This window comes from Notolepis coatsorum (genome assembly GCF_963971535.1).
Source record: "Notolepis coatsorum genome assembly, chromosome: 1".
NCBI classification, from domain to species: Eukaryota; Metazoa; Chordata; class Actinopteri; order Aulopiformes; family Paralepididae; genus Notolepis; species Notolepis coatsorum.
Window position 1 is genome coordinate 162,070,773 of NC_140165.1, and position 72,089 is coordinate 162,142,861.

The window sequence follows — 72,089 nt, forward strand, 5'->3', positions numbered from 1 at the left end:
ATAAAAACGCGAACTTGAATCCCATCATCATATTTATATGTTGTGTCTGTCCACTGTTTGTTACTTTGTTATCCCCCCCCTATGTAAAGCGACATTGGGGCTCTTGAAAGGCGCTATATAAAATGAAGCTATTATTATTATTATTATTATTATTATTATTATTATTATTATTATTATTATTATTATTATTATTATTATTATTATTATTATTATTATTATTATTATTATTATTATTATTATTATTATTATTATTATTATTATTATTATTATTATTATTATTATTATTATTATTATTATTATTATTATTATCACGTCTGTGCAGGAGCTCACAAATAGTCTTTTAGTCTCAGTGAAGTTTCAACGGAGGTCATCTATTCTAACCAACAAATTGAAGTAGAAAGCATTTCGTTGTGACCAATCTTATTTGGAAACATGACACACAAAATAATAGTATTTCGCTTTTTATTTTAAACAATATTTAATCGCGTTTGGAGGTGGGTGTTCTGCGTCTGCCCCCCGTGCCAAACAAGCAGGCCAACCTCTTGTTCGAGCGTGAGCCCGTTATAATTACACTACTGTCGCTATTTTACAATTAACTATAATGAATTACGGTTCATACAGAACACGCGCCAGTGTTGGAAGTAATGCACGAATGAGGGCCCAGGTGTCCCATGCTGCACTGATACCAGGGCCCTCATGCATCAACGTGTTCTACGCACAGATCTGTGCGTAACCCGTGCGTACGATCATTTCTAAGCAAAGAGTGGGATTCATCAATTTGAACTTGAACTTGACTTCGTGCGTACATCTACGCACAGGTCAGACCTGGCGTACCTAGCTCCCAGTGGTAGAATATATTATTACAACAAGGAAATGAGCTTCTGTGCATAATAACACTGGATGTTCTGTATGAACCGTAGTTCATTATAGTTCATTGTAAGATAGCAACAGTAGTGTAATTATGGTCAAAACCCTATAAATAGCATTTGGAATAATAGATCTTTCTCTCAGAATGAATGCAGCATGGTTTATATAGCGTTATCGGAATATACGGGGTGTAGGCTACTGACTGACTGCGCTCCGCGTAGCTTGATTGATTGATTGATTGAAAAGTTTATTAACAGATTGCAGAATGGGTACAGTACAGTACAGCTCAGTACATACAATTGTTAATTGGGGATGCAGACCAACTTTCGTCCTGTTTACATCAGGGTCCCCCATTTTCAATTCATCATAAATCATAAAGCTCAACTCGTTATTATTTTGCGCACAGACCGCCGAAACACGGGAACGACTTTTGATTATATTTAAAAGGCTTTACGTTAAACGAAACAAGTGGAATTTCGAAGCTGTAAGCAGAATAAGTCATATGAATATAGTGTTCTTCCCCCTTTTTACTGTACAAGAAAGAATAGAAAACGCATTGCAATGACACTATGCAGATAGTGGACAGACTATATGATGGGATTCAAGTTCGCGTTTTTGTTGCTCATAGGCATGCTGTCAGAGTATGATATCTTAATCAAACATTCTAGAACATTTGTCGTCACAGATCATGTCCTAATGGAACATAGGCTATGGCATGGATTGTGATATTGTGTGGACTGTTATTATTACTGTACGGCGGTACCACCCATTGTGACAGCAGCCTTGAGTCCCGCATACAAACATGATGGAATTCAAGTTCATGTATTGAAAGGCAGGATACATCATACATGCAGTGAGATTCATTGTTCTTGTATATGCTCTCGTATTATATTGTTTATATAGGCTACCCTGAAGACTCTGGCAGGAGCACTCATTCAGGGGTACTACGACTATGCTTGCACCTCATGGTACCAAAGCACCTCAAAGGCGCTAAAAACAAAATTACAAACATCTCAAAACAAACTGGTCAGACTACTGCTTGACCTTACTCCTAGAACCCACCTCACCCCTGCCCACTTCGACAACCTAGGATGGCTTAGAGTAGACGACAGAGTACAACAACTTGCAATGGGCCTGGTCTACAAGATACACTACACGACCAAGGTACCCATGTACATGTCAAAATACTTCCCAAAGGTCAGTGAATACCACGATCACAACACCAGAGGGAGCTCCACAAATCATGTCAAACCCAGATTCGGCTCAAATAAGGGACTAAACACGTTTCGCAATTATGCCACATCAATGTGGAACGCCCTACCCAAAGCTGTAAAGGAATGTGGATCACTACCCACTTTCAAAACCTCTCTCAAGGGACACCTACGGGAGACTGCAATTCAACACTGGCCCCTGTAAATATCCTAACCCAATCATTCCAACCCCCTCCAATGTACAGTCATTTACCTAGTATGGTTTTGTCAATAGTTCAATGTACAATTGTGTTTGTTTGTACAGTGTCTCCTCCCCCCCCCCCTCAATGTACAGTGTTACTTGTTTATACAGTATGCCCCCCGCCCCCCCCCCCCCCCCCCCAACCACCTCCAATGTAAATTACCCAGTATGGTTGTCAATATCCCAATGTACCCAACCCCCCCCACCCAACCTCCAATGTACAGTTTCTACGTCAAATGTATATACTCCCTTTTCTTGACTCCTTCTGTATCACAAACAGTACTGTTTTTGCAAATCTGGTATGTCATAAATGTATAGATGTAGCAGTACTGACTATCTGTATGTCATGTATGTCATATATGTCTATATGAATTGAAAATGGGGGACCCTGATGGAAACAAGACAAACGTCTTTCTCAGGTCTGCATCCCCTTAACAATTGTATGTATTGAGCCGTACTGTATTGTACCCATTCTGCAATCTGTTAAATAAAGTTTTCATTCATTCATTCATTCACCCAATACTGACATCAAAATAGATTGTAGTATGCCTCTAGAAATCATATGCAGCAGGTAGAAAATTGACGGGAGATCCATCGCGATTTGGAATAGAATTGAGGAGAACTTTAATCCGTGGGTATTAATCAAACAACACGGGAAAAGGCATTCATATTACAGCACGGTTATAATGACACACAACCAACGCCAAACAGTGGTCAACGAACGGTCTTTATTAGTATTTTGAGCTGTCCAGGCAGAATTGCAGCAATGGTCTTAGGGAGCCGTTGATATCTGACATCACCGTTTACGAGTCCGCCTTTTATTTATCCCATAAATCATAATACGCGTTCTGTATCGTTAGTGGCTTAGCTTGGCATCGCCTTCTGCACTATCTCGCGTACGTGCACGCGTACTGAATAAACCACAAATGTACCTCTAATACCAGTATTAGTCTGACCACACCCCTCATCAGCTTACCTTCATAAGCAGGTGTGTGGTCACCTGCTCTCCTCCTTCTCGCTTTCACCACAAGGAAGTGCCTCGGTAGTACCCCACTTGACGTGTCGTTGATAAGTTGAAAAGAGTTGTGACTAGGTTTACATTGTGCCTAACCTTTTTCTTCTCTCACTTGTTTATATAAGAAAAAGGTTTGGGTCATAATGTATTCCGCGGAGAGTAGACCCGCTAGACCTACTCTTCACCACCGATTCTCCATTCCCGCCTCCGTCGTGCGTTCCGGTGCTGGGCTGTTGCCACTCTCGTGGTTGCCGACCCAGCCCGGGAGACTGCCGGTGGATAGTTTTCCTCACCGACGAGCCGAGGGTTCGGAGCCGTCGCTCCGGCGATGGCCTGATCTCGACTCTGGTTCCTCTGTTTCTGGGGAATCGCCCGTTGATGAACGGGGGATTGTCTTAGAGCCAGGGGATTTGCGACGAAAACTTTTTGCGTCTGCTCGCTCACGTCGTCACATGGTGGCGTGCAGACGCGAACGGCCTGGGTTTGGGGAATTGCTGGAGACCAGCGAGGCCGCGTCCGACTCTGGATTTCTGATGGAAACTGAAGACTTCATGGAGGAGGCGGACGGGTTCTTGTATGATGGTCCCGTGGAGGAGAGTATCCCTCCTCCGGAGACCCCGGGGTGGGGAGAAATGGCTCCACGGGGCGCCTTGTTCGAGGATGTCGGGGAACCACCTTGGCCTCATCGACAGGATGCCCTACTGTCAGCCGCATCGGATTGTGGCTCCTTGACCAGTCGCAGCCTGCTGTATGCGAGGGATGCGGGGTCGGTGGAGGAGGGTCCGCAGGGGGAACTGCGGGCCTTGTTTCCCGAGCTCATGGCGGTAGCCGCCGCTGCAAACGGTGTGCCGCTGCCGCAGCCATTGCCTGCTCCTGTCCCTGATGACCTCATAGGCCATCCCTGGCAGCGTCCCCCGGTGAGAGGGGTGGACGTTGTCTACCCATTTTTCCCATCGATGGGGGCCTATGTTCGTCGGGGCCAGGCGGTCTCCAACATCATGGGACTGACTCCCGCCTACGTACCAGTTACGCGGGTGTCGGGGTTGGTCAAAGGTATGGGGGAGGGCGTACCTCGGCTTGACAATCCGATGGCCGCGCTCCTCTGTCCGGATATGGTGTGGGAGCCCCTATGCAAGCCGGTCCTCCAGGGGAGGTCGGCTAGGCGATTGGCTTATTGGGGTGACCAGTCATTTATCGCCGGTACACAGTCGCTGGCTGCGGCCTCTAACATCGCCCACCTGGCTAGATTTGTATCGGGGATAATGACGGGCGGCGCGGATCTGAACGAGGTGAGGTGCGATCAGATCACCCAGGCTGCGGGAGCTGTGCTGCACCTCTCCCAGGTGCTAGCCATAGCCATGGGTAAAGTGCGCGCCCTGGCCACCCTGGGCCAGCGTCACCTTTGGCTGGAGCAGGCCCGTGTGCCAGAGAAGAAGAGAGCCCCTCTTCTGACGGCCGCCCTCTCCGACGCTGGCCTGTTCGGGAAGGCCCTGCTATTGATGACCTCAACATGCAGAGAGATGGCAGAGGAGAGATCCATCCTCCAACCCCATTTTCCGCCTCCCGTCCTTGCCGGTGGGGGCAGAAGGCTTCCGCGACGTCGAGCTGTCTCCGCCGCCGCTACCACTGCCCCCGCCGCCGCTGCTGGCCCTGCCAAGAGGGCCAGGGGACGAAACGACGCTTCAGCCACCGCCGGCCCATCCCAGACCGGAGGAGACGGTAGGGAACGTCGTGTCCAGCAGACTGTAACCTACCGTCCCTCCGGGGCTCCCCGGGGTGGCCAGACTCGAGCGGCGCGAGGTGGCAGGCGCCGTTGAGTGACTTTTCCCCCTCTGTGTCCCCTCCTCTACACCCTCCCCGGCCCCCCTATGATTTTGTGCCTTGATCACATATTATTTATTTAATAAAAAAGTTCCCTGATATAAGGGGGACTGTGGTTGGCCGAACAAACTGTGTGTTTCTTCAATACAAATCATGTGGTGGGGTTGTGTTTTATGAATCTACCCTGTTACGTTGGGGGAATGAGTTGTGTTGTGTTACGAGTTTTTAAGCAAGGTCTGCAACTTACACTCGGTAATAGGTTCTATTAGCTTGATGCTCCACATGCAATTAGAACTGGTGATATTCCATTGCTTTAACTAAGTATGTGTTCACAACGCTGTGTTGTTAGTTGCAGTAATGCTCGTACACACTTTTCATGGCCTAGCCATTACTCTCGTTCAACGTCTTCCTATAGCTTAGGCTGCGGGTATGGGATTCACGCACAGGCGACTTGTGTTTTTGTTGTAATCCCTTTTACACTTTGTGGGTAGCTAACATTGTATTAGCTTATGCTATATGTGTTTTGTTCTACCGGAGGTTTTCAAAATGGCTACGGTTGTTTTCTGTGTGTAGGGATAGAAGGTGTGTTTTTCGGGAGGGGGTGTCGGATAAACCCCTCCTTTACCCACTTGATTGGTTTAGAGGTTGTTGACCTTCCTGCTGAGCCAGTCAGGGCCAAGCCAGTGCTTGGCGGGGGAGGGGGGGGGGGGGAGGGGTATTCTACCGACTCCTGTTATGACAGGATCCGGTGGGTTTTCCCCGCCCGTTATAGCGTTGTTGCTATGGCGACGCCTTCCATGAGCTGGTGTCGTAAAGATGTCGAGGTTAGAGCGCAGGACTTAACCTGCTGCGCTCGTTTTTGTGTCAAACTTGAGTCTGTTGGTCACGTGTCTCACAGTTTACATATCTTTTTCTTGACCGTGGTCTCATGTGGGAAGGTGTTTCTGGGGGAATCTGGTCTTACACTCTGATTAAGAAGAGTGACTGGATTAAAATCATGTGAAAAACAGGGTTTTTTACTCCCAGCTGTGCAGTTAGGTCATACATGTGATGCCTTTTCTTTATTTTATAAAGAGTTGAATGTTCATTCATGGAGTTGATTGCATCTCGCCCCTCTTGTCGTTTCCCTGGGCGTCTTGGGGATTCAATATGGTGGTCTAAGCGGCCTATTGTTGATGTGGGTATGTCCAAACGCACACATAGTGCTGGCTCAGGATGTGCTTTGGCCGTTGCTGACTGGCGCGCCTCGTTTGCTTTGGTGAAACAGCGTTTTTATGGAGCAATTGGGATGGGGGTTTTTCCTCTTCCGACATCCTGTGTGTTGTCGATGGGTTCCCGTTCATGTCAGGGGATGATGACGGAATGGGTCTGGGCATATGGGAAGGGTCTCACGCCCTAGGGGTGGGCCGCCGGACGCGGTTCATACCGACACGTCTGGGTGGCGCCTTCTTTTTATGTTGGGATCAGACGCGCATATCTGCCCCTTCTCCTGGGGTTGGCAGGTCGGCGTAGTTAGGGCACGGGACTGGTTCTGGTCGCGCTGGTCCAGATCAGTGCACCCGTTGTCCGCTGGGGATGCAGATCTGCTGTTCTGGTACCCTGAGGGACTTAGGGTTTTTTCGGGGGGAAAAATGCTAGGTCGATCCGGGTGTCACAGGGTTGTGCGTTATGGGACCCCTTGTTGGTACCGAGTGCGGGGTGCTGGGGGCTGGTCTTCCATATTACGCTCTTCTCTTGCGTTTTGGCGCTGAGGAGCCTGTTGGGTGGGGTTAACCTCCTTTGGGATCCTGTGCTCCCCGTATCGCCGGGCCCGGTCCGGGGTGATGCCCGTTGACCTGTAGGCCCGGGATGGCCCTGTTGGGAACCGGAACGCGGGCTGCGGTGGTGCCGCCGGTGCGTTTCGGGGTTTTCCTGAGGGGTTATGGGACCAACCATTGCATGGGGTAATGCCTGGGTGGTTGGTTCTCTGGTGTGTTGCTGCAGTGTCAACTCCCGGTTCTCCGGTTGAGGGTGCCCCTGCACGTTCATGACGTCTGCCGATCGTATGGGCTTTTCTGTGGGCAGCTGTCAGGGGCCGTGTGGTCTACGGATCCCGCTCCTGACGTGCTGTTGAAAGCTTGGTTATGCGACAACGCCAGCATACGCCCCTTCCGCCGGGGCGGCTGTTTCGGCTGTCCTTTCTGGCGCCTGCCTCGTCCGCAGTTGTTCCAGGCTTGGGTTGACGACCTGTTGCCTGGTCTTCCCCGGTGCACTGCCTGTTCCGTTGGTTAACTCTTGTGTGTTATGACCATGCTGTCTGCCTGTTGCAGGGCTTGTGTTCCAGGCGGTGTGCTGTTGAGGGGGACAGGGCCCGCTCGGCTGAGGGGCCTTTGTCCGAATACGCTGGCGATGTGAGGGGCGGGGTCACTAGGTGCCCCCCTGGTGGGGTCTTGATGCTGGCATCATGGACTTCTCCGGGCCCCCATTCCGGGGGTCCAGTCCTTTTGGTGGGTCTGGGTCTTCCTTCGCGCTCCGCTGCTACGGCCTTGCCACGGGGTTGGGTTTGCCCTTGACCCCGTGATTCTGGGGGCAGTAACGAGGTTGTTCCTCCGTTCGTTCCCGGGTGGCATGCGGGTTGTGCGTGTGTGTAGTCGTGGGGTCAAGCCACGGTCTGCTCACCCTGTGCGTTAAGTTGCTTGAGAGCTCTTCGCACGGTCGGGTCCGTCGCCTTCCCGTGAAGCCTCTAATAGGGGGGATACCCTCCATTAGGGGGGGTCGGGGGGGCTCGGCCCTCCCTGTTCTGATGGTTTTGGGGGGCTGTCAGCGGGGTGTATTTGTCAGCCAAGTGGCTCCGCTTGGCCTCCCTTGTGCAGAAGGCGATGCCAAGCTAAGCCACTAACGATACAGAACGTTAGGTTATGACTATAACCAAGTTCTGTTAGTTAGGGGCGATGCTTGGCATCGGACGGCCGCTGCAGCCCTTGACCTCACCTTGTGGTGAAAGCTTGGGAAGGAGGAGAGCAGGTGACCACACACCTGCTTATGAAGGTAAGCTGATGAGGGGTGTGGTCAGACTAATACTGGTATTAGAGGTACATTTGTGGTTTATTCAGTACGCGTGCACGTACGCGAGATAGTGCAGAAGGCGATGCCAAGCATCGCCCCTAACTAACAGAACTTGGTTATAGTCATAACCTAACGATAGTGTCTTCTTGGTTCGACAGCAGTGAATTCTCCGTGGAGTTTCTCGGAGTCCCGCTCGGGTCCATCCTAGAGGCTAATCTTTCCTGTGACAAAATGGCATCCAATGTAATAAAAAAAGTCAACCAACGAACGCGATTCTTGTACCGGATCTCCTCTCTGGTAAACAAGAATACCCTGAAGACTCTAGCAGGAGCACTCATTCAAGGGTACTACGACTATGCTTGCACCTCATGGTACCAAAGCACCTCAAAGGCACTAAAAAACTAATTACAAACATCTCAAAACAAGCTAGTCAGACTACTACTTGACCTGACTCCTAGAACCCACCTCACCCCTGCCCACTTTGACAACCTAGGATGGCTTAGAGTAGACGACAGAGTACAGCAACTTGCAATGGGCCTGGTCTACAAGATACACTACGCGACCAAGGTACCCATGTACATGTCAAAATACTTCCCAAAGGTCAGTGAATACCACAATCACAACACCAGAGGGAGCTCCACAAATCATGTAAAACCCAGATTCGGCTCAAACAAGGGACTAAACACGTTTCGCAATTATGCCACATCAATGTGGAACGCCCTACCTAAAGCTGTAAAGGAATGTGAATCACTACCCACCTTCAAAAACACAATCAAAAAACACCTACGTGAGACTGCAATTCGAAACTGGCCCCTACAAATGTCCTAACCTAGTTGTACAGTAAATGACCAAGTAAGGCTTTGTCAATATTCCAATGTACAGTGTAAAATGTGTGTGTCCCCCCTTCCCAACCCCCCCCCCCCCCCCACCTCCAATGTACAGCCCTCACCCAACCCACCCAACCCCACCCCACCCAACCAACCTCCTCCAATGTACAGTTTCTATGCCAAATGTATATACACTCCTTTTCTGGACACTTTTGTATCACAAACAGTACTGTATTTGCAAATCTGATATGTCATAAATGTATAGATGTCGCAGTACTGTCTATCTGTATGTCATGTATGTCATATATGTTATGATGAATTGAAAATGGGGGACCCTGATGTAAACAAGACGAAAGTCTTTCTCTGGTCTGCATCCCCTTAACAATTGTATGTATTGAGCTGTACTGTACTGTACCCATTCTGCAATCTGTTAATAAACTTTTCAATCAATCAATCAATCAATCAATCAATCAGTCGGTCCATTATTTCACATCCCATGGGGGGTGTTTCCTCATTTTCATGACCATATATGGATAATCATGCACGAGCATTGACGGTAGAACAAAGTGGTATTCATCAACACGGAGGACCATAGAGCCTGCGTACGCACGTGTGATGAATGCCGACTTCCCTGTGCGTACGCTAGTTCTACATTCCGTGCTTACGTGTGGAAGTAGGTCAAGTTCTACGTCCACGTTGATGCATGAGGGCCCAGGTCTTCTTGTAAACCAGGGCCCTCATTCATCAACGTGTTCTACGCACAGATCTGTGCTTACCCTGTGCGTACGATCATTTCTAAGCAAAGAGTGGGATTCATCAATTTCGATTTGAACTTGACTCCGTGCTTACATCTACGCACAGGTCAGACCACACTTACCTGACGCCCAGTGGTAGAATATATTATTACAACAAGGAAATGAGCTTCTGTGCATAATAACACTGGCATGTTCTGTACGAACCGTAGTTCATTATAGTTCATTGTAAAATAGCAACAGTAGTGTAATTATGGTCAAAACCCTATAAATAGCATTTGGAATAATAGATCTTTCTCTCAGAATGAATGCAGCATGGTTTATATAGCGTTATCAGAATATACGGGGTGTAGGCTACTGACTGACTGCGCTCCGCGTAGCTTGATTGATTGATTGATTGATTGAAAAGTTTATTAACAGATTGCAGAATGGGTACAGTACAGTACAGCTCAGTACATACAATTGTTAATTGGGGATGCAGACCAACTTTCGTCTTGTTTACATCAGGGTCCCCCATTTTCAATTCATCATAAATCATAAAGCTCAACTCGTTATTATTTTGCGCACAGACCGCCGAAACATGGGAACGTTTTGATCATATTTAAAAGGCTTTACGTTAAACGAAACAAGTGGAATTTCGAAGCTGTAAGCAGAATAAGTCATATGAATATAGTGTTCTTCCCCCTTTTTACTGTATAAGAAAGAATAGAAAACGCATTGCAATGACACCATGCAGATAGTGGACAGACTATGTATATGATGGGATTCAAGTTCGCGTTTTTGTTGCTCATAGGCATGCTGTCAGAGTATGATATCTTAATCAAACATTCTAGAACATTTGTCGTCACAGATCATGTCCTAATAGAACATAGGCTATGGCATGGATCGTGATATTGTGTGGACTGTAATTATTACTGTACCGGTACCACCCATTGTGACAGCAGCCTTGTGAGTCCCGCACACAAACATGATGGAATTCAAGTTCATGTATTGAAAGGCATGCCTACATCATACATGCAGTGAGATTCATTGTTCTTGTATATGCTCTCTATTATTGTTTATATAGGCTACCCAATACTGACATCAAAATAGATTGTAGTATGCCTCTAGAAATCATATGCAGCAGGTAGAAAATTGACGGGAGATCCATCGCGATTTGGAATAGAATTGAGGAGAACTTTAATCCCTGGGTATCAATCAAACAACACGGGAAAAGGCAGTCATATTCCAGCGCAGTCTTTATTAGCCGACAACAAAATAGATGCCTCTAAAAATCATATAGCCAATCGAACACAACTAATAAAGGCATTCATATTACAGCACGGTTATAATGACACACAACCAACGCCAAACAGTGGTCAACGAACGGTCTTTATTAGTATTCTGAGCTGTCCAGGCAGAATTGCAGCAATGGTCTTAGGGAGCCGTTGATATCTGACATCACCGTTTACAAGTCCGCCTTTTATTATTTATCCCATAATACGCGATAGTGTCTTCTTGGTTCGACAGCAGTGAACAATCTTCGTGGAGTTTCTCAGGGTTCCGCTCGGGTCAGTCCATTATTTCACATCCCATGGGGGGTGTTTCCTCATTTTCATGACCATATATGGATAATCATGCACGAGCATTGACGGTAGAACAAAGTGGTATTCATCAACACGGAGGAGCATAGATCCTGCGTACGCACCGTGTGATGAATCCCGACTTCCCTGTGCGTACACTAGTTCTACATTCCGTGCTTACGTGTGGAAATAGAAATGTTCTACGCACACTATTGATGAATGAGGGCCCAGGTGTCCCATGCTGCACTGATACCTGGTCTTCTTGTAAACCAGGTGTCCCATGCTGCACTGATACCTGGGCCCTCATTCATCAACGTGGACGTAGAACTTGACCTACTTCCACACGTAAGCACGGAATGTAGAACTAGCGTACGCACAGGGAAGTCTGTCATGATGAATCCCACCTTGGCCCTGCGCCGCAGCTCGTGCACGCTTTCACGTATTTGCATACCAAAACCGCCCCGACCAACCAAATATGGTCAGGCCCTCCCCTTCAAATACCATGAGGGAATCCCTGTGCGTGGAATGTTGGAGGATGGCAAAGCGAACGAAAAAGAGAAACTATACAGACACCGAGGTGGAGGTCCTCGTAACGGAGGTGGATGCCAGGGCGGGGGTACTCTTTGGGTCCCTCAGCCTTGGCATCACCACCAAGAGGAAGACTGCTGCGTGGGAGGCGGTCACCGATGCCGTAAATTCCATCTCCCCGCAGCAGAGAACCATAACGGAGACCCGCAAGAAGTGGTTTGATGTCAAACTGACGGCCAAGAGGCGCCTGGCCGATCACAGGCGGAATGCCAGTGCGACTGGCGGGGGGCAGGTATGTCGTATGCCAATCATTATATTATCATTATTATGATATATCTGTTATGATGAATTGAAAATGGGGGACCCTGATGTAAACAAGACGAAAGTATTTATCTGGTCTGCATCCCCTTAACAATTGTGTGTATCGAGCCGTACTGCATTGTACCCATTCTGCAACCTGTTAATACAGTCTTTCAATCAATTCAATTCAGAGTCAGAGTGAGCTGTCCCCACTGGACCTGAGAATCGCCAGCATCATCGGGGACGAGGCGGTGGGAGGAATTCCGCGCACCACCGACACCGACACATACGAAGTGGCTGGGCCATCCAGCCAACAGGTGGAAGGTAATAATATAATATACACTTCATTTGTATAGCACCTTTCATACAGGAATTGTCACATCAGTAAGGAAGACTGGCATAGAAATCACTTTGTCGTCAACGATTTTATTGAGGAACATGACAAGAATCTCTTAATTTATTTGAAACAATATTCAACCGTATGGTTCCGAACCTTGCTAGCAAACAAATAAAACGTTATTAAATTGCCTATTCATTCCACAGGCAACTCGGCTGAGTTGACCATCAATCCCATCCCCGACCCCGTCGACACCCAGGAGGAGCAGGAGGCGTCCTGCAGCCGACCCCCTTCGGCGCGCAGGGAGCAGAGGGCCCACCCGGTCCCGGACCCGGTCGTCCTTACGGGGGCCGTCCTCGACAACCAATTGACCACCATCGCCCTCCTGAGCGACATGAGGGACGAGCAGAGGCTCACACGCCAGACCCTGGCCCAGCTGGTCGCGGTCCAGACCCAGCTGGTCGCGGTCCAGCCAGTCTGGCGGGCATCCTCCTGAAATTCACGGAAAACAGGGACCAATAAATACCGTAACCACCTTTGGCGTTGGTGTCATTATTATAATCAGATAATCATTAGCTGGATGAATGCCTTTTCTCGTTCCGTTCTTTTGAAGTTTGATTGATAATCTGCATGCACGGTGAACTGAGTGTCATCTGGTCACCTTTAAACTGTCAGCTACTTCCATTCAACTATAACTGTACAATGCAATTCAAAAATGGTTCCAATTCATTAATGAGCTCAATTCGATTTCAAACAACAGTATTTTCCTTTTATGTACAGGTTACTAATGATTACTTAATTAATATGAATTGACACAAATCGCAGTTCTTCCAGTGCATGGGGTAGACTCACTCAAAACTGCGCTATGATCCTAGCTCTTGTCAGCATTCCAGTGGCGTTTGGAGGTGGCTCTTCCACGTCTGGCATGGGGTCGTCGGGTAGTTCTGGGTTTAGCAGCGGGATGCCATGCCTGATGGCCAGGTTATGGAGCACACTGCAGGCCACGATGATGTTGCAGACCTTTTCAGGCCGGTACTGCAGTGTGCCCCCCGTGCCAGACAGGCAGAGCCACCGACCCTTCAGGAGACCAATTGCACGCTCCACGGTGACTCGTGTGCGTGCGTGCGCCCGGTTATAGGTGCCCTCCTGTTGTGTGGTGGGGTTGGTCAGCGGCGTCATCAGCCACGGCTTTAGTGGATAGCCACGATCCCCTGCATTGAAAGATATATAATTTAATTACAGATACCAGTAATAACATTACGATTTGATTCAATATGGGCCTAAATGTGTAACACTCACCAATAAGCCACCCGTCTTCAACAACCCCAGCCTGGAGACGAATGCCCACAGAGCTGTTCTGCACCACAAACGAGTCGTGGGTTCCTCCTGGCCACTGGGCAACGACATTTAGGAGTCTGTTAACGTAATTGAATTCATTTTGTGATGGTGTTTTGAGGGCTATGTGTGTGCAGTCTATTGCTCCAATTACGTTGGGGAAACCGGCGATGGCGTGGAAAGCCCTCTTGACCTCGACCTGCTGTGCGTGTGTGTATGGGAATTTGATGTAGTCGGGGATTAGGGACATGATGGCATCCAACACTGTGGGCATGATCCTGCTGAGTGAGGGTTGGGAGATGCCCGAGCGATCTGCGATCTCCCGCTGGAACGTCCCGGTGGCCAAGAATCCCAGGGTGGAGAGGACTTGGGTGTGGACGGGGATGGCATGTGTGCGCCTTGTTCGGCGCTCCAATAAGGGTCCCAGATCCCGGCACAGGTCGAGCAGGATTGCCCTGGGGAAGCGGAACCTGCTCATGAGCCACTCTGTGCTCTCAGCAAACAGGTCTGCCCTGTCCCTGAAGACGCGCTCCCTGTGGAGCGCACCATGGGCATGGCCCATTCCCAAATCGTGCAACACTGCGAGGACTGCGTTATCCATGGTGAATAGGATCTGAAATCCATGTTCCAGATGTAATTTATAGGGTTTGCCGACGATTACACTCATGTCGCCAATTTAATTAATTACGGGTCATACAGAACACCTGGGTATATTGTAACTGTTGATTGATTTCCCTTCGATCTGCGCTCCAATTGGGTCGTTGTTGGTCAGGGACGATTCTAGCCACGCATGGCTTCAGTGGATAACCGTGATCACCTGCATTTAAGTGATATTTTGATGACAGATATAATAACATTGCAATTTAATTAAATGAGATTAGGCCTGGGTCATGCGTTCCTTATCAGCCAACAACGTATCGGCCAAATAATGCAACGTTAACCATCCTGCATCCTACATTCAGAAGTTGATGCTGTTTAGGGTTTGACAATAATTACACTAATATCGCTGTTTCACAATGAACTATGATGAATCACGGGGGTCATACAGAACACGTGCCAGTGTCTTTATTTCCGCCTTGAAACTAATGCAGGACTGAGGAGTGCTTATGCGTAGTAACGATATTCTACCACTGGGAGCTAGGTACGCCAGGTCTGACCTGTGCGTAGATGTACGCACGAAGTCAAGTTCAAGTTGAAATTGATGAATCCCACTCTTTGCTTAGAAATGATCGTACGCACAGGGTAAGCACAGATCTGTGCGTAGAACACGTTGATGAATGAGGGCCCTGGTCTTCTTGTAAAGCAGGTGTCCCACGCGCGTAAAGATTTTTACCAATGCACTTTCAGTTCCGCGTTCGGGTTCCGCGATCTGATTGGCCACTGACGTTTCTCTCAGCGCCAATCACGTTACGCCTAGTTATATATTCGTACTTGGCTTATCGCGTCCCGCTCTTTAAGCCTATCGAGATACCTCTTATCTCTTGTACCTATTGTACTCCATCACGAAAACAACTTGTACACCCACACCTGACCGGGTCCCGCCTCACCAACACACCCTTCCTCACTTCCTCTATTTTCGTTCCATCATATTGGATGCAGTGCACCTTATGTAACTAGTAGGATGAAAAGATTAGAGAAATTACGTAATGTTGAAAACTTACCGGAGGTTTGCTTACCCCTGGCAGCTTCGGAGCATGTTTCAGCGACACATTGGGCCTGTGCTGATGTTTCCTCGGCTGACGGCGGCAGACCGAGGGGCAGCGTACAAGGTTTGGCTATCAAGTCGGCTTGTACAAAGGTAAGGCCTGTGTCATTAGGCATCAATGTCGGTATTGGTAATGCTGTGGAGTATGTTTCGGCGCCAGGGCCGGGGTGGCTTGGTGATCGTTCCACTGCAGTGGACGTTTTCCTGGCAATCCTGGAGCACGCTGCTAACGCTAATGCTACTACTGCTACTTCTGCTAATGCTAACGTTGACGCTGAAATGGGTCGTTGTTCTAATAATCCCCGCCGCGGGATACCGCTTTTCCCTCCTCTTACCAGCTTCATTGATGAAGGTCAGTCGGTTGTTGATGTGGGGGGTTTCGCTGAGTCCTATTTACCTTTTTTACAGGTAAACGGGCTAACAACAGGGTGCAGGCCGGTGGTACCGTGGCTACGTAGCCAGGTAGCTTTGTTCCTGTGCCCCGGCGGGGATGAACGACGTCCCGCCCGGCCGATGCTTGATAGCGAATCGGCTCAGAGGGTGGCAGTATGGACGGATGAGTTGTATACTGCTACAGGATGGTATTTAGCGGCGGCCAGTGTTATGGCTCAGCTGGCTAGTTTCCTATCCACATTGGCGTCGGGTAGTAGGACTTTGGGTCCAGCCGACATTGTAAACATGGTTCATGTTTGTGGTGTTATTGAGATCTTGACTCAGTCGCAAGCTATAACTGCGGGGAGGATTAGGATGCTATCAACGTTGGTTGTTAGGCATGTTTGGTTGGAGCAATCTCCTCTTGGGGAAGAGGATAGGTTTTCTCTCCTCACGACTCCTTTTTCCACAGATAGTCTTTTTGGGCATTCTGTGGAGGCGCAGGCGGTTGTTGATCTGGGTCCTACACCGCCTCACGCTGTGCAGCCAGAGGTGGGAGCACGGTCTCGTCAATGACTGTGGCGAGATCCTCGACAGGCGGCCATGTTTCCCCCGCCAGTGGTGCCCTGGGTGGAGAGTCAACAGGGTCCCACAAGGCCGACAGCCTTGGCGGCCGAGGGATCGGCCATTTTGGGTGAATTCGAGTTTGGTAAAACAAGCCGTCGTTACTTTGCCGCGAGCAGCCTGCTCCCCGTTCAATCCTCTCTCTGTTACCCACGGAAGCGGAGCTCTGATCATTCTCCTTTGGCTGCGGGCCGCGAACCTTCCTTGAAGCGTATGCGGCCCCATTCTTCACTTCTCATGGGGACAGGGGCTGACACCCAGTTGATGGCTGAGCCTGGGTCTGTCCGTGAGAATGTTCCGTCGTGTGGTTCCTGCACCACACGTTGTGTGTTGGATGAGCCTGGTGTTATGGCTGCCACTAGCTACAGTGGTCAGCAGGGGGACTCGAGGCCTCTTCTGTTGAATGCACAGCAAGGGTTATCCCGGCCTCGCTTTCGCCAGGCGGGGTATCGCGCTGATGCCTCCCACTCCCGTCACAGCGGCAGTGGTCTGCAAAGGAGAGGCGAGCGTGATTTGGGTGGTAGCAATATCACTGCAGGGCTTCGGCGTGTAGGAGCCCATGGGGTCCTCATGCCTTGCGTGTCTAGCTGCGGAACAACTCCTCGGCATGCGCTAGAGGGGTGTTCAGGGGGGGGGTGTGTGTCAACCAGTTTGATAACAGCTTCTCCCGTATCAAACCGGCCCTTTCTGTCGGGGTCCCCCCTTGGGTGCGTTGCACAGCGGGAGGGACCGGGCCAACTATCTACTGTTCCTTGTGGCCCAACGTCAGTTGACGGCGGGTGCGCTGTGGGCTTATTTTCACATATGGCGACAGGAATGCCGTCTTGTGGGGTGGATGGCGAGAACGTTGAGGCAGGGGCTTATGTTGCACTTCGCACAACCCCACCCTCCGTTCTCAGGTTTGGTGCCGACCCTATTGTCAGGGTCAGACGCAGTGACAGCCCTGGCCGACAAGATCCAATCTTTGTTGGCGAAGCAGGCCGTCGTTGTGGTTCTGAGAGGGGACGCAATGTCAGGCGTCTACTCCCGTTATTTTCTGATACCCAAGAAAACAGGGGGGGTCAGACCTATACTGGATCTGTCCGCGTTCAATCGGTTGATTGTAGCGAGACCGTTCAGAATGTTGACCGTCAAACTCCTTCTGCTTGCTGTCAGAAGGGGAGACTGGTTCACCTCCATAGACCTGAAGGATGCGTATTTTCACATCCCCATTTACCCTCCTCACAGGAAGTTCCTACGGTTCCTGTTTCAGGGCGTAGCGTACGAGTACCAGAGGATGCCGTTCGGTTATTCTCTGGCTCCCCGCACATTCACCAAGTGCGTGGCGACTGCGCTGGAGCCTTTACGTCATCGGGGGTTACGAGTTCTATTCTATCTCGATGACATTCTACTCCTCAGTCGTTCGGAGGAGGTTGCCAGGTCTCATACCAGGCTGGTGGTGGAATTCCTCACCAGCCTAGGTTTTGCTGTGAATTGGAAGAGTACCCCTCTTCCCAGTCAACAGGTGGAGTACTTGGGCTTGACATTGAGGTCAAGGCCCATGATTGCAACCCTCTCGGAGCAGCGCCAGGTGTCTATCCGTCGCGCGCTCTGGGGTTTCCGTCTGGGAGGGACGGTCACGGCGCTGCAAGTGATGCGTCTGCTCGGCATTATGGCATCTGCTCACGCGGTGGTTCCTCTTGGCCTCCTCTTCATGAGGAGGATACAGAGGTGGTTTCTCTCTATGAGAATAGATCCGGTGAGGGACAAAGGGAAACGGTTGACGGTTCCTTTGTCGATATGGGGAGATCTCGCCCACTGGAGGAGGCTGGGTATCCTCACCATTGGGGTCCCCATAGGCAGCAGGCGCTCACACGTCACGGTCTTCACCGACGCCTCTCTCACGGGTTGGGGAGGGACGTGTCGGACCCACGCAGTGGGGGGCAGCTGGACGGGGGTTCATGCTGGCCCAGCTACCCCGCATATCAATGTGTTGGAGTTGAAGGCGGTCCTCCTGGTCCTCAAACGGTTCGACCACCTGGTGGCAGGCGAACACGTTTTGGTCAGGACAGACAGTATGGCGGCAGCGGCGTATATCAACAGGCAGGGTGGGACTCGTTCCATCCGCCTGCTCCGGGCGGCGGTCGAACTTTGGCTATGGGCATCCCGCAGGCTGCGCAGTCTGAGTGCGCTCCACATTCCTGGTACAGAGAATATGGGGGCGGTCCTCATTACGACAAGTGGGAACTCCGCCCCGACATAGTCAGACAGATCTGGGATCGGTTCGGGGAGGCCTCGGTAGATCTGTTTGCGTGCCGACACTCTCACAAGTGCCCCTTGTGGTTCTCGCTCAGTCGAGCAGATCATCCCCCCTTGGGGGTGGATGCCTTCTCGACCTTTCCATGGCCGCCCGGTCTTCTGTACGCCTTTCCTCCTGTACAGCTGTTGAGTCAGCTGTTGGAGCGGATACGGAGGGAGAGCAGGACGGTGATCCTGGTCGCGCCGGACCGGGGCACGTCAGTGTGGTACCCGGTCTTGATCCAGCTTCTGGTCGCTCCTCCTTGGGTCATTCCTTGGTCGGCGACGGCCCTCTCACAGCACGACGGGTCACTGTTCCAGTATCCGATGTTGGGCCAACGGCTGTTGGTGTGGCTGGTGGGAGGGTGAGTCTGGAGAGGATGGACCCTTCGGTGGTTGATACCATCCGGAGTGCACATGCTCCCTCCACTGTCGCGCTTTACGCGGGCAGATGGCGTGCGTTCCAAGAGTGGTGTAAGGCGGGGGGCTGGGACCCAGTCTCCTGCCCCCTGGATGCTGTCCTGAGTTATCTCCAGTCTCTTCTTGGTAGACTGTCGGCTTCGACGGTGAGGGTATATGCGGCGGCTATATCCTCGTATCATGAGGGAATTGAGGGGACTGTTTTGTTCAGCCACCCTCTTGTGAAGCGTTTCCTGCTTGGCGCTCGACGCGTTAAGCCGGTGCAATGCTCCTTGGCTCCGACTTGGGATCTTCAATTGGTCCTCGGTCGGTTGTCCTTGGCCCCGTTTGAGCCGCTCGAGCAGGCGCCGTTGGAACGGCTGTCTTTCAAGACCGCGTTCCTGCTGGGTGTCACTTCCGCTAAACGCGTGGGTGAGCTCTGTGCTCTCTCGGTACGTCCAGAGTGCCTGTCTTTTCGGACCGATTGCGGTGCCACTCTGCGACCTAATCCTGCTTTCATGCCTAAGAATATCCGGAGTTCCTTCCGCTCCCGGGATATTGTGGTTCAGGCGTTTCGTCCTCCTCCTCACACTAGTGAGTTAGATGTGGGCCTTCACCTGTCATGTCCGGTCCGTGCTTTGGGAATTTACCTCAGCCGTACTCAGGACCTCAGGGTTACCGATCAGCTTTTTGTCTGTTACGGTGGTTCTCGTGCCGGTAAGGCACTGTCGAAACAGCGCCTGTCCCATTGGTTGTGCGAGGGCATTACCTTCTGCTACACATTGGCTGGGCAGGATCCCCCTGGGGGCATCAGGGCGCACTCCACTCGTGGGGTGGCTGCCTCTGCCGCTCTCCTGGGTGGGGCCTCGGTGGAGGACATCTGTGCTGCAGCTTCATGGTCCTCCCCGGGCCCCTTTGTAAGGTTTTACCTCATGGACATGACCGGGGGTTCTGTCTCCCAGGCGGTTCTGGGGTCTGTGGCCTTTCATGCTTCCCGTCCGTTGGTAGGGTAGCAGGAGTGTGTGGGTATGGGCCACAGTGTGTTGGGTCACACGTGGTTCCGCCTGTGCTGTGTGTTCAAGGGGTTCTAGTTCCTCCTTGCTCGCACTCCGGTGGTGTTGACTGCGCCCCCCCTTCATTAGGAAGGATGGGGTGACAGGGCTCCCCAAACCCCTTGATGTGGGCTTACGGGTCCTCAGGGGGTATATCTGTCGGGCCTCGCGTCCGCTCTAACCCATATCTCGATAGGCTTATAGAGCGGGACGCGATAAGCCAAGTACGAATATATAACGATAGGTTATGTATATAACCTAGTTATATGGGTACTGGCTGAGCGTCCCGCTCTTAAGCGGCCCTGAGTTCCCTTTTGAGGGATCTTTTACTGGAACGGGATTTTGGCGAGGAAGGGTGTGTTGGTGACCATGGTCATGGTCTTATAGGCTACGCCTCCATAGAGGCGGGACCCGGTCAGGTGTGGGTGTACAAGTTGTTTTCGTGATGGAGTACAATAGGTACAGGAGATAAGAGGTATCTCGATAGGCTTATAGAGCGGGACGCTCAGCCAGTACTCATATAACTAGGTTATATACATAACCTATCGTTCTGCCTCTAACAGCCTGCTAGCTAGCTAACGCCTAGTTCTATCACTGGTTAAGCTTGGCGACTCTTTCGAAGTTGGTTAAGGTTAGTTTGGAATCAGGGCTGGTCGTCTATCGCCCTGCTCTAAGACAAACTCTAACCTTAACCAACTTCGAAAGAGTCGCCAAGCTTAACCAGTGATAGAACTAGGTGTAACGCGATTGGCGCTGAGAGAAACGTCAGTGGCCAATCAGATCGCGGAACCCGACAAGTGGGTTGGTAAAAATCTACACGTGTCCCACGCTGCACTGATACCTGGTCTTCTTGTGAACCATGTTTGCACTCGCCATACCTTGGCTTCTAGCCAAATTTGTCATTTGTGACAAAATCATCTCATTTGCGTGTCCCCTTGGCCTCCTGGGAACTCGTGCTGAAACGGGAGAGGCTTTTCTTTTTTCCCCTCTCTCTCTCTCTCTCTCTCTCTCTGAAAAGGTTTGGAGCGCACGGATCACTTCCGTGTAGCACCCACAGCGCTGAGAGGGGGAGAGAGAGGCAGAGAGAGAGCTTTGAAGGAAATCGAGGTTTTTCGATGTATGTAATGTATATATATTGGGGGAGATGACAGCATCTAATGGTGCTAGGTCAGAAAGGGAGATGTGCATGGTGGTGGAGGCGGTTTAGAGGCAAGGAGCAGTCAGTGTTGGAGCAGCGAGCAGGGTGTCTGCATTCCATCAGCACAAACAACTGATAAGAACAGCAGCAGGCAGAGAGAGTTTGACATTAATGAAACAGACGTTTTTAATGTGTGTTAAAGGTTGAAAGCAGTTGCCATGACAGCGCGTCACATGACAACCAGAAGAGGGGCGGGGCCTGTCATTAATGATGATTATTATAATGTGAGTGTTCTTCCGCGTATGAGTTAGATTTACACAAAGCTGACGCAAGCAGACGTTGATCAGAGACTTTGAAACGGCTCCCTGCTCCCCTCGCAAGGGGGGGGGGGACTGACGTGGCACGACAACCATGGAGGCTTTTGGATAACAGCTAGGCCGCAACGATCACCGAGCAGGGTGAAAGGAGAGATCATTAGAATAATGAATTTAGTTTTCTTCCAAAGACTTTTCAAGGACAATACAGAATTGGTTTCCATCTGATCACGAGGCTTTTGTTTATGTAATAAACAACGTTTCTCAAGAAAGGTACTATGCTGTCCAGTGTTGAATACTTATGGTTACGGATTGCATTAAAGGGGAATGACAAAGATTGTACAGCCAGTATGAGGAGACGTCGGAGATAAAACACAACGCAGAGTCAACGGATGGAGAGGTGATAACACAAGCCAACAGATGGAGAGGTGATACTGGCTGATCGAAATCTAACAGCTTGGAGGACGTTCACTTATTTAAACAAACTGTATAAAATTAAACACCATAATACTGTTGATTCAAATGTGAATTGTATAGAAACAACTCACCAAAATGTACTATTGCACAACTGATTTGACAAAAAAAAATCCCCTTCGACCCCCCACCCCATCCCTTGCCATCCCTTGGCTTTTGCTGAAATGACACCACTGGTCCCACGCTGCACTGATACCTGGCGTGAGGAGACTTGTTCAGCACAGCCGAGACACTCTGTCTGTCAAGCACCAACTGGAGATGCTTGCTTTGGGAATTTTGTGTGTGTCTATGTGTGTTTGTGTGCGTGGGTTTAAGTTTGCAGTGTGTGTGTGTGTCTATAGGGATCCTATAGTTTTAGATAAAGACACTTTTTAGAGACAGACAACAGGAGACAGGTGATTTTGACAGGTGATTTAGACAGGTGATTTGGACAGGTGATTTAGACAGGTGATTTGGACAGGTGATTCACTGAGACATCATGGCATGTGTGAAGTCAGCGCTGTGTTGGTGAGGCATGAATGGAGGAGATTCATGCTGAAGAAAATGAAAACAGAATGACACTTGGACTTGGTTTGGTAGGGAGGCACCGATACCACTTTCTGGCGATACCGAGTCCTATACTCTCAGTATCAGTTGATACAGAGTACAGGTCTGATCCATCGCTTCTACGGAACACTGTAGACCTAGACCGTCAGTTTGAGGTCACTGGACAAAAAATATTGAGATGTGTTTTTTTCTCCATTATATCTAAGAATCAGACCGATGTTGGTGGAGAGCTGATTAGAGCTGATTAGAGCTGATTGCCACCAAAGAAAAGGAGAGCGTTAGGAGTGAAGGAGAAGAGGGAGACAGGCACTAGAAGGGGGAGACAGGGGGAGACAGGCAGTAGAAGAGGGAGACAGGCAGTAGAAGGGGGAGACAGGGGGAGACAGGCAGTAGAAGGGGGAGACAGGCAGTAGCCGGGGGAGAACTTTAGGAGTGAAGGAGAAGTGATGGAGAGAATAAAAGCTAGCTTATAATGGTAGTGTCTGGTTAGGAGTGAGGGATAATGGAGGTACTATCCAAGGAGGGGTCCGGGAGGGGGGGGGTTCGAGCTGGAGCATATGTGTGTAGGGTTTTAGAAAATAGGTATTAGGGGTATATCCTGTATAAGGCATTTGTATAATTGTTAATTTCGTTGGATATACACTGTATACGGTAAAATATTATTATAGACTTTTTTTTGTCTTCTGTTTCTGTACTTGCATGTAATTTTAGCCACCTTGACTGTTAGTTTCATTATGCATTGTGTGTTGAGTACTGACTTTTAATCATTTTTGTTTTGCAATAATAAAAAAAAAAAAGGAGTGAAGGAGAAGGGGGAGACAGGCAGTAGAAGGGGGAGACAGGCAGTAGCCGGGGGAGAACGTTAGGAGTGAAGGAGAAGGGGGAGACAGGCAGTAGAAGGGGGAGACAGGCAGTAGCCAGGGGTGCAGTTGAAACACCTGATATTTCATTTCAGTTACTACAGTATATCTTGACTCTTTAAAGGGGAACTATTTTACTATTTCTTTCACTATTTGGGCACTTTTACACAATTCCTGTGACTTTATGGAACACCTCTGTAATTTTTTTTTTTTTTTAATTCATTGTTTTGTATTTCTAATCAAGTCCTCAAAAACAGCATTTTTCTACCTAAGCCGTTTTGAGGCTGGGCTCCAACCACAATGGTAAGTTACTGCGTCGCCTGAACATTATCATGCAGCGGTGTCTTTCTGACATCACAAATCATCACATTTTCAGATGACTCAGTTCAGTGAGGGTGAATATTGTGAGAGGAGAATTGGAAGAATGCGCCAATATGATAATTAGAGACATAGATCATATTAATATAAGTCCACATAGCTAGGAAACAATGCTAAACACTGAAAAAGGCCATTTATAAGATAGTTCCCCTTTAAAAAAGAAAAACTCCTTAAAACTCACCTCTTTAGCATGGCCATTGACCCCTAACTTCCTACATTTCTTGATATTATTTTTAAAGATTTCTTTTTTAGCGTTTATCGCTTTTTGCTACTGGGCAGTCCAGTAGAGAGAGAGAGAGGAGGAACGGGAGACAGAGTGGGGGGAAGACATTCAGCAAATAACGACCCTCCCCTGTTACGATTTGGGTGCTGTGAGGGTGAGAATGCAATTTGCAGACAGGGAAGACAGGAGGCAGAGACGGCAGGATACGTGGAAATATATACAGACTTTACTGGGACGACGAAACAATACAAAACACTGAAGGACACAGGAAAACAAAGATGAACGAAAACGGAATACATAAGCTACTCACAAGACACAAGGAACGAAGAGGCACGACGGGCAAGGTACAAGCAAGAGTGAGGGTAGAGGAGACAATGACGCCACGAGGAGGTGATGACAAATCCACACTTAAATACACAGACTAATTGTGACGAGCAACACCTGGTAGAAGCCAGGCAAACCCAGAACACAAAATCAACACACACTATGAATAACCCAACCTAAACACAGAATACATAATCACACATAACAACCAGACAGGGAGACGACATCACACACAGACAGGGATGGCCCAAGATAACAAATAATTAGAAACTAATTCTATAACTTGGAACCAAAACAAGATGGCCGCCTGTACCATCAGGCTAGTCTGGCCACTAGAGGGAGGTAGGGAACCAATGTCAGGAGGTAGGGGACCAATGTTCACACCATGTCTGTAGTGTTCTCTCTCCCAGGTCTGACCTGACCTGGGAGTGCTGTGGTGTTCTCTCTCCCAGGTCTGACCTGACCTGGGAGTGTGACAGTACCTCCCCCCGAAAATACCGTCCGCCCCTGGGCGACGCAGGAAGCCGGGACCCTGGAAAAAAACCAGGGCGAGGACCCGGAGAACTGGGGCCGGAAGGCAGAGGAAAAAACCCCGGAGGGACATAGCAGCCAGGGGGGTCGAAAACTGGCGCAGATGCCCGGAGAGGGGGGGTGGGGACGGGAACAGAGGCCCGTAGAGGGGAGGCGGGGAAAGAAACAGGGAGCTGGAGAGGGAAGCCGGAGCTGGCAGAGGCAGAGGAGCAGAGGCCCGATGAGGGGGGGTGGGGACGGGCGCCGAGACCCGGGGAGGGGGGCAGGACCTGGGAACAGAGGCACGACGAGGGGGGGTGGGGATGGGCACCGAGACCCGGGGAGGGGGGCTGGACCTGGGAACAGAGGCCCGACGAGGGGGGGTGGGGACAGGTGTAGAAGCCCGGGAAGGGGAGCTGGCCCCCGGAGCCGGATCCCGGACGAGAGACCCTCCAGCCGCCGGACTAGGGACCGGTTCAGGAGAGCCGGAACAGAGGTGCGGCGGCGACGACCCCCGGAGCAGGATCCCACGCAGACCACGGCGAAGACCACGGCGAAGACCACGGAGAGGACCAGGACGCCGATCACGGCGCAGAGCTGGACCAGACGGGGAGCCAGGATCAGTCGAGGAGCCGGGAGCCGGCACAGCAGCCGGACCAGGTGTAGAGGCCGGGCAGGGCGCGGAGACCGGATCGGTCTAGGCGGCGAGGCGTGGTGTAGGATCCGGGGATGAGGAGTCTGGACCCAGTGTAGAGGCTGGGCTGGGCGTGGAGGCCGGAAGGGGAGCAGTGGCAGCCGGCGTTGCAGCCGGACCAGGTGTAGCGACTGAGCCGAGCGTTGAAGCTGGACCAGCTGTGGAGGCCTTGTTAGCAATACTAGCCTCTGGGGCTAGGCTAACTGTGGGGCCTGGACTCACTGTGGGGGAAATGCTAGTTGAGGACGTCTGGTTAGCTATAGGAGCGGAGCTAATCGGGCGGAGCTGTGTTAGCTGTGGACGTCTGGTTAGCTATAGGAGCGGAGCTAACGGGCGGAGCTGTGCTAGCTGTGGACGTCTGGTTAGCTATAGGAGCGGAGCTAACGGGCGGAGCTGTGTTAGCTTGGGGACGTCTGGTTAGCTATAGGAGCGGAGCGAACAGGCGGAGCTGTGCTAGCTGGGGACGGCCGGTTAATATAGGAACAAAGCTAACGGGCGGAGCTGTGCTAGCTGGGGACGACCGGTTAGCTATAGGAGCGATGCTAACAGGCGGAGCTGTGCTAGCTGGGGACGTCTGGTTAGCTATAGGAGCGGAGCTAACGGGCAGAGCTGTGTTAGCTGTGGACGTCTGGTTAGCTATAGGAGTGGAGCTAACGGGCGGATCTGTGCTAGCTGTGGACGTCTGGTTAGCTATAGGAGCGGAGCTAACGGGCGGGGCTGTGCCAGCTATGGACATCCGATCAGCGATGGACATCTGAGCAGACTCAATGACGGTGGGGGGCTCTAGGCTGACCGTGAACCTGATACTAGTCGGCAGGCTAGCTACCCTAGCCATCAACTCATACCTATCCATGATGGCAGTGACCTGTTCGGCCATCTCCCGCATCGCTGGCTCCTGTGTCGGACTCTCCGTCTCCCTGTCGATCATCCGGAGCAGGAACACCCACTTGGCAGGTGAGTAATGCTGCATGTCACCGTCCATCAGGCTCCGGATGATCGTCATGGTATCGATCGCCCTTTCTGCTGCGTTCTTTAATGGTGGCGTCATTCTGTTACTGCATGGCCAGTAATTAAAGTACATAAAGCGGTAGTGGTTTAATGATACCATACTTATCAATACAGTCAGGGAATTGTACCCCTCAGTTACAATTGGTCCTTCGAGCCGGAGGGTAACTAGTGTAATATTAATATAGTGGTATTAATATTGACATGGCCTATGATGAACACTCCACAAAACGGTTCTCCTAAAGTAGATCGCCCGCAGCGTAGACGGCAGACACCTCAGTACTTAGAGGATTACGTTGCCAATATACTACCTAGCTTTCTACAGACGGTAAACGCGGAAAAAGTAGATAGTAAAATTATGTCCGACCCTATCGACCAGGCTACCCCGCCAATAGAGGCCCTAGTGGGTTCTAACGTAACTGACCAAGCTCACGGTAGGGACCAGGAGGGACCTGACACGACTTTACCCCCCGCCAAGACCGAAGAAGTAGTCCCCGGAGAGCTCCAGGATAAAGACAGCCCTCCAGGGATGGAACTCTACCCGCTACAAGAAGAGGAGAGCACCCCGGAGATGGATCTCCAGGACTCGCCACAGGAGAACAGATCTCCAACGAGTACTGCCAGGAGCGGATCACCTCAACCAGCGTCTTCCCCCAGCGAGGCGGACAAGATGCTGGCACAGGCATTCCTCGCCAGCCTAGCAGCCTCAACAGAGCGCGATCGACTCCAAGCACAGACGCTTAGTGAGCGCGAACATTCTTCCATGGAAAGAGAACGCCTTCAGGCGCAGCAACGGAGCGAAGAAGATCGTATACGTCTAGAGATTAGACGCCTTCAGACGGAAGAGAATATGGTAAGGGACCGGGCCGAAGCCCAGCGCGCCGCCGCTGAAGCCCAGCGCGCCGCTGCCGGTGCCCAAAGAGAAGCAGAGCGCGACCTCGCTCTCACCAAGCGCGAAGCCGAGCGCGACCGATTACAAGCGCAGATAATGGAGCAGCTGATCACCAGGGCAACACCCCCTCCCTCCGCACGGGGTTCCAGGGCCTCGTCAAGACAAGGGTCAAGGGCACCCTCCCCTACCCGATCAAGCGACCCTGAGCCCGACCACCAGAGAGAGCCTATACCCCCCTCCGAACCCCTTCCCCGACCGGTCCAAGTGAGACCCAGCTACAAGGAAGAAACGGTCTACACCGCGGAGAGGCTAAATAGACGACTACAGGATCTAGAGGACCTGCCAGAGGAAGAAGAAGAGGGAGAGGAGGAGAGTCAAGCCCGACAGCAGCACAGTACTCCACAGGACCAGGAGGTCCAGTACAGCCCAGGCTCTACCCCCGCGGCTCTGCGCTACAGACCCCCGACTCAATTCACGGGTGAGCTTGACGCACGACCAGCCCCGAGGAATAGCACCTGGATACGCGGGCCATGGTACCCAGCAGGTACCAGCCCACCAAGAGGCGTAAGAGGAGACTCGCCTAGGAGGCCTCTCTTCCAACGCTCACCGATGTGCCAGCCATCCATGGCATCATACATTGGCACACCGACGTTTCCGGACTTCACCCACGAGAACAGAGCACAGTACACGGAGCTACGAATGTGCTTAGAGACAATGATGTCCGATGTAGCTGATGAACCGTACAAGTATGCTATCCTACTGAAGCACCTCAAGGTGCCCCGAGCGCACAATATAGCGCTGGCCTATGCCACCTCTACTACCCCATACACAGCGGCTCTAGCAGCACTCGACCAAAGATATGGACGCATATGGGACTACGTAATACAAGAGATAAGGCATATTGACCGCCTACCCCCAGCCACAGACAATCGCTCACTAGATGACCTGTCTATCAAGGTACAATCCCTGGTAGGGATGCTGGGGGCGCAAAGAGAAAAGGGTATGCACGAACTGTACGCGAACTCTAATGTCGAGAGGATTTTAGAGAAGCTTCCGCCCGCCCGACAAGAGCGCTTCAGGCGGCAAAGAGACCACCGTGATCCTAACGGTCCCGAGCCATCCCTCCTAGACCTAGCCGACTTCCTGGCGAGAGAAGTCAACAGCCTACGGTTGGATACGTTCAGGCGGAGCACCCCAAGCTCCAGAGAGGGACCTAGGAGAGCAAACGATGGCCGAAGATTGGTGACCGTCATGCACCAATCAGAATCAGTACCGAGCAGCAAGAACCACAGTAACCCCTCGATGAAAGAGAAGTGGAAGATGGTGTGCCCGTACTGCGAAAAGGAACACTGGTTGTCACAATGTGACACGTTCAAGAAGATGACCGCCGACGAGGTGAGTCAATGGATAAAGTCCAACCGACGCTGTTACCGATGTGCGCGCAGTCACATGGCAGCCGATTGCCGCTTAAAGAAGAGGTGTAATCGGTGTGACGGAGCCCACCTAGATGTCCTACACGACAGTAACAGAAGAAAGCCTGCACCCTCAAGCAGCACAAAGGCAAGTGTTATGTACATTGACCCCGCCAGCAGCGGGGGCGCCCGGGTGCTCTTAAAGGTGGTCCGCGTAACACTGAGTTACCAAGATAAGGTCATGGACACTTACGCCGTCCTTGACGACGGGTCAGAGAAGACCCTTCTCCTTGCGTCCGCTGCGGCCCAGCTGGGGCTGCGGGGGAGCGAAAACCAGATGACGATTCGGACAATAAGAAGAGATCTAAAGACGATAAAGGGCGAGAATGTCTCCTTCACTATCGCAGCAAGCGGGCAGCCAGAGAGACGGTATAGGATTACTAATGCTTTCACCAGCCAAGAAATAGGCCTGTCGCAGTACACCTACCCCATCGCCAAGCTGATGGATAAATATGTGCACCTGCGTCAACTACCTATACCGCTCATAGACGGTGCCACCCCGACCCTGCTGATAGGCTCCGACCATGCAGACCTCATCGTCCCGATTGACCGGGTCCACACAGGGCCCAGAGGCTGTCCTGCAGCAGTCGAGACCCGCCTAGGATGGACATTACAAGGCCCCCTCGCTAAGTCTCTTAACCGAACAGCAGCCACTAACTGCCTCCACTCCAGAGTGACAGAAGAAGACACCACCCTCCTACAGCATGTCGAGAGGCTATGGACACTAGAGACAATGCCCTTTAAGAACGAAAAGAAAGACATTCGTTCCAAGGAAGACATTTACGCTATAGCACTCCTCGAGCAGGGGACAAAGAGAGTCAAAGTCAACGGAGTGATGAGATACGCAACTCCACTCCTGAGGCGAGAGGGTATGCCTACCTTCCACGCCCCAAAAGAAGCGACGGAGCGGTATCTATTGAACACAGAGCGGCGCCTAGCCAGAGACCCCGCTCAAGAGACGGTGTACCGCGCTGAGATTAACAAGCTAATCACAGCGGGACACATAAAGAAAATTGACATTAAAGAGGCCGATCAGACGACCGAATCATGGTACGTGCCGCACCACAAAGTCCACCACAACGGCAAGGATCGTATTGTGTTCAACTGCAGCTACCAGATCGGATCACAAAATCTGAATAAAGAGCTCTTGCCCGGCCCAACACTCGGCCCCTCTCTACTAGGCGTGTTACTACGTTTCCGCCAAGACAAGGTGGCCATCAGCGGCGACATCAAAGGGATGTTCCTGCAGGTGAGACTAGTGGAGGAGGACAAGCCCCTGCTGCGGTTCCTATGGAGAGAGAGGATCGGGGATGAGCAACCAGCCATCTATCAATGGGAAGTCCTCCCTTTCGGAACCACATGCAGCCCATGCTGTGCTACGTTTGCACTGCAAAAACACGTCGCAGAGGACCCAGCAGCTGATGAAGAGGTCCGACAAAGTGTAGGAAATAGTTTCTACGTGGACAACTGTCTGCAAAGCGTCTCGACGCCAGAAGAAGCCGAGGCCCTTCTACTCAAGCTCCGCGCCTCCCTGATCAAAGGCGGCTTTGATCTCAGGCAGTGGGCCAGCAGCGACCCGCAAGTATTGCGCAGCCTCTCCCCTGAGGACAAGGCAGCAAGCAGCGAGACCTGGATGGCGACCATCCCAGGAGAAGCCCAAGAAATGACATTAGGACTAGTCTGGCGCTTCAAAACAGACTCGCTCCATTATAAACACACACCCCTGACCAAGGAGCAGGGAAGGTCGACTGCACTACCGACCACCAGACGGAGTGTATACAGAACACTCGCCAGACAATATGACCCGTTGGGATGTATTCTACCTTACACCACCAGGGCAAAGATGATTGTAAGAGCGTTATGGGACAAGGACCAGGGCTGGGACGACCCCATACCCGAACACCTTGCATCCACATGGAGAGAGTGGGAGACGGAACTCAGCTCACTCCCAGGTGTCAACATACGCCGCAGCTACTTCCCACCCACAGTGAGGCCGGAGACGTGCCAGATGGACCTGCACGTCTTCAGCGACGCCTCCGAAGTAGCCTACGGTTCGGTGGCCTACTTGCGTGCCCGAGAGGAGGGAGGAGAAATACATACTGCTTTCATCCTGGCTCGCTCAAGAATAGCCCCACGAAAGCAACAATCTATCCCGCGTCTAGAGCTCTGCGCAGCCCTAGCAGGAGCGCAACTCGCCACGTTAATCCAACGTGAACTCACCATTCCGGTGCAAAGAACAATCTTGTGGTCAGACTCCACGACAGTACTCACATGGATCCGGTCTGATTCGTGCAGATACAAGGTCTTCGTGGGAGTCAGAGTCACAGAGATTCAAGATTTAACAGAAGTAGCAAGCTGGAGGTATGTGGACACAAAACACAACCCAGCTGACGTCATCACCCGGGGAATGTCCCTGGATGACCTCACCCGTCACAACCTATACAGTGACGGGCCAGAGTTCCTCAAGCTCCCGGAAGAAGAGTGGCCTACACCCACCCCACGGGAAGCGAGTAAAGAGGAGGCCGAAAACAAGAAATCTATGTTCTGTGGATTGAACACACTCGTCTCCACAGACCCCGACATAGACGATTGCCTCACTCTAGAGAGTGCGCAGCTAAAGACATTCCTGTGGCACCACCCAGAGGTTCAGCTCACTACTGACATTACAGCAGCTGACTACGAAGAAGCAGAACTTCTTCTACTACAACGAGCCCAGAGAGACTCGTTCCCCGATGAGCTAGACTGTCTACAGGGAGCAAAGCCCGTCCCATCAGACAGCAGACTGCTCCACCTAGCCCCCGAGAGAGACGCCCATGGTCTCATCAGAGTGGGTGGTCGTCTGCGGAGAGATCCAGACTTACCGGATGACGTCAAGTACCCGATAGTCTTAAACAGCCGACACAAGGTCACAGAGCTGATCATAAAGAAATACGACGAGGATGTGCATCACGCCGGGGCAGAGAGAGTCTTCGCGGAGATCAGACGTCGTTATTGGATACTGCAAGGGAGAGAAGCAGTGCGGCGGTTCCAGCGAACCTGTCTAGACTGTCGTAAGTGGCGAGCGCAGCCCAGTATACCCCGGATGGCTGACCTACCTCCCTGTCGCCTCCGACTCGGCGACAAGCCTTTTCACTCCACCGGTATGGACTGTTTCGGCCCGCTGTATATAAAGAAAGGAAGAGGAACCGAGAAGCGGTGGGGTATTGTATTCAAATGCATGACCACCCGAGCGATGCATATAGAACTCCTTCCAACCATGAGCACAGACTCATTCCTTATGGCCTTCCGAAGATTCACATCGCGGAAAGGCAAACCGTCTATATTGTTGTCTGATCACGGGACAAACTTCAAAGGCGGAGAAAGAGAGCTGAGAGAGAGCTTCCAAGCTATGGGCCCAGAACTTAAGACCCACCTCGCTCCATCCCAGATTGACTTCCAGTTTAATCCCCCGAACGCACCTCACTTCGGTGGAACTTGGGAACGAGAAGTACGTTCAATAAAGACAGCCCTGTACGCCGTGCTTGGGGCCCAGACCGTGGCGGAAGAAGTCCTAATGACAGTCCTCACGGAGATCGAGGGAGTATTGAACTCAAAGCCCCTCGGTTACGTCTCAAGTGATGTAGCAGATGTCGACCCAGTCACCCCCAACACACTCTTGATGGGGCGGCTGGACCCCGCGCTACCACAGACAATGTACAGGCCTGAAGAAGCGAACGGCCGAAGAATGTGGAGGTACAGTCAAGTATTGGCTGACAAGTTTTGGAACAGCTTCCTACTCCACTATCTACCGTCTCTACAGACCCGCCAGAAATGGGTGAAAGAGAGAGACAATTTGACAGAAGGAACAGTCGTCATGATTATCGACCAGTCACTACCCCGAGCTATGTGGCCGGCTGGCCGCGTAAGCAAAGTGATCACCGGTGCCGACGGAAAGGTCCGAGCAGCCGAAGTGCTCGTCCAAGGACGGATCTACACCCGACCCGTGGCGAGGCTAATAGAACTGCCAAGGCTCCCCGATACTATCGATGACGACCATGACCCCATGACTTTGTGAACTGACCGACCCCTCACAACAGACATTGAGTAGTGGACAGTGCGGTTAATCTGTCTCTGCTTAGCTAATTAGGTGGGACTAATTAGGGTGCGGCTGTTACAAAGGATCAGATTAAACCGAATATATATATTTATTGATTGATATATATTGCATAGTATTTGTATATCGTTTGATATCCCTTGTATATTCCTTGTACATATACACGGAATATCCCTTTAGCCTACTACAGACCATAATATTTCATTCTCCTATTGGACAGCGGTCCACAGGCGCCAGAGCCATGCCTCCGGAGTCAGGTTCAAAGTCACCGTCAAGACATGTCTGTGCATGCCCGGCATTGCCCAGGGATACGAGACAGAAATGTCGTTGGCACTAGTTTGTTCACCGTGCATATAAATATGGCGCAGGTGAATACAGAAGCGCTTAGTCTAAGAGTTACCCAATAACTTGAAGCCTCACCCACGATACTCCGTGCGGTGAAGTATGGCCTGTTTGGCCCCAGAATAGAGCATTGAGACCGCGTGCGAATTAATAACTGAATTGTCAGAGTTTGGCGCTATACCGTCGAGTGCGACATATTTCTATTAAGTCAGTAATAGTCTATTTGTGTATAGTGTATCGTGCGGCTAAAGTTCTACAGTGACCAGCATCACCAACGCTTCCTCGTACCAGCTAGAGTTCTTATCCAGGCTGGGCTGCTTTCATGGCGCTTTCACCCGAGGAGACCTAGACGAGAACCGTGTGGACATGTACACTGGATTAATCTACCCGACGACTACATAGCCCTTTGCGGCTGGATTATATTTGTTTTGGTCCTGTGATTTATGGAGCGGAGAATCGCCGACGCCTGCACGTGTTGGATTTACCCTGTGAGGAGCCAAGTCGAGTCCGCGCCTCAGAGAGCCTGAGGCCGGCTAGCTTTCTTCACTGTGGAGCTACAGTCTACGGAGAACAGCTGTATTCGTCTGTGGATCAAGAGGCTATTGCACCGTCTCCTGTACTTGGAGTCTCCTTAGTCATCGTTGACCAGACTCTCTACTACCGACAGATCCTCTACCCCTGCTGGCTTACAACCAGGGGGACCCTTCCAGTATCTCCCGCTATATATTACTAGTGTACCATAGATATAATTCCCTAAGATTCAGGTTGTATAATTACCTCCTGCGTAACCAGAGAATGGACATTCATTGTTGATTTGCCTACGCACATTCCTTTGCCTTACAAGTGCATTCAAAGTATAATAGAGAAGTATTATGTACCTTTTGCTGCAATAAATACTTAAAGACAACTTTGTGTAGAACCGGTTCATTGTGGGAAGTGTTCATTATATTTATATATCATGTACTGTATGGCCAGTAATTAAAGTACATAAAGCGGTAGTGGTTTAATGATACCATACTTATCAATACAGTCAGGGAATTGTACCCCTCAGTTACAATTATTATTATTATTATTATTAGTATTGATTGATTGAATTCTGCAATTCCAATGTTCTACTCCATTTAAGCCCCTGGTGGAGTTGCTTGGTGGCCAGTGGTACTGACTGTGGTTGTACTGGTACTGACTGTGGTTGTACTGGGCCGTTCCCAGGTATGGATGAGTGGAACTGTACTACAGCCCTATGTTGAAAAACAGCAAGAGACAGAATATAAGTATCAGTGTTGTAGTACTCAAGTCGAGGATTCGGACTGATTTTCAGGACTCGTGACTCGACTTGGACTTGAGCACTGATGACTCGGACTTGGACTTGGACTCGAGCATTGACTGCATTGGGACTCGGAAGGTGCAGACGAGGACTTGTTAATTGATAAATACAGTTATTCATTTTGTGTATGTTTTGTAATAAGCCCTAATCATTTGGCATAATATATTGATGGCTAGTGCATTTGTTTGGCTATTGTGTCACAAAGTAAATAAACTCCCTTTGAAATTGTGACCGCTGTGTCATTTATGTTTAATGTAGATCAATGTATGTCAGCTCTTTGACTGCGAGAGTGGAGTGGACTCAACATTGATGACTTGGACTTGAACTTGGACTAGGGTAATGGGGACTCAACTCCGACTCTACCTCTTCTTTGGTGACTCGGAATTGGAATCGGACTCGAACACGGGGGACTCGGACTTAGTGACTCGACTACAACACTGATGAGTATGCATATAACTAATTCATAACTATGTACATCAGGGTGTGCAGGTACTGGTAGTTATAGTAAGGAATGTTATAACTTAGTGTTATAGTGCACTGACATGACTATTTCCATGTCTAAATAATAACACTGTAGTGCTATAGGCCTTGTGCTCGCTTGTTATGTCTATAAATCTGAGGTTAATAGCCATTAGACGTCTGTAACATCTCCGGATACCGAATACACTGAAAACGACCCCAAACTAATTCATTAAAGAAAACTGTAATGTATAGAGCTATGTCAAACTGGAACAAACTGCCATTACATCTAACACATATTACCAGTAATACAATTATTAATAAATTAAATAAATTAAGAACAGTGATTTTACAGAAAAAAAAAGAAAAAAAAATCCAAATTAGGGCATTTGTGTTGGTGGTGGGTGAGAGTTGGGACCTCCGTCACCTGTGGAGCTTCATTCATGTAATCAGACAAATGATATCTTTACTGTCATTATTATTCTTTGTTTTGGTGTTGTTGCTTGGAAATATTGTTTGATTCTGATTGTACAATGATTCTATGTTTGAATGTGTTATGTTATTTTGAGAGGACCCCAGTAAGAGTACAGTATACGGAAACTGAAACTGAAAACAGGGCCCACAGACCGGAAACACCTCACAAGGCCATACAGATGGAGTGAGTCAGAAACAATTAAGTGAGTTTCCGGACAGATGAACAGATAAGAGAGAGTGTTGAAGATATTTGCTTTGCCTGGAGCAATGCACAGCGAGTGAAGGGGGAAAAAGTGTGAGGGGAAAAAAAAAAAGAGAGAGAGAGAGAGAGAGAGAGAGAGAGAGAGAGAGAGAGAGAGAGAGAGAGAGAGAGAGAGAGAGAGAGAGAGAGAGAGAGAGAAAGGAGGGTGTAAACTGTTAATGGGCCAGTTGAGTTTTGATTTACCGGATGGCAGCCGTATGAACGACTTTCACTTTCATTCTTAGGACAGTACAGGTGTATAAATACACGTATGTCTCCAACTCCTTTAGTCACATGGCAGCATGGCATCTCGAGTAGCAGCTCTCCTTTTCCTGGCAGCAATCTGCTTCAGCTATGCAGAAGGTAATGCGCACACACACACACACACACACACACACTTAAGTTAGAAATGTACACATGTATACAGATGTACTGTATGGGTTATGATTGCAGACAACATGGAAATGCAGAGGGGCGTTGAGGCTGAGGGTCGTGTAGAGGTGGAAAAACACAGTGAAACTGAAAGAGTTGATTGATTCAGAAAGTGGCTGCTTCCTCCAAACTCCGCCCAGCTCAGAGGTCATCGACATCCCTGCTATAAATTGTGTGAAAGCCTTTGACGAATTGGAGGCGACTTTCCCCAAAGACAATGATTTCCTGTGAACAGGTTTTTCCCCTATTGGAACACACACAGAATAATAATACTAATAAATTGGATTTAAAGAGAGAAGCACCTTTCTCAGACTCAAGGACACTTTACAAAGATAGAGAAGCTATATAAAAGAAAGGGTACAAATATGAAACAGTAAAAACATTTTTTAAATTACTTTAAAATGATTAATTAGGGAAAAAAACTGATCTGTAGCTTAAAAGAAAAGAGTCAAGGGGGAAGGGTGTGGGCTACTTGGGAGCAGGGCCGTGTTGCGTGAAGGCAAGTGTGAACATGTTTTAGGTGGGTTTTGAAGAGGTTGATGGTGTCAGAGCCTCGGATGGAGAGGGAGAGGGAGTTCCACAACCTGGGGGCAGCTACAGAGAAAGCTCGGTCTCCCAGTGTGGAACGCCTGGTGCGGGATATGGTGAGGATGTCGGAGTTGGAGGAGCGGAGGCCTCGTGCTGGAGTGTAGGGGTGGAGTAGGAATAGGCACTGTTCCTCTTGGGCTACCTGCTGTCATGTTCATATAGTACATATATTGTTCATTCTTGCAACCGTTTTATCACCTTATACCTCTAGACTCTGATGTATTTTTTTCTCTCAATCCTACAGGGCAGACCCTCGCAGACTGCTGCATGGATGTCACTAATAAACCCTTCCATCCCAGATTTTATTCAAAAATACTGACTTACAAGATTCAGGACACTGCGTCTGGCTGTAGCGTTGATGCCACTGTGTAAGTGTCACACATTTACTTTATTCCCAATGATGGGAAAAACTGTTCTGCACACGAGACGAGTCATGAAATGATTCAGATAATAGCTAAGGGCCTATATCGAATGGTTATAATGGCTAGTATGTATGCACTTGTCATATTCTTCCATGTCTATAACCATATACAGTGGAGGCTCTGCTGTATAGATATTGTTTTGATGTATGAATCTTAGTCCGAATCTTAGTCTTTAGTAATTAAGTCTGAATCTTCCTTCTTTCCTTTACACCTTCCAGGTTCATCACTAAAGCTGGGCGGAGCATGTGCGTCCCCCACCCCAGGAAGAGCAAATGGGTGTCAGGTGCCATCAATGCTCTTAAAAACATGAGAGTCCAGCAGCAGTGAACAAGGTACTGTATAGCCGACACTGTATTTTACAGAATCGCACATGACCTTTGTACAAAGAGACATTGTACTTCCCATTTCTTTTTCAATGTTTTGGTATTTCTGAGGAAATATCCAAGCTTCTACTACTTCAAAATAGGAACATCCGGCGGCTGAGTGGCGCAGTGGGCAAGGCGCTCGCCACTAACGCAGGGGATGCTGGTATCGAGCCCAGCTCTCGGCGTTGCTACCGGCTTGGCCGGCCGTCATACTAACACAATTGGCAGTGTTAGAGGGTGGGAAAGCCGGTGGGTGGGGATTGGATGTTGTGGACAGCGACTCCTACAGGTCGGTTGGGTGACGCCGGTGCGGCGGAAACAGGAAGTAGCGGGGGCAGCGTGAGCCTCCCACGCGTTACTCCTCGCCACTGAGAGTTCGAGCTGCTGCGGTGAAAAGATGCGACAGGCTGCCTCCTCGTGTACCGGAGGGGACACGTGATGCAAGGCTTCTATCCTCACTACAGCCGACCAGTGGGAGGCATAGTCTAGCAACGTTCAAGACAGGGGAGGGAAGAATTGGAAATACGAAATTGGGATGGGAGAAAAATAGAAAATGGGGAGAAAAAGTGGATAAAAAAAATAGGAACATCCTATTTTCTGTGAGAGAATGTTGCCTCAATCTGGGCAGTTGTGTTTATTTGTTTTACTTGTTTATTTGTATTATTCTTTTTGTAAAATGTTCTAACTTTTGAACTGTCACATATTTAATATCTGTCCAATTAAGAAATTGGTCAAATATGAGGTGATACATAAATATAAAACCTTATTATAATCCTAATTACATTTTATTATAATATAACTGTATTACAACCGTGACAAAAAGAAAAATGTGTATACGTTTTGTATATTAGTGTATAAACTGTACACTATAACTATGAAACTTCCGTAACCTTTTGTTTTTGCAAAATTGTGTACTGAATTATATTTTTTGTATTAATAATGTAATGTAAAAAGAGTAGGCTATATAAGCCTCGACTTCAGCCTACACCTTTTCGGTTGTTTTCTTTCTTTTTTATACATTTCCTACTACTGTACATTGCTTTGTAAAAGAAGACGGAAATACAAATCATTCATTCATCCTTCCCTCTGCATGTCTTGTTTACAGGAACGAGTAGGAGGGATGGAGTGCTCAGTGGGACTGTGGCTAAAAGGCATGGGAGAGACCACCAAGGAGACAAGCAACCATTGAAGTAATTTCTTCAGTAACTTATCGAGTTCCTATAGTTTGGAATCCCTGGTCCTGTTTCGAGCATTGTATACTTGTATGCCGTGACAAATAAAACTCTTGACTTGACTTGACTTGACTTGACTTGACTTGAGCATTGTGATCATTTCAGGCCATAGTGTAGCATTTAGAATTTTTGGGGATTTTGTAAGGTTGTACAGATGATAAATTAATCGTGTCTATTGTGACTGTGTGGGAACGTGATCGCTGTATGTCAAAAGCAAGATATGTGTATGACCTTTTGTCTAAGGTATTTGTGGTGCTATCTTTTCGCTGCTGTCGGGACAAAACCTCATAACTCCAAAAACCCAACTTTTCAGCAGATGAAAAAAACGAACGCAGATTTGAGGGTGAATAGAGTTAGGAGGTTTAGACAGATGATCGGTTTAATGCTTTCCCATTGTTTAAACTTTGTAAAACCCACACATGATTTATATAAAAAAATATATAAAAAAATGGAGTTATGAGGTTTTGTCCCGCCAGCAGCGTTTTGCAAATTACTTTTTTAATAAATGTTTGTAAATGAAACTCAATTTCATTTTCTTTTGTATAATTAATTCAATACATAGGACTACAAACAGACAAAGGTCAGGTGCAGCACAAACATGAGTGAAAAGAGGTAAAATTCTCATTTTCAAACACAAAACGTTCAAAACAGGGGAGGGGAGAATTGGAAACACGAAATTGGAATGGGACAAAAATAGAAAATAAGGAGAAAAAGTCAATAAAAAAAATAAACCGTGCCAGATAAAACAGGTAAAGTTAGGAAAAGTCATTGAGTGACAGAGCTGGAGCTCGACCGACTGATGAGGATACATTTATAGGGAGGTGTAGTCTGACGTCACTGGCTGTTCCATCCGTATAGGGATTTATCATTGGGAAAATGGATTATCGGCTATTGTAACAATTCTGCCGCATGGAAATTGACAAGCTTCCATTTTTGCAGAGAATTTGTTCCCTTCTACCACTAAAATTATTGTTTAAGCATTTTTGGTTGAAATAAGGTAGTTATATGGTTTTAAATTTGTCGTAAAAAAAATAACTACATTTACCAGTAGGCAGCCTGTTGTTCACTAGGCAGCCGATTTAGTGCGGTCACCCTAATCCACGTCACGGCCAGCTGATACCAAGCTAGCTAGCTAGCTAACGTTAACGTTACCTCGCTAAACGTACTAGATGTTAGCAATGTCTACTGTCGTTAACCATTTTAAATTGGGGCATGTAGAGGCGTTTCGGGACGAGTAAAATGTGCAGGTCCTCTTCTCAGACCTGTGCACTGACTGCACGCATCATGCCGGCTAGCAAGCTAGCTAGCTACACGTCACAGCCGGCTGATACCACGATAGCTAACTAGCGTGAACATTACAAGCTCAAAAACCTTATAACTACTACTGTCATGTCCATAAGTTCCCTGGCAGAATACTTTGTTTGTGAGGACAAAAGTATACAAAGAGGAGATAACCATTTTAAAGCGGGCATGTAGAGCCCGCCGTAAAAACAATAACGTTATAAACTATACACAATATGTACAACGAAACAATGATTTACATTAGTATTTACTATGTTTAGTTTAATATGCAGTGAATACAAATAATGATAACGTGGTTGTTGCTTTTAGAAATGGTGGTTGGCTTCATCTGATAAATGGTTATGATCACCAGAGAGATATAGCCACAGATTCAGGGTCAGTTATTTTCCCATTGTACAAATTGTTAAGCTTATGGAATGTAAGGGAAAATCTGATCCTAGGTCTGCGACTAAAGCCAGGCGTCTACGCTGTGGTGACGTCAGTCAGCAGCGCCAAATAGCAGTGTAGTTTCCCAGCGAATGAAAACATAAACATTGTTATTTTGCTACCTTTACGATTAATTGCGAATATTTTCATGTTGAGCTATAGATTGTGGATGAATACGGATAGAAAGGTACACCATGCCAATGTCCATGCTTTATTTGTTTTAAACTAACCGTTTTAGAAATGGGCAATGGGGAAATACATTAAGTGGAACAGAGGGTGGAACAGGAAAAAAATAAATGACATAACCACTACACCTTGTAGTACTAATAACGATAGGTTATGTATATAACCTAGTTATATTAGTATTGGCTGAGCGTCCCGCTCTAGCCTATTGAGATACCCCTTATCTCCTATGGTACCTAATGTACCCCACGAACAACTAAATGCACCCCACCTGAGGGCCCCGCCCCTATGGAGGCGTAGCCTATATAACCATGACTCTGGTCACCAAACACTCTTCCTCGCCAAATCTCGTTCCAGCAAAATATCCCTCAAAAGGGAACTCAGGGCCGCGTAGAGCGGGACGCTCAGCCAATACTAATATAACTAGGTTATATACATAACCTATCATTATATATCGTATGGCTATCGCGTCCCGCTCTAGCCTATTGAGATATGGGTTAGAGCGGACGCGAGACCCGACAGATGTACCCCCTGAGGACCCGTAAGCCCACATCAAGGGGTGCGGGGAGCCCTGTCACCCCATCCTTCCTAATGAAGGGGGGGCGCAGTCAACCCATACCCATACAGTCCTGCTACCCTTCCAAAGGACGGGAAGCAGGAAAGGCCACAGACCCCAGAACCGCCTGGGAGACAGAACCCCCGGTCATGTCCATGAGGTAAAACCTTACAAAGGGGCCTGGGGAGGACCATGAGGCTGCAGCACAGATGTCCTCCACCGAGGCCCCACCCAGGAGAGCGGCAGAGGCAGCCACCCCACGATTGGAGTGCGCCCTGACGCCCCCAGGGGGATCCTGCCCAGCCAACGTGTAGCAGAGGGCAATGCCCTCGCACAACCAATGGGACAGGCGCTGTTCGATAGTGCCTTACCGGCATGAGAACCACCGTGACAGACACAAAGCTGAACGGTGACCCCGAGGTCCTGAGTACGGCTGAGGCAATTCCCAAAGCACGGACCGGACATGACAGGTGAAGGCCCGCATCTAACTCACCACCGTGAGGAGGCGGATGAAAACGCCTGAACCACAATATCCCTGGAGCGGAAGAACTCCGGATATTTACAGGCACGAAGGCAGGATTAGGCCGCAGAGTGGCACCGCAATCAAAATGAAAGACAGGCACTCTGGGCGTACCGAGAGAGCACAAAGCACACCCACGCGTCAGTGGAGGTGACGGCCAGCAAGAACGCGGTCTTGAACGACAGCTGTTCCAACGGCGCCTGCTCGAGCGGCTCAAACGGGGCCAAGGACAACCGACCGAGGACCAGTTGAAGATCCCAAGTCGGAGCCCAGGAGCGTTGCACAGGCTTAACGCGTCGAGCGCCAAGCAGGAAACGCTTCACAAGAGGGTGGCTGAACAAGACATCCCCTCAAACCCCTCATGATAGGAGGATATAGCTGCTGCATATACCCTCACCGTCGAAGCCGACAGTCTATCAAGGAGAGAATGGAGGTAACTAAGGACAGCATCCAGGGGGCAGGAGACTGAGTCCCGGCCCCCCGCCTTACACCACACTTGGAACATACGTCATCTGCCCGCGTAAGCGCGACAGTGGAGGGAGCATGCGCATTCCGGATGGTAACACCATCAGGATCAAGAACCTGCGCCCCTCAACGTACCCGTCCCAACAACTGACCTAACAGATGTATGGGGAAGAATCCCTGGCGGCACGGCATCGGTCCCAGACCTGCCTGGCTATGTCCAGACGTAATCCTCACCCGTCAGGATGAGGACCGCCCTGCGACAGTACACCTGCACCCACATTCTCCCTGCCGGGGATGTGGGGAGCCCTCAGGCCGCGCAGATGGAGGACGCCCATAGCCAGCCGCCCGCCGCCTGGTGCAGACAGGGGGAGCGTACTCCTCCCTGTCTGTCGATACACGACACTGACGTCGTATCGTCCGTCCTGATCAACACCATTTGTGGACCAGAAGGACCGCTTTCAACACCAACACATTGAACGTAGCGCAGACCGGGCAGCATGGTTTGCCAGCTGCCCCCTACTGCGTTGGCCCGACGCGTCACCAGCGAGGGAGGCGTCGGTGAAAACGCGACGTGAGACAGCGCCGTAACCGTCCTAGGACGGAACCTCCCGAGCGTGTTGACAACACGCTCTGAGAGGGATGCCCATAGCCCTCCAACCGTTGACTGGGAAGAGGAGTACTCTACATCCAGTCTACAGCAACCCCTGCCTGGTACGAGACCTGACGATCCACCTTGACCGCGAAGGACCAGAACGTCATCAGGGCAGAACACTCCGTAACCCCTGACGACGCAGAGGCCCCAGTGCGGCCTCCACGCACTTGGTGAAGATGCGGGGAGCCAGAGAAAACCGAACGGCAGCCTCTGGTACTCATACGCTAACCCTGCAAAGGAAGCGTAGGTAAGCCCTAGGATGGAAGATCGGAGATGCACATACGCATCCTACAGGTCTATGGAGGAGAACCAGACCCCCACCTGACAGTGTTCAACAGGTAGGAGACGATCCAAAAAATGCTGAACCTTCCCATGGGACAGGTCCAGCCTGGGTCTTACACCCCTCCCTCCCGACTTCTCAAGCAGAGAACACCGGGAGGAGAACGCCACGACGATGGCTTGCTTCGTCCACAGAGATTGGATCTCGTTGACCAGAGCTGTCACTGCTGGAGACCCCGACAATAGGGTCTGTACCAAACCTGAAAACGGGTGGGGTTGTGTAAACACAAGTCCCCGCCTCAGCGTTCTCTCCATCCACCTCGACATATGGTACTGCCGTAGTCATATGTGATGACACTCCCAACGCACCCGCCGTCACGTGGCGCAGGTCCGCCAGGAACTGTAGATAGTTGGCCCGGTCCCCCCGCTGTGAGTAGCCAACCCTGGAACCGTGCGAGCAGCGCGTTCCGTGTCGGGACATCTGACCCTGACACCACCCACGAGGCAATCGCACCCAAGGGGGGACCCCGACAGAAAGGGCCGGTCTGATACGGGGGGCTTCCGATGAAAAAAGCCCCCCCACTGAACACCCCTCCAGAACATGCTGAGGAGTTGTTCTGCAGCCGGACATGCAAGGTGTAAGGACCCCATGGGTTCCTACACACCGTAGCCCTGCAGTGATATTACTACCACCCCAAATCACGCGTGCCTGCGACCACTGCCAATATTTCAGGAGTGGGAGGCACCAACATGATACCTGGCCTGGCGAAGGCGAGGCCGGGGAAGCCCGCACTGTGTGTCTCAAAAGGTTTCGAGCCCCCCTGCTGACAACACTTAAGTTGACAGACGTAACACCAGGCTCAACCAACACAGCTTATGGTGTGGGAGCCGCTTGACAGCACAACATTCTCACGGACAGACCCAGGCTCAGCCATCAACTGGGTGTCAGCCCCTGTCCCCATGAGAAGCGAAAGGGGGGCCGCCCGCGCTTCAACGAAGGCACGCGGCCCGCAGCCAAAGGAAACAATCAGAGCCCACTTTTTCCGCTGGTGTTGGGGAAGGGAGTGATCGGAGAGCGGGCTGCTCGCGGCAGGACGGTGACGGCTTGTTTGTTCAAGCCGAACCCATCCTACATGGCCGATCCCTCGGCCGCCAAGGCTGTCGGCCTTGTGGACACCTGTCGAATCAACGCCCAGGATACCTCCGGCGGGGGAAAACATGGCCGCCTGTCGAGGGCCTCGTCATCGCCGCTGACGAGGCCGTGCTCTCTCTTCTTCTGGCTGCGCGGTGTGATGCGGTGTAGGGCCTAGGACAATACCGCCCGCGCTCCAGCAGAAGACCAAAATCCGCTGCGGAGAGGGGAACCCTGAACGGTTATAGCTTGCGGCTGGGTCAAAGCTAATAACGTCAACAACCTTGCGCAATGTGTCGACGTCGGCTGGCCCTCAAGGCCCCGCCACCAGACACAATTTTTTTTTTATAGAAAAAAACAGCAATTCGAACACAGTTCTAATCGCTGCCAATTCCATACCGTGGCGGTACAGGCTTTAACAGCCCACCAGCCACTCGCCAGGCCGACCCACCCATGGCGTCGGCCGGGCGGGGCACTGTTTCAATATGTCAAAAACAAAGGACTGATGTTAACACGGAGCACCAGTGGTGGTTGCAAACAGCAACCTCCACTGTGGTGTGCACCATGAAAGGGTTAAATGAATAAAAGAACTAAACCACAAAAAACTGTAGAATGAGCAAACCCATATACACAACGTTAAGGGGAGGCGGACCAGAGCGAACTAGTCCCGCCTTCATTCAAAATATTCACAACAGCACACCAGCCCTAGCTTAGCCCATTTACCAAAAAAGGTAAACAAAGCCCCCCCCGCACTACTCCCCCAGTATACCGATTGACCGTCAGTATGAATGGTTGAGAGGAGAGAAAGCTGTAGCAAGACAGACCTTCTCATAGCAGAGTGACAGAACGAAACAATAGCCCACTACACAGGGCCGCCTCAGGGGGTGGGGGGCCTCACGTTTAAATTCGCACAGGGCCTCACATTTCTCCCAGGCGGCCCTGCCCCTATACTACTACAGCCTAGCGTGAGGCGATGTGGAACCCAGATCAACAACCGCCTGCGCACAGACCATGTTTACCATGTCGGCTGGACCCATAGCCCCACTACCCGACGCCAATGTGGATAGGAACTAGCCAGCTGAGCCACAACCCGCCGTTAAGTCCCATCCTGCAGTAATATAGCTCTACTGCTACACCGCCGAGCTCACGCATCGGCCCCAGATGGGGACACCGTTCCATAGACCCCGCCGGAACACAAGGTAACATACCTGGCTAGGCTACCTAGCCATGGCCTACCCTGTTGTCAACCCATTTATCCAAAAAAAGGTAAATAGGACTCAGCAAAAAAAAACACAACAGCCACCGACTGACCTTCATTGATGAACCGGGCAAGAGGAGGGAGAAGTGACAACATCTCACGGCGGAGACATTAGAACAGCGGAGCAGTTAGTATGTAACAGTAGTGGTAGCATGTGGCATTAGCGATAGCATGTAGCATAGCATTAGATGTTTAGCAGCACGCCCAAGACAGTTTGGAAACCGTTCACTGCAGTGAACGTTCACCAAACCATCCTGCCCCCGGCGCCAACACACAACATGGTTGTGTAACAAAACAAACCAGCATTACTAACACTAATACCCATGCCTGAAGACACAGGGCCTACCTGAGTACAAGCTGGCCCGACAGCCAATCTTGTACAGCTGAACCTTGATCTGCTGTCATCAGACGAGGAACATCAACATAGGCCCGTCGTGTCGCCGAAAACATGCTTCGAAGATGCCAGGGGCCAGCAACCTCCGGTAAGCTTTCAACATTATGACTCTGATCTTTTTCATCCTGCTAGTTACGTATGGTGCACGCAGCCGATACGATGGAACGAAAATAGAGGAAGAGTGTTTGGTGACCAGAGTCATGGTTATATAGGCTACGCATCCATAGGGGCGGGGCCCTCAGGTGGGGTGCATTTAGTTGTTCGTGGGGTACATTAGGTACCATAGGAGATAAGGGGTATCTCAATAGGCTAGAGCGGGACGCGATAGCCATACAATATATAACTATGTACAAATACCGAGATGTCACACCATGTTACCTGTTACCTGTTATTGCACAATGTTTTTTGTATTGGATTCTATTATATGTTGTACCACTGTATTGCACATCGTTGCGGGCAAGACCACCCGCATTTCATTGTATACTCGTATGCCGTGACAAATAAAACTCTTGACTTGACTTGACACCTCCCTATTGAAAATGCCTATGGGTCATGTGACCCCTTGTCGGCTGTGCTAGCAGGGCCGGACTGGGGAAATAATTCATACCGGGAGATATAGCGCGAAATATAGCCCCAATCAGGCCACTTTTTAAGCGGGGGGTCTGGGGGTCCCCCACCAGGATTTTTTTTGTTACAAAGACTTAATTTCCTGCATTCTGGTGAATTTTAGTGCATGTGAATCACAAACTAATGAGCCAACAATTGCTTAGTACAATGTACTGTTATGGACCTCAAATAAAACTGTTGTGGCACTAGCAATGCTACTCTCTCCACCTTCAAAAAGAAAAAAGCAAGAGCACAACATATTTTTCTATTTACTATTATAATACAGTTAACCACTCTCTCCTGTAAGGGCCTTTCTTTTTCTTTGTTTTATCCCTCTCTCACTGTCCATCTTGACATCAGCGTTAATTAACTTTCGCTCTACTGTATCTCTCCCGAGTCCCTCACTACCTGGCTCATTGCCTGGCTGTTATTCTGCATCTGAGTGCCGTCTGCCATTCCATTCGCCGCCTCCGCTGTCAATCAGTTGTATCGCCTGGTCCCGCCTCCACCAATCACAAGCGGCAGCACGGCTCCATTGTGTGTGTGTGTGTGATCCGCGTGAGGGAGAGAGAGTCAGATAGTTCTCCAACTCTGTCGCAGACAGTGAAATCCTGGTTGTTCCCCACCCACCTAGGTTATCTAACTATCGCGCCGCGCCGCCGCCACAACTAGAAACAATGGCCTGGCACATTTTTTTTTTTTTTTTTTTTTTTATCTTTGCAGGCCAGGCCACGGGAAAACTCCCGGTGCTCCCGATGGCCAGTCCGGGCCTGTGTGCTAGTGTTAATCAAAGATCCCAGCTTTCTAGTCTTGCACAAGGACCATTCAGCATGGGTATGGGCGGGTTCATTTTCCATTGATGGGGATTTGATTGGCTGTTTTTAAATAAAGTGCGGCCGCAGGATTAATAACGCTAACGTTAGTTCGGCCAGAGAAGCAAATATACTAATTAAAATTGTTGGACCTGCAAGATTTGTACTTTGTAGGTCTGCATTTTAAATGTAAGGAGTAAAAAGTATGTTTTTTTTCCTCTGAAATGTAATTGAGTAAAAGTACAATTATACAAACCTAATAATACTCTAGTAAAGTACAAATCCTCCAAAACAGTACTTAAGTATTGTAACAAAGTAAGTACTCAAGTACTTTACACCCCTGAGGACAGGGCTGAGATGCAGGGCTGAGATGAGGTTTGGCTGGCAGAAGCTGCAGCTCAGGCTGGGGTACAGGGTGATGCAGGCAGGCAGAATGTTCTGTATCACAGGAGAAAGATATAGGTACAAGGTACCTTACAGGTATATACAAAAATGCTGACAAACAGCTAAAAGATAATAAAAAACCAAGGCAGAATACTGACAGAACAGTAACAAGAATAAATGACTTAGATTAGAACATGGACTAACTTGGTAAACTTCTTCTTCTTCTTCTTTGTCTGATTTATTGGCAGTTGGCACCTACAGGGTGCATTACCGCCACTTCCTTTAGTTTGACACGATCGCAACTGTACAATACCGCCATCTTCTGGCCCCCATTCACCTCCCATACTGCCCCTCCTGCGTCCACCACCCTGAATTGCAGCTAACGCTGCTTCCCTCTGACTGAGTCCCCCTCCACGATACATGCTTCACCTCCCGTGGCCTGGCTCTGAACCACCCGCTCACTCACACCCCCCTTCTCTAACTCCACTAGATCAGCCACCCTCTTCAACTCCCTTATAACATCCTCCACTGTCAACCCCTCCATACCCAAGTGTCCCACCGCTGCTAAAACTATCAACCTAGTCCTCTCTGTCCTACTGCTAACCGTCGCCGTCGTATTCACTACCCCTGCCACAAAGGCCACTAAATCCAACTTCCCCCTCCACACCCTCCTCTCCTCCTCCTGTACCTCCTCTACTGTCAGCTGCCCTTTCCTAAAACCCCATGCCCTCTCTTGCTGTCCCTGAGCCTCCTGCACTATCCTCACTGCCAACTGCCCCTCTCTAAACCCCTCTCCCTTGTCCTGCTGTCCCTGTCCTACCTTCCTAGCTGCCTCCGCATATGAAATCCTACCTTCCCTTCTCACCTGCCGGACCACTACCTCTCGCTTCACCGCCTCACAACCCCAATACCCTACACTATGCTTCCCACCACAACTACAACACCTCGGCTCCACTCCCTGTTCACACTCCCCATACTTATGCTCCCCACTACATCTACCACACCTCTGCCCCTTCCTACACAACTTAGCTATATGTCCAAACTCCTGGCACCTGTAACACCTCAACGGATTCGGCACAAACTCCCTAACCCTATATGCCATAAACCCTATAAATACCACTCTCTGACTAACCTCACCCTCAAACTGAATGACTACCGTCCCTGTCACCTCCTTCTCTGCCCCTCTCTTCATCCTTTCTACACTCTTAACCTTCCCATTACGATCATCCCTCCTCAACCCTCCCAACAGCTGTTCTTCACTAACCCTAATTGGAATACCACTAATCACCCCCTTGCACCCACCATCCCTTTTCTCCCCTACTATCACTACTCTACTGATATTCACCTGTCCAATGCTCTCTAGCTCCCTTGCCTTCTCTACCTGCACTACACTTACACATCCTAAAAACAAGTTCCCATCAACCAACACCCTTGCGTACCTTACCCTTCCTAACTCCAGTTCAATGATGTCAGACAACACACTCGGTCCCCAACTCCACCTCCTCCCTCAAACCGCACCACTACATTCAACCCTTCTACAAAATCCTTCCCTCTGCCCTCATCCTCTGACCCACTCAAGCTATCACCCCTCTCCTTCTTCCTCTTACTCCCCTTCCCCTCACTTACCCCACTCTTCTTCTCCACCGTCGTCCACCCTTCTCCCCCGCTCTCCTCTCCCTCACTACACTCCATACTGTCACTATCCTTCTCCTTTTCCTTGGCCGAATTCCCCTCACCTCACTTCCCTCTCCACACGTCGCATCCCGAAGGGACTCTGCACTCCTACCCCATCTCCGCATTTGTTTCACATCACTTTCAGTCCACGTGAAACGTTTCTGTCCTGCTGGCGCTTCCTTGTTCGCTGCTCCTCCTCTCCCCCTCCCACCAGGACGTGCGGCCATCTCCGCCCAATCTCCCCACCGCGAGATCTCTCGCCTCGGTCTACTTGGTAAACTGAGTCTAGGATCTGGCAATGAGTGTATATATGGAAAACCAGACTAGATACTGGTGGGTTGATGAACTGATGGCAGACAGGTGTGCAGACTGGGCAGGTGAATTGGATGAGTTGGGGACAGGACGATGACCAAATATGGAAACAGGAAGCTGCTAAAATGAGAGAGAGAGCAGAGAGAGAGAGAGGGTGGGGGGGGGGGGGGGGACTGAGGGCGTGGCTAGATAATAATGTGGTATCATATAAGTTATATGATACCACCACACTGCTCACAGTAAACAGGCAGGAATGTGTGACACTGAAGGCATTCTATAGCTATGAGGCACACATCTCCCGCATGGGCTTCCCCTTATATGGGGGAACTCTAAATCTTCATGGGAAATGATTGTAAGAAATGTATAGTTTCTGTCTTCAGAAAGTTTAAGAAAGATATTATTTCTGCCTTCAGACATCACAAGGAGTTAATTATATTGTTATATTGTTTACACTGCCTTTTTATTCTATTTTTATTTTTTACTTCTCCACTGTACTATAATCTATGACCTGTACCATGTCTTCTATACCTGTACCTCCCCTCCCCCCCCCCCCCCCCCATGCTGCTATGATGCCTGAATTTCCTCAAGGGGATCAATAAAGGAACATCTTATCTTATCTTAGCTGTATCTACTGTATCTTTTTTGTCTGACTATGGAGAAGACAGTAAGTGCATTACTCATATAAGTCAACGTGTTCCTCTAAGTGTGTTTCAGTTTCAGCAGTTTCAGTTTGGCATGTGCTTTCTCAGCATGGTGTCCCTTAAGGCAGAATGGACCTGTCTCAAACCCTGCCCTCTTTTCTTGATCCTCCAATCACAACTGTCGCTTACCTCGGACAAACTTGGTTTGTCCGAGGTAAGCGACAGTTGTGATTGGAGGATCAAGAAAAGAGGGCAGGGTTTGAGACAGGTCCATTCAAGAGAATGTATGAAACCACTTTCTTCCAGTATGGCTGTTGGCAACCACTTTCAAAAGAAAATGCCTAATATCTGTGCACTGGTAGAATAGGTAAAACACTGGAGAAGTATGCTATTGCTATTCTACTGTGCATTGTTTACAAGATCCATGATGGTAATGAATGAAAATTCAAAAAGAATTCACTCATTTTCAAACACACATTCATAAACACACACACACACACACACACACACACACACACACACACACACACACACACGCACACACACACACACACACACACGCACACGCACACGCACACACACAAATGGATACACTTTTATTTTGAATGTGCAAAGTGGGCATGTTTCACTTGAATTATTATTATTATTATTATTAATTATTATTATTATTATTAGATTATATTAATTTCCTTATATTGAGTTACTGATTCTCCAAACGAAATCCCATTTGGTTTTTAATAATGGGTTAAGCGTTTATAGGTCATCTTTTTGGTTGGGTATTTTATTTGGTTTATTTTAATTAATGTACATAATGGATTAACCGGTTCGGCGTTAGGAGAAGTCACTGAGGAAGTGCCCAGTCTCTCTGACTGGAACTCGATGAGAGCGGAGGTATGCATTTTTGGTGGTCCGATATTTGTTTGAATCGCTATGTATACATTGTAATTGTGATTTATGTTTTAGTTTTGGTACTGAAATTTTCATGTGTGTGATTACCATTATTTCGTCCTGTGTCAAACCAATGGACCAATGCTTGAAGCACAATATGGAGTGGAAGGTTGCTACATGGTTGTTTCAATCCCACAAGTGTTGCTCCAGCCTCCAGGTCATATTTCTCCTAGACATGAAAAGAAAAACCCTCCCAGCAGTGACAAATGGAACACAGTGACAGTGGGAGGAGCTATGCGGCATGGCTGATGATGACTGAAAGTGAAACTCTCCAGACAGTTCATAAGGACGTGCACAACCTTGAGAGAGCATGATGGAAGTGAGGCCAGGAGGTAAACAGACACACGGAGATAAGCATCCTCACAGTCACAACTCTTCCCTACTTCAACAGTGACCAGACATGGCTCCTTGCAGCACCAAGCTCCTCTTCCTTTCCCTCTTCATCTACTGCTGCTACACAGGTGAGTTCTCTCACACACACACACATGCAGAGAGAGAGAGCATTTATTTTGCATTTATTTATGGACCTTGCATATGGACCTTGCATATATTATGGACCTTATGGTGTTCTTGTTTTGTTCTTGACTTATTGTGATGTTTCTTCTTGACTTGTTTAAAGAAGACCTGTACGGCCCATGGGGACATTAACGTGTGTTGTCAGGCTTTACAAATACATTTTATTTGATTTGAGAGAGAGAGAGAGAGTGTGAATGAGTGGGAAAAAAAGTGACAGACAGAGAGAGTGACAAACAGATAAAGAGAGAGTGAGAGAGGGACAGACAGAGAGAGTAGCTGCCCCCAGGCTGTGGAACTCCCTCTCCCCCTCCATCCGAGGCTCTGACACCATCGACCTCTTCAAAACCAACCTAAAAACACACATGTTCACACTTGCCTTTGTGCAACATGGCCCTGCTCCCAAGTAGCCCACCCCCTTCCCCCCTGACTCTTTTCTTTTAAGCTACCGATCCCATTGTTTTTGTTTCTTTTTCTGTTACTGTTCATCCAATTGGACAGCACCTTGCTTCCTTTAAAAAAAATTATATTTGTTTTATTTTTCCTGTTATTACTATATATATATATATATATATATATATATTATATACGTATATATATATTCATATTTGTTACCCTCTCTTTTATATAGCTTCTCTCTTTGTAAAGTGTCCTTGAGTCTGAAAAAGGCGCTTCTCTCTATAAATTCAATTTATTATTATTATTATTATTATTATTATTATTATTATTATTATTATTATTATTATTATTATTATTATTATTATTATTATAAAGAGAGAGTGAGAGAGGGACAGACAGAGAGAGTGACAAACCGATAAAGCGAGAGTGAGAGAGGGACAGACAGAGAGAGTGACAAACAGATACAGAGAGAGTGAGAGAGGGACAGACAGAGAGAGTGACAAACAGATAAAGCGAGAGTGAGAGAGGGACAGACAGAGAGAGTGACAACCAGATACAGAGAGAGTGAGAGAGACAGACAGACAGAGAGAGTGACAAACAGATAACGAGAGTGAGAGAGAGAGACAGACAGACAGACAGAGAGAGTGACAAACAGATAAAGAGAGAGTGAGAGAGACAGACAGAGAGAGTGACAAACAGATAAAGAGAGAGTGAGAGAGACAGACAGAGAGAGTGACAAACAGATACAGAGAGAGTGAGAGAGGGATGGACAGAGAGAGTGACAAACAGATAAAGAGAGAGTGAGAGAGAGACAGACAGAGAGAGTGACAAACAGATAAAGAGAGAGGGACATGCAGAGAGAGAGTGACAAACAGATAAAGAGAGAGGGACAGGCAGAGAGAGTGACAAACCGATAAAGAGAGAGTGAGAGAGGGACAGACAAATAAAGAGTGAGGCATCAAGAGCCTGACCTGTCACATTATACTACACTGTACTACCAAGTGAAACTTGTGTGGAAGTTAATATGATACTATGTAACGTCTGTCATATGCTACTTTAGTACGTTTTAACTAAGTTACAGGCTAACTTGGACCATTGGAATTCCCCAAATTTTCTGCTAAAAGCTGACCAGTACCACAAACCCAGAGGGTCACTGTTGAGCAGCTCCACTGAAGCAGGTGGGGTTAGGTGCCTTGCTCAAGGGCACATCATCTGTAGTTGTTTAAGGAGAGAATTGATTGTTACTCAAATGATTTCCCTGCATGTCCAGAGATTCGAACATGCAGTCTTTCAGTTAAAAGCTTGCTTCTGTAACCTGAGGCTACTACTGCCCCCCACATCATGACTAGCTCTATATCTCTTTCTCTCTCTCTCGCAGTGACAGAGGGTGAGATCATCGTAGACTGCTGTCTCAGAATCAGTGACACTGAGATTCCAAAGACCGTGGTCAGAGCCTACCAGAAACAGATCAAAGGGGAGGGTTGTTCCATCAGTGCTACGATGTGAGTATCCCATTGGACGAGACACATTTTGGTCCGATAATCTTGGCTGGTAACACTTCATAATAACACTCAGTTATAAGACCTGTATAAGGTATTTGTAGATAATGAACTAATCATGAAAAAAAAACATTTATATACATTCATAAATTATTATTAAATCATTTATAACTATATTTGTATAACATTTACAAATTAGTTCTACATTATTTATAACTCATTATTAACATTGTTAGTACTTGATTTGTTCATCATTAAATAATGTTGTGTTAAGCCTTAAGGTCCCCCTATAGGGGGACCCTGTTTTTCTTTATCATAAATTGATCAATAGAGACCATATCATGAGGTATCATTGGAAAGCCACACTCATTGGCTACAACCCTGTGCAAAGATTTTCGAGATCGCCAAATGATTGACGGAGCTAGAGCCCAGGGAGTCGGGGGTGGTAATGTGTACTTTTGCGTACTTTGGGGCACGCCTCACATATCGGCATGTAACTCGAGAACCGCTGAACGGATTTTGTCACCTGAAAGGGCAATCGATAGGCAACAAATATGGCTTTAATTCTATCTATATATTGTATTAGAAGAAATGCACATCCGAGCCACTAGAGGTCGGCAAAGAATCGTCCACATGTGGGCCCTTAAGAGGTCAATGTTTTTAAATATTTTTATTTTATTTTTGTAGCCAAGAGTAAAGACCATAACCCTATCAAAAACAGTAGTCAAAGTGTATATTTTCATTTTTACCGATGTTTTATACGATTTATCGGAAATACACATTTATCGGAAAATGCTAATTATCGTAAAAAACGCAAGAAATGACTAAATCCAGATTCTCCCTATCCATAGATGTATGATTTGGCCATAATAAGGTCAAGGTCAAGTTCAAGGTCAAATATGAATTTATAATTAAAGTCGATTATCATTAATTACTGTATCTACAAATCCTTCTGTTTAATCATCTTCCCGCGGTTCATTTGCTTAGATTTTTTGTACACATGATCTCAATAAGGTGGTGAATGAGCTCAGTGAGCATTTTCTCCTACCCGTATACATTTTTGATCATCATCATCAAAATCATAATTAATCATAATTAATTTATTCATTACAATTTACAATTTACTAGTAACAGACACAATATTTCTGACACTGGAAATACATACCCCCAGGTCCCTAGATGTTCCTAGATACCAAGAACATGCAAATTGACCTTGCAGAAGTGGAGCAATCTTCCATTTACTTAGGCATGTACCTTTAGGCAAAAACGGTCTACAGATTAACATGCTTTGAAAAATGGATATGAAAAAACGACTATACTGTACCTCCATTTATTTGTTCATGTTCAACAAATGATTTGTAAAGCATTCTTAACACATTGGGTGCCACGCCTTTTTCGGGTCCCATCTATTCACTGCCATGCTTTAAAAGATTGGAGTCTGTCACCTTGTTTGTAGAGCTATAACTTTATTCTATATTATAGCTATGGATACAATACTATGGTAGTTTGACAGTGACTTTCTTCCGGTCAAGATGCAAAAAAGAGATAATTTTTCCATGCATACATTTGCGCGTTATACCGTGGGTTATACACTGTGTTCATTATCTACAAATACCTTATAAAGGTCTTATAACTGAGTGTTATTATAAAATGTTACCCATTGGCTAATGGTGAAAAAGAATATTCAAACCAGAGCATGTGATTGGTGGTTGAGCTGAACTTGAAACGATATTTAACAATATATCTTTTTATGACTTCTTCACAATGTTCATAATCACATACCAATTTATCCACATTTGTCCCATTGAGGAGGACCATACAGGCCCAGAAAATACTCAAAACACAGGTGCTGTGTGGGAACTTCACCTCATTTGAATCCATCGTTGAAATATATATATATATATTTTGTTGAAATTTTATTTAAAATAAGAGCCACATAGACTCAATGTACAACATGTACAATTCCGTGAAATAAGCATGCAACGAGTGAGTGAGTCTACGCGGTTCTCATTCCATCAGTACAGCGATGAGGACCTTGTAGACTCAACCACTACATGCTGTTTATTCTACATACAGTAGTTTGCGTCAACGCGGCCCGTATGTCACGTGATCCCTTGTGATGATGAGGATGATGATGATGATGATGATGATGATAATGATAATGATAATGATGATGATGATGATGATGATGATGATGATGATGATGATGATGATGATGATGATAATGATAATGATAATGATAATGATAATGATGATGATGATGATGATGATGATGATGATGATGATGATGATGATGATGATGATGGTGATGATGATGATGATGATGATGATGATGATGGTGATGGTGGTGATGATGTGGTTGTGTCGCAGCTTCGAGACCAGGAGGGACAAACACCTCTGTGCTCCGGCAGACGGCCGGTGGGTGAACGACCTGATGAAGTGTGTGGATCATCTCCAGAGACGCTGCAAGAAAACCAGCTACAAGGTAGAGCGCCATCCTCCCCAGCAGCTCCCTGTACAGTCGTATGGTGGTGGTGTGATCTGAGGCGGCAGCCCTAGAAACATCTAGCAGAAACCTTAGAGCCGCTGTAGCTTCTAATTCAATTACAAAAGCATTAGAACAACGTCCAAACTGCTGCTATAGGTGCCTGAGAGATAGCTGTTTAGGCTGCCTCTCTCTCTCTCTCTCTCTCTGTGCCACTGTGTTTGTTGAGTTACAACAGGGACGCAGAAGTGAAAGTGAAACAGCCTGCAGGGTTTAAAGGGGAGATGAAGCATAGCGATATAAACATAGTCATAGCATCAAATTAGTATTTAGTAGGGCTGTCAGTTTATCGCGTTAATTAGATTAATTAATTACACAGCAAATTATCGCGTTATGAAAATTAACTCAAAATTAATTACCACATTTTTTATTTATTTTTTTTTTAATAATTTTTTTTTATCTCATTCATTCCATAAGAACGTAGAATACACGTTAACAGACTTTTTTCTATATGGTCCATTTGCATGTTCTTGGTATCTGATTCTAGGGACATCTATGGATCTCAGGGAATGTATTCCCAGTGTCAAATACTGTGTCTGTTACTAGGCTTGAGTAAATTGTAATGAACCAAATGAGAATATCAATTAATTTTTTTTTTTATCTTTGACTGTGAATAACACTATGCTCAAATTGACCAGACCTGAAAAATCTAAGCAAATTAATAGATGGAAGATGATTAAACAGAAGGTTTTGTAGATACAGTACTGAATTCTGCCATCCGGACACATGCAATTTGAAATATGATCAGGCATAAAATGGAAATGCGATAAAAATGCGATTAATTAGATTAATTAATTACAAATCCTGTAATTAATTAGATAAAAAAATTTAATCGCCTGACAGCACTAGTATTTAGATAAACCACAGAAAAAATCACGTTATAAAAATAAGGCGTTTCTAAGAAAAAACTATTTGTTATGTCCATTTATGTAGCATTTATGAACATGTGCGCCACCATTTTGTTGCTGACGTCACAGTGTTGGTTTGGTCTGGCTCCTGGTTTACACTGCTGGTTAGCTGCCTAGTAAACATGGAGTGTCTTGAAGGTCAGTCAGTAAATGCAACGTTGCCTACCAAACAATGGGACCGCGGTGGTTCTTTTTGTATTGCTCCTGGCTGTTCAAACTAATTTTACCGTGTGAAAGAGAGAGGAAAGTTGGTTCATTTCCACAAACTACCAGTGAAAAAAACAGTGTTGTTGGCACGTTGGCTGGCTGCACTCAAGCGGCGCGATCAGCCTGTTGGACAGGGAATGAAGATCTGCAGCGAACACTTCATTGCCTCGGATTATGTTGTTGATGGTGGGAGGTTTGTCCAGAAGACCACTAATCAGCTGAAGCCCAATGCGGTTCCCTCGGTCTTCGACAGACAGACCGGCGCAGGCAGTTGAACCAGCGTCGCGGAGCATTTAGCTACCTGGCTACCTAGCTCCAGTTCAACGAGCGTCACAGAGCATTTAGCTACCTGGCTACCTAGCTCCAGTTCAACGAGCGTCACGGAGCATTTAGCTACCTGGCTACCTAGCTCCAGTTCAACGAGCGTCACGGAGCATTTAGCTACCTGGCTACCTAGCTCCAGTTGAACCAGCGTCGCGGAGCATTTAGCTACCTAGCTCCAGTTGAACCAGCGTCGCGGAGCATTTAGCTACCTGGCTACCTAGCTCCAGTTGAACCAGCGTCGCGGAGCATTTAGCTACCTGGCTACCTAGCTCCAGTTGAACCAGCGTCGCGGAGCATTTAGCTACCTGGCTACCTAGCTCCAGTTGAACCAGCGTCGCGGAGTATTTAGCTACCTGGCTACCTAGCTCCAGTTCAACAAGCGTCATGGAGCATTTAGCTACCTGGCTACCTAGCTCCAGTTGAACCAGCGTCGCGGAGCATTTAGCTACCTGGCTACCTAGCTCCAGTTCAACGAGCGTCGCGGAGCATTTAGCTACCTGGTTACCTAGCTCCAGTTGAACCAGCGTCGCGGAGCATTTAGCTACCTGGCTACCTAGCTCCAGTTGAACCAGCGTCGCGGAGCATTTAGCCTGCTGGCTACCTAGCTACAGTTGAACCAGCGTCGCGGAGCATTTAGCCTGCTGGCTACCTAGCTACGGTTCAACCAGCGTCGCGGAGAATTTAGCCTGCTGGTTCAGCTAATTAGCTACATGCAGCATTTAGCGAGCTGGGTTAGCCGGCTAGTTGGCTTTGAATCCCGGCTAGGTAGCCAGCAGGCTAAATGCTCCGCGACGCTGGTTGAACTGTAGCTAGGTAGCCAGCAGGCTAAATGCTCCGCGACGCTGGTTCAACTGGAACTAGGTAGCCAGGTAGCTAAATGCTCCGAGACGCTGGTTCAACTGGAGCTAGGTAGCCAGGTAGCTAAATGCTCTGCGACGCTCGTTGAACTGGAGCTAGGTAGCCAGGTAGCTAAATGCTCCGTGACGCTGGTTCAACTGCCTGCGCCGGTCTGTCTGTCGAAGACCGAGGGAACCGCATCGGGCTTCAGCTGATTAGTGGTCTTCTGGACAAACCTCCCACCATCAACAACATAATCCGAGGCAATGAAGTGTTCGCTGCAGATCTTCATTCCCTGTCCAACAGGCTGATCGCGCCACTTGAGTGCAGCCAGCCAACGTGCCAACAACACTGTTTTTTTCACTGGTAGCTTGTGGAAATGAACCAACTTTCCTCTCTCTTTCACACGGTAAAATTTGTTTGAACAGCCAGGAGCAATACAAAAAGAACCACCGCGGTCCTGTTGTTTGGTAGGCAACGTTGCATTTACTGACTGACCTTCAAGACACTCCATGTTTACTAGGCAGCTAACCAGCAGTGTAAACCAGGAGCCAGACCAAACCAACACCGTGACGTCACCATCTAAAATGGCGCCGCCCATGGCGAAAACAGGGAAATTATATTTGATTTTTCAGACAAATAAGCAGGATTTCACATTTGATTATAGGACCCTGTCTTACACAAGGTACACAACAAACAAACTAGGATCACATTGTTCAATGCTTCATCTCCCCTTTAAGGAGAAGGAATCTGCAGCTAATATTTCACATGACAAATTCGCAAGTTAGTTAGAACACTTTTGTTTTTTAGTGGATTAAGTCAACTTTTCTGTTCCAATGTGATGAATGACTAAATAGTTGGTAATTTACAAAGGGCTTTTCAACATATCTATCTCATGACTGTAGCACTCAAGTTTGACACTGTTTGAGTGTTAACAATATGATGTACCTGTCTTGACTAAATGTAAAACATAAAATATTTTTGTTAGGAAGCACCTTGTCAAATGTGGTGTCCTATACTTATAATACCTATAAGTTAAAAACATTTTTGCATAAATGCAATATGTCATTTTGTTCAGGGGGCACAGTTTGCAGTTTTACCCTTCTTAAAAGCCATTGGCCCACGGGCCACACTTTGAGTGCCTGCTTTATGGAACTGTAATATGATCATTTCTATTTCCATTTTCAACTGGTGCCTCGCCCTCAAAGCAGTAGCTCTGATATGGTACAAAACTATTCCAGTGTTGTCCAAGCCCTGTGTACTGTGAAGGTACAACTGTCTGTGATTATCTAGTAACCCACAAAAGAAATGTAATAATGGTACAGTACTTGCAAATTAAATATGGTAGACATATGGTGATGTGTTCTAAATATTCTATATCTTTGTATACTTACAGGGCAAGCGCTGCCTCGGAGTGAAGTAAATGGGGGTCTATCCAACACAACACCCCTTCAACCCTGCACTCCCAAGAGCCTGAGTGGAATGTACAAATATGTGAAGGGAAGGGGTGGATCAAACTAAACAGATACATTGATAACTTTTCTCAGCAATGCACTTTTCAGACATTTCTTTTGTGTTTGTTCACTTATGTATGTAATATGTATTATAGTGAAATGCTATTAAGCTATTAAGAAGGCCAAACAAAGTTATAAGGACAAGATAGAAGCTCAATATAGCAGTGGAGACCTCAGAGCCGCATGGCAAGGTTTAAAGAACATGGCTTTCATTAACACTAACAATGGGAGGAATAAATCCACTACTATTAACTCATTCTGCGCCAAACCCGAGATAGTTCGGGTTTCAAATCCAAGCGTTGAGCACCAAACCCGAGATAGTCCGGGTTTAGATCCTTTTAAAAAAAAAATCAATTTTCCCATTCTAAACACTCACACGGACCAGCCTGTGTCTCCTTGGCACAGCTGCCTACATTATAATTGCAATGACGATCGAATCCTGACAGGTGGCAGTATCGCCTACCTTTTGAACTGGTCTCTCAAGTGTCTCTCAGTGCCTCAGTACCTCCGGCTGCAGGAATCCCCTCCCCCTCAAACTGAATCAGCACACAGCCATCTGTCGCAGATGTGCTCGCCTGAAACCTATTGTTTCCCGTATTATAGCCGGGCCGCGTGTATGCCTTCTACAACGCTGTTCCGTTTCCGCGTTGCCGTTTTGCGCTCTGATTGGCGGCTGCTAGCACACCCCCCACGCTGCCCTACGCTAGCACGCCCCCCTCGCTACGCCCGCTAAACGCTCGCTATGAGTGACGCGCGAACAGCTGTTTACGCCGTGCTACGACTTGATTTTCACTTTCGTCTTGTTTACATCAGGGTGAACGCTGTTGCGTGCCACCACCCACTTCAATGACAGAGCTCTCATATTTGCGAATGCATAAACTATATCTTAAGGTGTCAATATTTCTCTACAATCTTTTCCTTTTTCCTGACTTTCCTACATGTTAGTAGAGGGTTCAAATGAATATGTCGATGAAAGCTTATTCTCTTTTTTTTCATTTTTCACAATATTTCATTACAGTAAGGGAAGGTGCAAGACCAAAAGCGACATTCTATTGTATTAGAATGAAAATGTTAGATCCTATGGCAATTAGCATAGGAAGATTGGGATTACAATGCTCAGTTTGGGCAATCCGGTGGACTAAGGGAGAAAGTCATACGCGGAGGATGTGTTTTTGGAACACAGGCCTGTACGACTCTCTGGGCGAGGGGAAAATAGGGGATTTTTATTTGTATATATATATGTTTTTAAGCTCGGCTCTCAATGGGACCTCATTAATTGGATGTACATCTATTGTAGCTTCGCACTCCAGAAGCATTACCAAAAACTACACAAAAACATGCATAGATTATGGCTAGTTTGAATATAATGATATGGAACACCGGTGGGATAAACAAACAACACAAACGCAAAAGCGTGCTCACACTGATGAAAAAAGAACATGTGGACGTGGCTCTACTAAGCGAAACGCACATTTTAGAGGAAGACATAGATACGTTAGCGGATAACATATACCATAATATTAGTCACTCTTCTTTTGGTACAAGAACTCGAGGTGTAGCCATAGTCGTCAGACGTAAATTAAATATCGAATTAAAAGGGGTATGGTCGGATGCTGAGGGGCGTATAACTATAGCTAGGATTGTACATAATAACAGGAAAATAGCGTTGGCAGCGGTATATGCCCCAAATTTGTACGAAGTGGGTTTCTTCACTTCACTAACCGATGAAATGTTAAACCATCCCGAGTACTCATTTATAATAGGTGCGGATTTTAATGCCATTTGGAATCCAAGGATGGACAAATCTTACCTTGCCTTTTCCAGCGAACAAAAAAATTCATCTAAAGCATTAAAAGATTGGTCAAAGACTACAGGGGTAATTGATTTATGGCGTTCACTTAATCCCACGACCCGAAAGTACCTGTCGATCGGCGAGACACAACACATTATCCAGAATTGATTACGTCTTTGCATCCCCGAGACTATGAAGTGGAAATGATACCCAATGCGCTTTCAGATCACTGTTATTTAATCCTAAAAGCAACATTTGGTATACTATCTTCCCGGGCCCCAAGATGGCGTTTTAATACTATGCTGCTTAACAACAAGGAATTCATTACACAACTCAAAGAAGCTCTCACAGTATTCCTACGGGAGAATGCAAACGCGGTGCAAGACCCCAGAATAATATGGATGTCGGTAAAGGGTATGATCAAGGATTTCACGGATAGATTTTCCTCCATATTGCGCAAAAATCAATGCACAAAACTGTCTGAAATGGAAACGCTTTACTCAACGTTATTTAATTCTTTAAAATACAACAACTCAACTAGACTAGAAAATCAAGTTAACATTCTAAAAACAGAGATCAATGCAATATACAGACAAAAATCGGAAATGCAAATATGCAGCACAAGACAACAGCAGTATTTCCAAGGTTCTAAACCTAGTCACCTATTAGCCATGCGATTAAGAATTAATGCAAAATTTGCAGATATAACTGCCATTAGAAAACAACAAGTACTTGTAACAGACCCCAAAATAATAAACGATACATTCAAAGAATTCTACTCCGACTTGTATAATTCAGAAACGACCTTTGATCAAAACAAATTGGACACATATCTTAATCAAATTATTCTCCCTAAACTTTCGGAGGACGACGCTAAACAGTTAGAAGCACCGATCACATTAGAAGAACTCAAGAAGGCCATATCCGCAATGAAAAATGGTAAGGCTCCGGGAAGAGACGGTATCCCATCAGAAATGTACCTTTCTTGTTGGGACATATTTGGACCCTTATTACTAAATATGATCTTATACTCAGTCAAGGAGGGGAGCTTCCATAAACACCACAATATCGCACTCATTTCAGTCCTTCTCAAAAAAGACAAAGACCCCACCGAGTGCGGTAGTTACAGACCTCTAAGCCTCCTCGGAACCGATGTCAAACTGTACTCTAAGGTATTAGCCATCAGATTGCAAAAGCATATGACGTCTTTAGTTCATCCGGACCAAACTGGCTTCATAAGAGGTCGCCTGATCAATGATAACATAAGACGAATACTGCACGTACTAGATGCAGACAAAGAGGACACCACACCTAAGGCGATGCTATCCCTGGATGCTATGAAAGCATTTGACAGGCTGGAATGGTCGTTTCTATGGGCAGTATTAGAAAGGATGGGGTTAGGAAAAGGATTCATTGATATGATTAAAGTATTATACAAGGACCCATCGGCCATGATTACAACAGGCACATTCATCTCCGAAATATTTCCGGTATCACGCTCAGCCAGACAGGGTTGCCCTCTTAGTCCCGGACTATTCGATCTATCATTAGAGCCTTTAGCACAATATATAAGACAATCCCAATACATAGAACCAATCGTAATCAAGGGCACACAACATAAAATTAGTTTATATGCGGACGACGTAATATTGTTCATGCAAAACCCCAACACCACATTGCCGCATCTACTCAAGTTGATAGAGAACTTTGGTGATTTATCGGGATTTAAAATAAATTGGCCGAAGTCGGCTTTCCTTCCACTTAACACCCATGCAAAAAAAGACACAACCCTCCCAGGTGCGATACCCATGGTAAAACATTTTAGATGCTTGGGTGTGGAAATATTTCCCACCATAAGACAAACGGTGAAGCACAATTACACAAAAATACAGAACAAAATCAAAGACGACCTGGACAGGTGGGCAACACTTAAAAACTCAGTACAGGCAAGGGTATCAATAATTAAGATGGATGTATTACCAAGAATCAACTTCATCAGCTCAATGCTACCGTCAGGGGCGTAGCTGGGGGGGGGTAGCTTAGGATGATTCCAAGGGCCCAGCACTGGGGGGGCCCCCCAAATTTTTTTTTTTTTTTTTTTTTTTTTTTACTAGACATCACTCAGGTGTATTATTGATGCTCTCATTGATACTATGTTTGTTTCTGAAGTGTGTGTGTGTGTGTGTGTGTGTGTGTGTGTGTGTGTGTGTGTGTGTGTGTGTGTGTGTGTGTGTGTGTGTGTGTGTGTGTGAGATATATAGAGAGAGAGGGGGGGGCTTTGGTAGACTATTGCATTGGTCCATTCATTGAAGATGAACGCAATGCGACATCCTTTACTAGGCTCACCCACCAACAGTGCAGGTGCTGAACTGCTGATCCGAATGTATAGGTAAAAACCATATTATGCGTTTTCATCAATAAAAAAATGGCACAAAAAAATTCCGCTTACGCGCGCTCGCATTCACTGGGGGCCTACAAATACATTCTTTCAGGGGGCCCAGAATCTGGAGCTACACCCCTGGCTACCGTTACCCCCTCCAGAGGGCTACTGGAAAAGATTACACTCCTCCACATACAAATTTATTTGGAATAACAAACCACCTCGCATAAAAAGATCCACCGCACAGAGAAATAAAGCAGACGGTGGCATGGCAGTTCCAGATTTTTTACAATATTTTAAGGCTTTCACATTAAGACCATTGACAATATGGTTTGATCCCCAGCCTTTGGTATCTTGGAGAGAATTGGAAGAAAACATAGTAGCCCCACAGAGACTGAAGGACATAGCACACACTAAATTTTCAATCAAGCACTGTGAGCGGAAATTTGGCCCCATAATTACCCATGCAATCAGAACATGGCGGGAAACACAAAAAAAATATCCTAACCCTCAAAAATGGCATAATCACACTCCCATATTCAATAACAATGCACTCTTAATGGGAAAACGTCCTATAAGATTCCCTATATGGGAAGAGCAAGGCATACACTCATTAGGGGATATTTTTAATAACCAGGGCTTCTGTAGTTATGGAGAAATATGCACAAAGTTTAACCTCACCGAGTCCACATGGCTTTTTTACATACAGTTACGCCTATGTTTGAAGTCTCACGGTGTTCCATTACACATACCAGTTGAACACCACAGATACCACAAATGTTTCTATGAAAGAGATACATTGGGAGGTTTTGTATCAGGTTTTTATTATCAATTACTAACGTCCTCGTATGAAACCCTTCAACTAGACACTGTCTGGAGGAGGGATATTCCAGACCTGGAAAGTGACTTTGATTGGCAAGAAGCATGGGCAAATGTCCGTCTTACATCAAGGAACCCGGACCATCAACAAATCAATCTTAACTATATTCACAGGACATACTTGACTCCTATAAGACTGAACAGAATGGGCCTGAAACAGGACTCAAAATGCTCCCAATGTACAAATGGAGACGAAGGGACATTTATGCACATGTATTGGGACTGCCCACCAGTTAAGGCATTCTGGAAAGATGTGACCCATCAATTATCAAAACTCGTATCTTGGAATATACCAGTACACCCCTCTGTATTGCTTTTAAATGATGTTTTTGAGTATGCAGTAAATCCACAGCTAAAGAGATTGGTCTTATCGGGTATCACAGTAGCTAAAAAACTGATCGCATCACGCTGGTTTCAACCGGAAAAAATGTGCCGGAAAGTTTGGTCTCTTACATATCTCGATGTGATATATCAAGAAATATCTACAGCAAGAATTCTGGGTCTCAACGAATCCAAAATGTCAATGTGGGTAGAAGTGGTGGAGAGAATAAAAGCTAGCTTATAATGGTAGTGTCTGGTTAGGAGTGAGGGATAATGGAGGTACTATCCAAGGAGGGGTCCGGGAGGGGGGGGGTTCGAGCTGGAGCATATGTGTGTAGGGTTTTAGAAAATAGGTATTAGGGGTATGTCCTATATAAACATTTATATAATTGTTAATTTCGCTGGATATACACTGTATACGGTTAAAATGTTATTATAGACTTTTTTTTTTGTCTTGTTTCTGTACTTGCATGTAATTTTAACCACCTTGACTGTTAGTTTCATTATGCATTATGTGTTGAGTACTGACTTTTAATAATTTTTGTTTTGCAATAATAAAAAAAATATAAAAAAAAAAAAAAATATATCTTAAATTATGGCTATGTGTCTAATATGGTCGTCACTTATCAATGACTTGTTTTGTTTACATCAGGGTGAACGCTGTTGCGTGCCACCACCCACTTCAATGACAGAGCTGAGCTCTCATATTTGCGAATGCATAAACTATATCTTAAATTATGGCTATGTGTCTAATATGGCCGTCGCTTATCAATGACTTGTTTGCAGTCAACATTGTCGAAACGGATTGTTTTTTAATCGGTTCATTTCCGTTTTATACCATTTTGAAAAACGCTAGTTTTTTGGAAGTTCCAGAAAAAAATGCACGAACAGCTGTTTCCGCGTACAGTACAGTACAGCTCAATACATACAATTGTTAAGGGGATGCAGACCAGAGAAAGACTTTCGTCTTGTTTACATCAGGGTCCCCCATTTGTCATCTTATGCAGCATCACTTTTCACATCAAAACAAAAGTAGAACTGTAATGGGGAGTGGACTTAAACATATTACAATTAGCATTTTATAAAGTAGAACTGTAATGTTTACTTTCTCAGTCAGCGCTAAGTGCAGCATCCCTTTTCACATCAAAACATGTAAAATTTTTAAACAACCATTAAGCAGCGTTGGGCAAGTTACTCAGGAAGTATAGGAGTTGCGGAAAGCAGGATGAGAGAGCGTAGATTTCAGTGTGTATCATTTAATCATTTAACATTTAACATTTGAAAGGCATACACACATTGGGGGATATCTTCGATGACTATGGTCTCCGCAGTCTTCGAGATATATCCAACAAATTTGACCTCACCAGTTCCACTTTTTTCTTCTATTTACAAATATGAGCAGCTTTGAAGGCTCACAGAGTCCCATTAGATGTTCCACTTGAGCACCACAGGTTTCACAAATTATTTTATGACAAGGAGACGTCGAGAGGCTTCGTCTCTGACATGGGGTTGGTATTTATTATTTTTATGTCATTTAGTCTACTTTCATTCTGATTTAATTACTGGACTGTCATTATTGTTATTATTCTTATTTCTGTTATTGTCCTGTGATTCATCGTTGATTATTACTGTTACTGTATTGTTTGTCTTGTTTCATGTAAAAAAAGGGAAAATAAAAAACATTTGTTCAAAAAAAAAAACATACTCAACCTCTAATGTCTAACTATGAATGAACACAACACTCTAACTTAACATCTTTAGATAATAAAGTACTCAACCTCTACTGTCTAAATTTTTTAAAGCCAATTAACGACTGATGGCTGTTTATTGTAGAGGGCGTGGCAGACTTTGTCTGATACAGACCGTTACACTATGAGCTTCAATGTTTTTTTGCCCCACTAGTGTTCAAAGCCACCGATGCGCTCAGGTTGTGTTGCTTCGCAGGTCGCCCAGCTTGAACGCGTCTCCTTGAGCCAGCTGGCAACTTCCTGTGTGCCACTGCAGTTGGCCGACAGCCAATGATCGGGCCTTGACGCCTTGCAGCCCGCCGTAATGTGGCAGCCCTCCTCGTCGACAGGCTCCCGGACTTGCCGAATGTGTTTGTTTGTTTTGTTTGTTTGTTTGTTTATTAACACAGTTAAACAGAAGTAAAAACAATACATAATAAGTTATAACGATTGTGAAGGAGAAGTTAGAAGCCTAGAGGCTTATCAAGAACGTCCCCCGTTTTATAAAATCAAACATACAAAAATACAAGAATATGCATATTATAAAATACCAGAATACATTAAAAGATTTGTGTTAATACAAAGTACAAACATACATACACACAGTACATACATGGATATACTGTGTACATAATAATATATAACAACCCACCCACCTGCCTATAAACCTACCCACCCACATAACCAAATGCATACCTACATGTATGACCTGTTATCTATCTACTACTTTTGGATGAGAATTTCTTTGTAGTTTGCTTTAAAAATAAGCAGAGATGGAGATTTCCTCAGCATAGGATCAGCTGCATTCCAAAGATTGGACCCTCTATACCTCACTGAGAACTGCCTAAGTGAAGTACCACAATAAGGTATATGCAGGTCCCTGGACTGACGTGTAGCATATGAATGGACATCTGAATTAAAAGAAAAAAAACTATTAAAACCATTTGGTAGATTGTGATCATGAATGCATTTGTACACAAATATACATATCTGTAAAGAATTAACCTCAGACACAGTCAGAATCTTTAGTTTCTTGAAAAGAGGAGCAGATGGTTCAAATCGATCTGAGAGGGTTGCCAGTCTAACAAATCTTTTTTGAAGTAAAATAATTTTTTGAAGATGAGATGAATGAGTGCTAGCCCAAATTATGTTACAATAAGATATGTAAGGAAAGATAAGACTATAATACAGGATTAAAAAACAACTTCTATTTATCAATGAACACACCTTCCTAATTATACCTACTGACTTCATTGCTTTTTTACAAACATGATCAATGTGTTTTTTCCAATTTAGTTTATCATCAACTAGGATCCCTAAAAACTTTGTTGAAGTTACTTGTTTGATTTCGGTGTTACTGATCAATAGCTTTGCCTCCTTTTTCGAATAACTTTTACCTTTATTACAAAATACAATAAAATTTGATTTTTCTACATTTAACGATAGCTTATTAGTCTGGAACCAATCTGAGACACAAGATAAACCATCATTTGCTTCCCTAATTAATACTGCAAAATTCTCATGTGACATTATAATGTTGGTGTCATCAGCAAACAAGATCGAGAATACTCTAGGAGATACCCAAGCAAAATCATTTATATAAATCAAAAATAAAAGGGGGCCAAGTATAGAGCCCTGAGGAACCCCACAGACTAGCTTTGCCCTGTCAGAGTCATCGCCATTTATGGAAACAAACTGTTCCCTATTATAAAGATAGTCACTGAGCCATTTAATCACGTCGCCAGCCAAACCATACCTCTGAAGCTTTGATATAAGTATTTTATGGTCCACAGTATCAAATGCTTTGGATAGATCCAGAAATATGCCAATTGAAAATTGCTTATTGTCTAGTGCATCTGTGATTCTATCTATAAACTGTAAGAGAGCCATGTACGTAGAGTGTTTTTGTCTGAAACCATATTGATGTTCATATAATATATTATTGTCATTAAGATGTTTCAAAATTCTGGTATAAACCAGCTTCTCCAATATTTTAGATATGGACGGTAATAACGAAATCGGACGGCAATTGGAAAATAAGGATGAGTCACCAGATTTAAACAGAGGTATAACTTTTGCCACTTTCAAGTCTCCTGGAACAACACCTGTTTCCAGGGAGAGTGAAAAAACGTGGTTCAATGGCTCAATTATTGAAGGTAATACCTCTTTAAGCAGACTACTTTTAATATTATCATAACCTGCTGCTGAGTTTTTTTAATTTAAAATAATATTTTGCATTTCTTCCGAGGTAGGTGGTTCAAATGTAGACATAGATGGGTACTGACCTTGAATCTTGTCAAGTGGACAGTTATTTGTGCTCTTAATATTTCTAGCCAAGGAAATTCCAATGTTTACAAAATAATTATTGAAACCATTTGCAATCTCTGATGAGTTTGTGTATGTTTCATTTCCATCCACAAAAGTAGATGGAAATGAAACAGCATGCTTTTTTGTATTAAGTAACAGTTACTCCCTGTTACATCCTCTCTCGCTGAACACTGTCGTCCTCGCTGTCTGAAGACAGGTTGTACTGCACACGCCGGGGCAGCCGGCCACTTGGATGGAAGCCTGCTCGCCTGCGATGGGACTGATCATAGCCATAAGTCACAGCTTCATTACCTCCATGGACCGGTGTACTCTGCCTGTGGTGTACAGCGCCCTCTGGCTGCACCTGACGGGAACACACACCCGGTGTCACAGGGGTGGAAAGCAGGGTTGCAGGTTCAATATGTGCGGAATAGACTGTCACATTGTTCATAGGTGTGCAGCGTGTGCTCTCCATAAAGGCTGCTGGTTTAGCAGCAATGCAGGGGTTAATGTTATGGGTAGCTGCATCTCCTATGGTCATTGAATGCATTTGTCCATACAACATATTCATATGGGGAGGCTCAGTTCCATAATGACTTTGCTGCATTTCAATGCCACTGTCTCTCATACTTTGATCATTCATATGAGCAAAGGGGTTTGTGCTTGACAACGACAGATGAGCATGTGGGTAATTGTCACTGGCCATTATCAATGGCTTATTACGTGCGGCCAGCCGTGTATAGGTGTAACAGACTGACAGCCAATGAAATGGGTGCATTTGTCACGCTGTCCAAGGAGCTGAACTGCTCTCGTGCAGCCGTGTTCGAATCCCGGTCGGGGCAAAAGCCTGTCATACATTATCAAAGATAAACAGCTATGTTGAATCAATAAACATGAATATCACTAAATAAACATGAATATTGCACAGATTTAGATTATAATAGTAAAGCTATTATAATAGTTCAATGGTTGTGATGGCAAAGTTTGCGTCAGGTTCCTTACTGTATATTTGCATATCGTATGTCACAAATGTAACAGTACTATATACCTGTATGTCATGTATGTCCCTGTCATAAATGTCATGTATGTCATAAATGTCACTATGAATTGAAAATGGCAGACCCTGATGTAAACAAGACAAATGTCTTTCTCTGCTCTGCATCCCCTTAAACATTTTGTGTATTGAGCCGTACTGTATTGTACCCATTCTGCAATCTGTTAAATAAAGTTTTCATTCATTAATTCTGTCCCCGTCTCTCCTTGTTGCACATATTTAGATTATCATTAGATTGTAGCGGCAGAGGTTGTCAACTTAAATCATGTTTCTTAATTTATGCACAGGACTGTGTGTGGATGACCACAGGCCTGTGGTCCCCAACACCTCTGGGGTCAAACACCATCTCCTCAGTCTTCTTAACATTTAAAACCAGACAGTTATTGTCGCACCAGTTTACAAACCACTGGATTTCCAAATAATAGTCAGCTAGGTCACTGTCATTCTTAATTAGAGCTAAAATGGCAGCGTCATCAGGAAATGTTCATAATCATATCTGGTGAATTACCTAGCTCATGGAAGTCGGCCATGGTTCTCCCCTTGTTAAAGGGCGGAGACCCCTCTGACCTAAATAATTATCGCCCTATTTCCAGATTGTCTGTAATGGCCAAAGTCTTTGAATCTCTTGTAAACAAACTGAAAGAGTTTCTAGCTGACCATAATATTCTTAACAAGTCTCAGTCAGGCTTCAGATCCATAGTACTTCAGCGACTATGCTAGTCTCAAATGACATAATTGAAGCACTAGACAAGAAAAAACACTGTGCAGCATTGTTTGTTGATCTGTCTAAAGCGTTTGACTCTGTGGATCACGCATTACTGCAGAGGCTTGGCTGCATATAGGTCTTGGTAAAACGGCTTTGAGCTGGTTTAAAAACGATCTATCTGAAAGAACTGTGTCTCAGTAATAATAATAATAATAACTTTATTTGTATAGCACCTTTCATACAGGGGATTGCAGTTCAAAGTGCTTTACATCAGTAAGAAATAAAACATAAAATCAGTGTAAAACAAGCAGCAAGAGCAAAGCATAAAGTGGGATAAAATAATGCAGATATATTAATCAATTCATATCAGAACCTCACGTTCCAATATGCTTCTGTAATCTATTACAAAACATGATAAGGTTATAGTATGCACCCAGCAGATAGTGGGGCGTAAAGATAAAAGTAGAAATAAGTCAAATGAGCAGACATATAAAATCACAGTTTTTCACATTAGGATCTAACATCCTTTAGGGCCACCTTGTTTATGGTTTGATTCAGTTT

At 47.0% G+C, this 72,089-nt stretch overlaps 3 protein-coding genes across 3 annotated transcripts; 2 read left to right on the forward strand and 1 right to left on the reverse strand.

Moving 5' to 3' along the window:
- Positions 1-13,358: 13,358 nt before the first annotated feature.
- LOC311223343 (putative nuclease HARBI1) lies at positions 13,359-14,442 on the reverse strand (the record flags this gene model as incomplete). The annotated part of the gene is made up of 3 exons (XM_084308134.1): positions 13,359-13,717; positions 13,806-13,899; positions 13,996-14,442. The coding sequence occupies 3 exons, from the start codon at positions 14,440-14,442 to the stop codon at positions 13,359-13,361; spliced, it is 900 nt and encodes a 299-aa protein (XP_084164260.1).
- A 21,892-nt stretch (positions 14,443-36,334) lies between these two features.
- Positions 36,335-39,399, forward strand: LOC311231455 (C-C motif chemokine 5-like). Its single transcript, XM_084318055.1, has 4 exons — positions 36,335-36,396; positions 37,298-37,421; positions 37,694-37,807; positions 38,946-39,399. Exons 1-3 carry the CDS (start codon positions 36,336-36,338, stop codon positions 37,800-37,802), a joined length of 294 nt encoding a protein of 97 aa, XP_084174181.1. The 5' UTR covers position 36,335; the 3' UTR covers positions 37,803-37,807; positions 38,946-39,399.
- Positions 39,400-52,016: 12,617 nt separating this feature from the next.
- LOC311223354 (C-C motif chemokine 19-like) lies at positions 52,017-56,572 on the forward strand (the record flags this gene model as incomplete). Its single annotated transcript, XM_084308145.1, has 3 exons — positions 52,017-52,077; positions 53,907-54,030; positions 56,398-56,572. The coding sequence occupies 3 exons, from the start codon at positions 52,017-52,019 to the stop codon at positions 56,570-56,572; spliced, it is 360 nt and encodes a 119-aa protein (XP_084164271.1).
- Positions 56,573-72,089: the final 15,517 nt, after the last annotated feature.

What these genes read in the sequence shown, in the direction of transcription:
- LOC311231455 (XM_084318055.1), top strand. Translation starts at nt 36,336, where the DNA reads ATGGCATCTCGAGTAGCAGCTCTCCTTTTCCTGGCAGCAATCTGCTTC. An exon ending in CTGCTTCAGCTATGCAGAAG is followed by an intron (nt 36,397 to 37,297) that starts GTAATGCGCACA and finishes TCAATCCTACAG; the next exon opens with GGCAGACCCTCGCAGACTGC. An exon ending in TGTAGCGTTGATGCCACTGT is followed by an intron (nt 37,422 to 37,693) that starts GTAAGTGTCACA and finishes TACACCTTCCAG; the next exon opens with GTTCATCACTAAAGCTGGGC.